This window comes from Aristolochia californica, unplaced genomic scaffold (assembly GCF_029961685.1).
Source record: "Aristolochia californica isolate CCGP_79_NKW_82.1479 unplaced genomic scaffold, dmAriCali1.0.hap1 SCAF_16, whole genome shotgun sequence".
Classification (NCBI taxonomy): domain Eukaryota; kingdom Viridiplantae; phylum Streptophyta; class Magnoliopsida; order Piperales; family Aristolochiaceae; genus Aristolochia; species Aristolochia californica.
Window position 1 is genome coordinate 18,100,075 of NW_027181837.1, and position 56,213 is coordinate 18,156,287.

The 56,213-nt window shown below is 36.3% G+C and overlaps 5 protein-coding genes across 7 annotated transcripts in view; 1 reads left to right on the forward strand and 4 right to left on the reverse strand.

Moving 5' to 3' along the window:
• The first annotated feature begins 4,624 nt into the window (after positions 1–4,624).
• LOC137952907 (probable WRKY transcription factor 57) lies at positions 4,625–9,807 on the forward strand. Its single transcript, XM_068800017.1, has 4 exons — positions 4,625–5,270; positions 6,316–6,459; positions 8,001–8,384; positions 9,432–9,807. Exons 1-3 carry the CDS (start codon positions 4,903–4,905, stop codon positions 8,362–8,364), a joined length of 876 nt encoding a protein of 291 aa, XP_068656118.1. The 5' UTR covers positions 4,625–4,902; the 3' UTR covers positions 8,365–8,384; positions 9,432–9,807.
• Positions 9,808–16,423: 6,616 nt separating this feature from the next.
• LOC137952906 (uncharacterized) lies at positions 16,424–22,159 on the reverse strand. 3 transcript variants are annotated; one of them, XM_068800016.1, is made up of 2 exons: positions 21,623–22,159; positions 16,424–17,403 (listed from the first exon to the last, which is right to left on the reverse strand). In XM_068800016.1, the coding sequence occupies exons 1-2, from the start codon at positions 22,046–22,048 to the stop codon at positions 16,855–16,857; spliced, it is 975 nt and encodes a 324-aa protein (XP_068656117.1). In that variant the 5' UTR covers positions 22,049–22,159; the 3' UTR covers positions 16,424–16,854. The 3 variants fall into 3 exon arrangements, with proteins under 3 accessions (XP_068656117.1, XP_068656116.1, XP_068656115.1); XM_068800015.1 differs by having other exon boundaries at positions 16,424–17,406; XM_068800014.1 differs by having other exon boundaries at positions 16,424–17,418.
• A 6,631-nt stretch (positions 22,160–28,790) lies between these two features.
• On the reverse strand, positions 28,791–32,714 carry LOC137952680 (uncharacterized). The gene is made up of 2 exons (XM_068799745.1): positions 30,530–32,714; positions 28,791–30,067 (listed from the first exon to the last, which is right to left on the reverse strand). The coding sequence occupies exon 1, from the start codon at positions 32,208–32,210 to the stop codon at positions 30,573–30,575; it is 1,638 nt and encodes a 545-aa protein (XP_068655846.1). The 5' UTR covers positions 32,211–32,714; the 3' UTR covers positions 28,791–30,067; positions 30,530–30,572.
• A 4,998-nt stretch (positions 32,715–37,712) lies between these two features.
• Positions 37,713–42,049, reverse strand: LOC137953948 (uncharacterized). Its single transcript, XM_068801514.1, has 3 exons — positions 41,336–42,049; positions 39,468–39,636; positions 37,713–39,367 (listed from the first exon to the last, which is right to left on the reverse strand). The coding sequence occupies exons 2-3, from the start codon at positions 39,619–39,621 to the stop codon at positions 38,001–38,003; spliced, it is 1,521 nt and encodes a 506-aa protein (XP_068657615.1). The 5' UTR covers positions 39,622–39,636; positions 41,336–42,049; the 3' UTR covers positions 37,713–38,000.
• A 12,908-nt stretch (positions 42,050–54,957) lies between these two features.
• Positions 54,958–56,213, reverse strand: part of LOC137953131 (probable inactive purple acid phosphatase 2) — a 3,635-nt gene continuing 2,379 nt past the window's right edge. The window contains exon 2 of the mRNA XM_068800365.1: positions 54,958–56,213. This exon is cut by the window's right edge and continues 81 nt beyond it. Coding sequence (XP_068656466.1) covers positions 55,065–56,213 — 1,149 coding nt within the window. The 3' untranslated portion in view covers positions 54,958–55,064.

The window sequence follows — 56,213 nt, forward strand, 5'->3', positions numbered from 1 at the left end:
ATTGCTTGTCTGGCACTATTTATACTAACAGTAAGGACGACTAAAGATGTTTAGCATGAGATCGATGCGTGTGTCAATTGTCAACTTAGGATGCAAAAAAAGAAATCTAGCTGAAAATGATCGCTTTCTCTAGCAACGTTGATGGTGTTAGTAGAAACCTGGTAATGGAGAATGACCATGTTTCAGTTTGCAAGCCAGCACCCACTCGGTTTATGAGTGAGATAAGACCTAAGTTGTGGATCAGAAATCATGCCATCGGATCCATTGTCACTTCAGAGGGCGCAATGACCTTTCCCACCGATAAAGAAAGCCGCGTCTTCCACAAGAATTGCTGTTTTCATTGGTACTTTATTCTTATTTTCTGAATTTCATTTTCTTTTATGCCACCACAACTAAAACAGCATCCGTACTAAAGAGGACCGCAGAAAAGAAAACCAAGTTTCCGGTGACAAATTTCTATTGCTTAAAGATCTAAAGAAATTTGGGGGGAGGGGGGAAATTAACACCCAAGGTTTACCTTCCTGTTTGGAACCCCTAGAAAAGAAAAGACAAAGAAAAAAAAAGGTTTCTTTTCTCTTATTTGGATGTCCATGAAAATGAGAGAGAAAATGAAAGAGAAACATAGTTTCTCGTGTTTGGATACACGTGGAAAAAGAGAAAGAAAAGAAGATTAGTAATATTTTAAAATTTTGATGATTAAAATTTTCTCTACTCCTTTTTTTTTCTTTTTTTTCTTAGAATTCTATCATTTTAAGATGGACAATATTATAACTAAGAGAGAAACTCATTTCTTTTCTCTCCATGATTCTTTGTTGTCAAATAGCAAAAAATTACTTTCTTTCTCCTTTTCTTTTCGTTTAGTGTTTTTTTTGGAACCCTTAGAAAAGAAAATAAAAATTTGACCATTATTATTCCAAAAAAATAGTTAGTGAAGATGAGATAATGATCAAATTCTTATTTTTACTAACTATTTTAGAAATAAAAATGATCAAATTCTCATTTTTTTTCTTTTCCATGGGGTTCCAAACAGACTAGAGAAGACCAAGAAAATAAAATTTTGAGCAGCAAAAAGGATGGTTCACATGAAAGTTTCTTTGTTTAGGCTAGTAGAGGGTTGTACCTCCACAAAGTTGACAAAGTACAATACAGCATTAAGACATCATGTATGGCCACCGATGAAGATAAGCAGATGACGCTGATAATAATAATCATCATGACGAATAGCTAATGCATAATTGTTCAATTAGAGAAGGGCCCCCCCGTGGGTTCACTGTGTTTTTTTACACGTCAAAATCCCAACTTGTACTTTGGCCTTTGCTATCAGTGGCAAGCAATGGGACCAAATTGAAGTTTCCATATCATATCAATAGATTTCATTCCAGTTCTACCAATGTCACTGAACTGGAATGCAATAATTTCTGACCACAAACCACCCCTTTTGCTAATTAAACAAAAGGGTATCACAGCTATATAGAGTCCAGGCCTTATTTACATTTGCTACGCGTCAAAAGATAGGATTAAATTGACCCACTGTGTAGTCCTCAAAGGAAACCCAGAAAACCAGAAAGGATAGTGGGACCTAATCAAGGGTCACATTGTTGATTTAATATATAACCAATCTTGTTTTCTAATAAAATAAAAGAATAAATAGATTTGGAGGTCTGGAAATTGTCTTTTTAGTTGAGTCATGGATCACCTCTTATGTCATTTTAGAACTAAGACAACTTGGCTAACTAATTGAAATGAAAACAGCTCTTCCCCAGCGTCCATGATTTTTCCTTCTATCACTGGTAGCTCACTGAGAAAGGTACGGGCAACTGCCAACTCCTCGACAGTGTAACCACTGTTTCTGAGAAAACTTTAAGCAACTTGCATGTTTAAACTTAAAACTCTTCACAAAACTGGCTGGTTGAGCATGGAGCCTCAATCTCAAAGTAAAAATCGTCTACGGAGAACCAACATAAACTAGATCTGAATCGTCTCATAGATCAGCACAATAATTAATACTGAATTCTACTCTAAATGATTTTGATTTCAGTAATGTCGTTTAATCCAACTCTTGTTGCTGTAAGCATTACCGAAGCGTTTCCTAATAGTCAAATTGTTATTTCTACTCGATAAGTAAAAAAACCAAGCACAGGTGAAGTGAAAGCAAACCGTTAAAACGGAGACTGGTCGTCGCTTCAAGATACCCGTAGTGTTCCTGTAACAGAAAATACAAACAGAAACAGTGAATTACAGATACGACAGAAGGAACAGATTCAAAGTTCTGATTGATATAGTCTAGTATCTTCCAATGGAAGGGAAAAAGCTATTGCTTTAAACGACAAAAAATAGGGCTTACATGTAAAGAAACGGATCCAGAAAGACGTAGATATAGATATTTAAAACGCAGAAACGGAAGCCACGAGGCGCGAAAACGAGATCCGAGAAGAGAAACACCGATTAATGAACAATAAAGGAGGCACTTGATCAGATCTAAACGATTTATGACCACTGAGCGAAGAGGAGGATCTGTTTTCTCTCCAACGTGAGACTTCACCAGGAGCAGTCGACCTGCAAAAAGAAAAAAAGCGAAATTTTTTTGGAGAAAAGGGGCTGGTTCAATGTTCATTGATGACATCCCCGCGGCGGTAAAAACACGGACCGGGGACCACGTGTGCGCTTCACTTTATTTCAGTTTTAAAACAAACAGAAATGAGGCTCGTGAGGAAATTTTGTGTGGGGACAAGGTGCTTCCGTAACCACCAAGTTATCCCACAAGGAGATTTCCCTGTGGGTCCCACCTTCCGCTGCGAGAGTTGCGTCCACTTTAACGCTTCAAGTTTATCATGCACGCAGTGCGTAATATACACCCGCGACACTAAAATCCAAAACGTCCCCCTATATTTATACGGTAAGTAAATAAAGTTATAAATACTGACCTGGCCGTACTTGTGGTTGAACCGGCTTGGTCGTCGTCACTTGGCACACCTGGGTCGGACAAAAATTAAATTACATCAACATCCTTTATCTCAAATGATATTTGTGTCATCATGTATGAACGGATTATTCATTTAATTTAATATAATAAAATAATAAAGGGGAAAATTGGGTGAAGTAGATTAAAAATGGATAAATGGGTAAAATTAACATCCTTAATGGATAGTGAAGGGGGTGTGTGACAATGTCTCTTATTTTGTGATTTCTTGCCCTTCGCAATCTCATTTTGGAGTCGAGCAACCCTTCTTGCCCCATATTTCTTTAATATTAAATTAAATTAAGTTAACTAAAAATAAAATAATTTATTAATATCCTTTTATTTTAATTTTTATACTTGTCCGTTTTACATCGAGAGGAGTGGGATCTTCCGTCTTTCTCATGTCTCTTTGGTGAGAACAAACTACTAGAGAGATGAAAGGGAGCAGAGCGGTCCCCAACTATCCATTTTTGTCACTAGGGAGAGGCAAGTGGATCTTCCTTGGTCGTATATGATGTTTTCAGAGCAAGAGATGAGGGAAAAATGCACCCTCTTCATCTTCCTAATAAAATGGAGAGTTGAGAATGTAGGAGCTACAAATTGAGAGTTTCTTTTTATTTTAAGATTTTTAATTGTTAAAAATATTTTAGAGAATATAATTATCCATATTTAAAATTAAAATTAGTTAGTTGTATTTAGAATTTAACCATATTAAAAACTAGTGACCCTATATAAAATTCGATAACTAAAGAGATAACGGTGGGCATTAATTGGGTTGGTTCAAATTGAAACTCGACCTCACCTGGCTTAATCCTACCAGACTCAAAAACTAATTTGGGCTTTCTCCCTTTTAAAAATAAAAATAACATATATGTTCATGAATAAAAAGATAAAATTTCTTTAATTTTCTCTAGTATTCTTACTTCATCATTACTTTTATTTGAGAATTTTATTTATTTTTTATTTTTAAATTATTAAAAAAATTAAAAAAATAAATGATAGATGGAATGGGTCATGGGTAAAAACAAGTATGAGCTAGGGATACATAGATGAGATTTAGAAGATGGAGATTGGAGTGGAGGTGGAATTAAAATATCCTGCCTAATTATAAAATTTTACGATGGGTCAGGTTCAAGCTTTGAAAAACCCACACCTAACCCAACCCAACCCAACCGATGCCACCTCTAATTCATTGGATGGTGGCTAGAAAACCGCTATTTCTGCCAATCACCGTGGTTTCATCCAAATAAACGGCCGAGAGGCTAAGAAAGAAAGAGACAGGAGAGAAAAATTAGAAATAAAATTTCTACAGGTTCAGATCATTAATGGGACCGCGCATTGATTTGCCGGTCCGCTGGTCTCCCATCTCCCAACGTAATTAACTCCCAACATTTGTTGGCAAATGGCAAGTACCGACCACCGGGCGACTGTTCCGGAGGGAGGTGCCGAACGTATTACTCTATCTACATGATTAACTCAATCTTGGACGTCCAATGGAAATATCAGTTTTAAGTGGGCCAGGCTAGCAGATTCCATGTGGGCCTACGAAACCTTTTTACAAGCGGGAGTCACACCGCGCCTCTCTGAGATATCATCATTTTGTTCCGTACGATTGCGTTGACGGCGAGGGTTTTTTTTTCCTTCTTCTGGGCGCTTACACCGTGTTTTCTCTTTTTCGGGAAGCGTGTATCGATCAGACGACGAGCTTAAAAAAGCTCAAAACCCTTCCCCGGGAAAATTGATCTTCTAGCCAGTGGGAGCACGGAAGAGATCATTGACACCTTAACACCTTCTGATTTTGATTTTTTTCTTCTTTGTCATGCGCCGAAAAGTTGCAGAGGCGTAGGCTGGAATTGCCACTTTTTGGTTCAATGAGGTCGTTCCATATCTGACACTCAGATTGTTCTGTCTTTGTAAAAGATTGTGGCCGCCGGGTTCATGCTATGGATGAGAAGGAAGGTGGATCCAGGGAATCCAACTGGACATTTTCCGGCCAGGCGGAATCCGGGAATTCTTCTAACTATCTGTTCGACGAAAGAGAGCGAAGTATCTTAAGCGAGTTTGGGTGGAATTTTCCATTGGAGTCTGGCCTAAATTGCGATGAAGACGGTCTTCCGGTGTTCGATCCGACTGATTTTCACAGCTCGTCTGGTTTGCTGGAAACGTATGTGAAGTCTGAAAATCATTTTTCAGCGGTTCCATCGCCTTCGACGGCGAAATCTGGAGATGCCATTCCGTCTGTTTCTTCCAGCTCGAGCGAGGAGCCTCTGGAAAAGCCACCGGAACCTGATGAGAAATCGGCAGAGATAGCGTGAGTGGTTTTTGCGAATTTTAGTGGCAAATTCGTAATAATGAATTCTCTGCGGGGTATATTCAGGCACAAAAAAAACAGATTTTCATGAGAAATATCTCGAATTTTTATTTCAAATTCTTGGACGTCTTCGAAGGTAGAGAATTGAAGGGTAGCAACTAGCAATAAATAGCAAGAAGAAATACGGATAAAAAAAAAAAAGAATCTCTAATTTGTATTTCTGTTATCTCGGGAGATCGAGGAGAAAATGGACCAGCGCCTGTTCAAATTTCCTGGAAAGCACAGGGGTACATCCGGAACCTGAAATGTGCCTCCTCTGACCGGCGTTATTGCGGCGGGAATTGCGTTCTAGACAACGCCGGTCTTTGCTTTTTGTTTTCCAGATCACATGAATACTTGAGAATTTTTAATAACACCCTTTCAGAATAAAGCTAGCTAAAAGGCTTTCTTCTCTAATTTCGTTCATCTTCCATTTATCTCGTTCAGGAAATCTGTGCCTTGTTTCTGTTATCTGTTTCAGCGGAAGATTATTTTGTCGTCTATTTCTCTCCATGCTATCCTGTGGTTGTTTCTTTTATCTTAAACTGCATAGTCTTTGCTAACTACTTCATCTGAATCATTCAATTCATACAACTTTCTAGAGTTTAAAATTGAAAATAGCTTTTTTCTGTAATTTGTGAGTCTGAGTTTCCGATTCAGATAATATTCTTTTATTTGTTTCTTGTATTGTTAGCCGTGCGGGCGTATGATAGTCTTCTACAAATCATTTGTCATGCAAAACGCCTTTTTCTTAGGCGTGGTGTTGCAAAAAAAAAACGCGCAGGTGTACTGCAGAACTCCTTAGGCGTGGTTTTGTTAGAAAACCAGTTGCAGGCGGGTGCAAGTTCTCGAACATATATGAATTACTGATAATCAACTTCGCCTATTTTCAATTTAGATATTTGTTGCGATGGTGATCGGTGATATTTCAAGTTTGGTTTGTCGCTCATAGTCTATATATCTTAATATCTTCACTAAACTACACCTATCTTATACAATTGCTCAGGAATAAAAGCAAGAAGAAAGGGCAAAAACGAATACGCCTGCCCCGATTTGCATTCATGACTAAAAGTGAAGTCGATCATCTTGAAGATGGCTATAGATGGAGGAAATATGGTCAAAAGGCAGTGAAAAACAGCCCGTTTCCAAGGTAGCTATTGCTTGTGCGTCTTGAGTCAATTCAGTTCCGAGAAAATTTAGTCGTTCTTGAAAATTTTCCCAATGCTTTTTACTGCATTTGGCTTAGTTCATCTGCCTAATTTTTGCCATACGAGTATGTGTTTTCATTTTTTTTTTACTCCGAAGCATTCTGAGCTCAATTTGTCTACTCGAGCAGAACTAGGTGGTGAGTTCATAAAGTTAGATGCATTTCATTTCCCATCTTTTTTTGCTTTCTTTCCCTGGTTCGGTTACAATTGCATGCAATTCTCTATGTTCTACATTTTTCATCCAAAATGTATTAACCGAATCAGTGATCATCTTTTTAAACTCTCTTTATTATATTGACTACTTTAGCTTGTTTCCTTTGGATATAATGGTTTGTGCAAATTTATCCTGTGTGTAAACCTTAGCATCTAATCTGCAGCTTGCTTCATGCTCCCCATTATAACCTTAATTTAATATGTCATATTAATGTGTGGCTTTTAGCTCCTCTATAGATAAATTGATTTATGTAAACTAATTTGTGTATTTATTTTGTGCTACATTCTCGTCAATTCAACTTAACCTTAACTACCACGGTCATTGAATCCACAGATTATTGGAATAATTTTGAAATAAATCTACTACTGCAGAATTAAACTTCAATTTTAATGCCTCCACTAATTTCATTAGGGAATGTTATTTATACATACAAGTACTTGCAATTACATATGTGCAACTACATTGGTTTGTTATGTAGAAATTAAGCCTTTTCTCTTCCCTCATGGAGTCTCAAAGAATCTCAAAAGAGGAGGATATATTAGGGTTTCTTTTATGACTAATCCAACGAATAAATGATGTAGTTTACGTGGCACTAAGAGTAAAAACAATTTTACAAACATTCAAGTACAAAAATAGAGTTCTCAATAACAAACGTATCTTAATTAAGGCCTTAACTCACATGAAGAATTTCTAACTAGGATGAATATTAGAATTGAACTGAATAATTAATGAAGCTTTGCTATTGTCAAGGATTGAGGTCGTCACATGGGAAACTATCATCATTTCATGCTTTTCATTTAAAACTCCTCTAACTCCTGTTAGTCCATGTATATGGAAACTTCAAAAAGGCCTCTACTGGACTAATATGAGATCTTTGCCTCTTCAATTTATCAAATTTATTGCTCCTAACTGGGTTGCAAATCAGTGTTCCCTACATATCACACAGGGCTATGAATTGAACCCATTTGGTTATACTAGAAGGAGGTTCCTTAGTATTCTCCCTACTAATAGTGGGGATTAAATGAAGAAGGAAGAAAGAATTGTCTCACATAGAAAAATGAGTAGAAAGATATTAGTTTATTGGTTGGGAGAGATGGTTCATATCTTGGCTAGTTATTTTAGAATAAGGGTTGGACCCAATTTTAACAACTCCATACTCCCATTAGAACATGTAAAAATTTTGTGAAGATTTTATTCACTATTTTATGGAAATCTTTAGTGTGCCTTTATGGTCTTAGCTTAGTCTTACTGATCTACTGCGGATTTCAGGAGCTATTACCGTTGCACGAATAACAAATGCTCAGTCAAGAAAAGAGTTGAACGATCTTGTGAAGATCCTAGCATTGTCATTACCACATATGAGGGCCAGCACTGCCATCACACCGTAGGTTTCTCACGTGGGATTGCTAGTCCTCATGCAAGCATGTATGCAGCTCCACTGACTGCTTCAACTCCATTATATTTCCCTACGAGGCAATTCCCGATTGGGGATCCTATCAACAATACACAGCAGTTTCACAGGTTCCCATATGAAGCAGGACATGCAAAGGCTGTACTCACTCAAGGCTCACAAATGCCCACTGATGATGGACTTTTAGATGATGTCGTGCCAGCCCTAACGCGCAATAGATGAGGAGAAGCAGACGACTTGAGGTATTACTAGATTGTGTCAGCTTTTCAAGCTCACTGTTTTGCTTTGTTTTTTCTTCTTCTTCTTTTGTATCAGTGCAACAGTAGTGCCTAGCAATGAACACATAAACGAAATAACCTTACCATTTTCAAAAGAACAATAAGGAGACAGAAAAGCAAAAAAAAAAACAAAAAAAACAAAAAAGGTTTCAAAGTTCTACATGTTCACAGTTCAGACATATTTGTTTGTGGGTAATGCTCATAAATGGTGGGTTCTTGTAGTAATCTAGATGATTATAGATTCAGTTGGAAATTTTTATTGGCTTTACTGGCCATATGATTCAAAACGGAATAGCAAAACAAATAAATAATTAGTTTCAAAATTGCAACTAAATAGGGTAATTGTGACGACTTAATGATAGATTACGAGAGAAGATTGATGATTATGAAGACTTTCATCACATTTCCAACGTTGTTCGTTTGTGTGGCCATTCATCATTACCTGCACTCTGAATTTGCTTTAATCCTGCTTCTGTTTCCTTGGTTAGTGCTAGTTCATGTGACCTACCATATCTCAATTATTCAAGGGCCTTTATCTTAGAGACAGACATTAGTGTTTTGTCAGACAGGTCACAGATGAAGGAGACACGCTTTCACTATTTTAACTTGCGATTTAAGTGCACGAAACTATGGCAATGAGCCAAATTTGATGTCTTCAGCGGCACTTAACTGTCACTGTTAGTTAACGTGGATGAAATCTCCATCTTTCATCCATAGCTTCTTAATTTGACTGAGTTGCCTTGATTTGGAATGACTTGAACACTTTTTTTCCTGGTCTCCATCCGTTACTTTTCCCCGGTCGGAGGACACCTGAGTCCAGTGACATTGTGTTACTAGTTGAAAGAAAAACATTTTAGAGTCTAGTAAGAACCATTTAGGCTTTATGAGCACCCCAGAGATGTGGTTTTCCTGCTGTAGGTGGGACGTCAATGCAAATCACTAACTTGTAAACTTTCCATATCAATTCTCGCAATGAATGCCTGAACGACTTGATTTTGTAATTTTTTGCAGGGCCCATGGAGAAAGTTAAAAATACAAGAACCAGTGCTGTCAGTTCGAGATATCCGAAGGCGTTCTTGAGGAGCAGTCATGTTACAGAGACAAGAGGCTACACCTTCCGATAAACCAAATACTCACTACAGCGCTCGGGAACATTTGATGCCGCGCGCTGTGTGCGTTTTCAGTGCTGTTTTTTCTCATATTACTGAATTTAGCCGGTTTTAGTTGTGCTAATTAGTTTGTAAATATTGGAAGTACTGATAATTTTCTTGTTTAAGTACGGGTTTTGGTTCTCTTTACCGAAAGTATACTAGAGACGTGGCTCTATTATTGGCGTTGGAACAACAGATATCCATCTTCTCATGTATGTGTTTATGACTTTATGTGATTCAATGCATTCATTCGAATATGATTTGATTGAGACCTTACATGTGAAAACGTTTCCAAAGCGAATGATTACTTGCAAGGGAGGACTTGGACGGGGAGATTCCAGGCTTCTGCTTCAAGCTTCAAACTTCAAGACAAGCGCAAGTTTGGCTCAAAACGGCAGAAAATTCCGCAAACATTTGATAGGCATCAAAATGGCATCACTATTACACGATGTGAGTCATAGAAAATGGAATAAATAGCTACCCAATCGACTGAGCCGACAGAGCCTGCTTCTGCCAGGGCGAGTGATGGATGTGAAAGAAAATGTTTAAGAAAAGTCGGGTGGGACGTAAAGAAAGAGAAAAGCGCGTAGATTTCTGCGGAATTCGAGGTTGCTTCTGGCCAGGTAAACTGGAAAGGCTGCTCCGGCGACCCAACACGTTTCAGTTTCAGCCATTGTGTTCCTATCCACTACTCTGTCGGCGCAATATCCGCCGCTTCCATCGCGGAACCTCTTTTGATTCCGCCGCGCTACTCGCTGAGAATCTAACGTCTCGCGCGATTGAATAATTCCTCGCCCAGTCACGTCAGTCCTTTTTGTTTTTCTCTTCATTAATTAATTTGAATTTGTACTATAATTTAGAGAGAGCGGTGAGTTGGTGATTTTTCGCTCTCTCTATGACCTAATCGGGACTCCTCTTATTATACTTTTGAACAGGGTACCGAGGCAGAATGGGTTTTCAAGATTAACCTAATTTTTCTTTCTTTCGTGAGAAATTTCTAGCGTGAGAGTTTCGTGATTAGAGATGACTCATGAGGCTAGAGGTTGATGCTCTTCTATATGCCAATTGAGTTGCATTTATAGTTATCGGAAGATATTTACAATACCAATAATGCCCTTAGGGCTGCACTTTTTAAGAGAAAAAGACATAAAAGAACATACATTAGCTTATATAATTACAGAGTCATGCCACCTTTTATTGAAGAGTTATCCTATTTACCATAATGCCAATTTACACATATGGGGTGTTTTTTAATACTACTACTCAAACTGATGTTTGTAACTTCATTTTGCACATAAAGTTGGTTAAGAAATTTGTATCCTTGAAATAAATTCTAATATTGTAAGACTTGAAAAATATTATGATTGTCTTGCTTTCTTGTTCTTATTCATTTTCTACTTGTAGTCTTCATCTTGTTCTTATCTTGTTCTCCCCTTATTTGGATATTCTAGTCACATAAAAATTTGATTACCCCAACACGTAGAATTCTTCATTGTTGGATACTTCTATCTTGTATTTTTTTTCTAGGTCTCCCCCTTAATATGGGGATTTCTTTGTTCTTTACTAAGAGACCCATCTTGCACAAAATAATGTTGAGAAAAAAAAATTCACCCCTAGCCCAATGATAAAACTCAGACTCCAATTTGAAATGACCGTTCAAATTTAAAGGGAGTTCGACCCATTTTAGGGTAATGAAAAAGTCTAATCACTTTTTAAGGGGTTTCCACTTGGATATACCTTTTGGATAAAAATAAAAACTAAATTACACCGGGTGTTGTGTACACTCCTGATTTTTATAAGTAATGGATTTATATGCATTGTCTAGAAGTGATTTTGAAGAATTAAGGGTGTGAATAAAAAGATAACAACTCTCATACTTCAAATCAAAGGAGGCATACAATGCAGCTCTTTATACTTCCAAGTAAGAAAGAGGCATTATAAGACCAATATATGGATAAAAACTTACTAAATTTGACTCAAGATAGAGATAAAAAATTCCTCTATGAACATGATGGAGGAAAATTGAAAAAGAACTCCAATAAAAAGGTTTTGAGATGGAACATAATAATGAAAACTTTCTAAAAATAGTCTTCTCATATAAGACAATTATTTTTTTAACACAACTTAACCAATTTGAAAAGAAAATATTCAAGAGAGAAATTCTAAAATACGATAGATTTTAGGACAATAATAATTGAAATTTAGAATGAGGAAACAAGACTTTCTAATTCAAAAAAAATTAGACTTTCTCAAAAGGAAACTAAACCTATATTGGAAAAAATAAACTTCTCTCAAGGAAACTAATATAATGTGAGATCAAAGACATGAAACTCTTAAGAAATGAAAAATACTCAAGTTAGTAGAATCTTGACTAGATTTTGAAAACAAACAGGAAACTTAACCAAAATTAACAACTCAAAAAGTGAAGCAAAATAATCGGCTTAAATTTGGATTTGCGCATACAACATGCTATCGACATGACCTTTGATTATTCCATTGTGGTTCTCTCTCTTTAGAAGGATCAAATTGAGAAATAATTTATTGGGATAGAAAGTAGACTCACAAAGCTTTCTTTTGAGATAGAATTTTCTATATAAAATTTCAGTCGGTTTAACTTTTAGAAAGTTAAGGCTTTTTGTTGCTACTCAAAACTTTTCTAATGTTTGACCTTTGCTGCTTTAGATATCGATTTTTCTTTGTAGAAGATTCTTTGAAAAAAATTGTTTTGCATTGGAAACTAAACTCAAAAAACTTTCTTACATTGCATAATTAACTATATGAAATTATGGTAAGAGAGTGTCAAATCCAATGAAAAATAGGAATTATGAAAGAAGAATACTATTGGGGAAAATGAACATAATTGGGAAAACATCATACAACTTCTATAAGTTTTCTGTACTAGAGTACAACTTTACACAAGTGTCCCAAATTTGTTTTACAATTTCAAGGTGAACAACAACGTTGACCACATGATCCTCAATGCTATCAATAAGTCAACTAATGACCAAAGTGTTATTCTTGAGCCATTTTACACAAGAACTATCTTCTTCATCAATGGGTAGAGTTGGTTTGGTTAAGTGACCTAAGAGGTCTCAAGTAATGAGAAACCTCTTAACTGATTGGGACCAGCTCTGATAATTAGGTAACCTTCTCAAGGGTATGGTGGTAATTTTAAGGAGATCACTCTTGCTTCTTATATAGTCTTCATCCATTATAATCAACAAGTAAACAACTTCTTATGTGCAATATTGAAATCCAACAAGTAGGTTCAGAAGCAAATTGATGCAAATATATGAATCAATTTGAGAAGAGTGGAGCAACTTGAACTCAGATAGTATATGAATCAATTTGAGAAGAGTGGAGCAACTTGAATTCAGATAGTATATGAATCAATTTAAGAAGAGTGGACCAACTTGAACTCAGATAGTATGCACCATAAATCTTCTATCCAAGAGAGAAGTTCAAGTGTTGTATCATAGAAGATAGATATTACACATGAACTCAAAATCAGATTGGAGTAGGGTTTTCAACTAAGAGAAAATAGGTAAGGTATTATCATGTTTTAAACAAGCACTAAAACAAGAATGGGAGACTAATCACGTGTTGCTCATGCACAATCTTCCTCAATTAGGAGATTATCTCAAATCAAATCAGATCTGGAATTAAACTTGAATAAAATCAAAATCCAGATCTGAAATCAAACCAAATCTTTCAAAGAGGGAAATTTGCCTTCTTTATCAAATGCACCACCTAGCTAGTAGAAAATAGCACAATCTATTCTTCTTCTTTCCTTAAACTAATTAGAAAAAAATACCACAAAATATTTTAATAAAGGAAAACTCCAAATGAACCAAAATAGTCATAATTTTAAACAATTTTCAGATTGCTTCAAGAAGGAAACTTCCCTCCTCTTATTATGTGCTAGCTTTGGATGATAGAATCATGCCTTCTTTGGCCCTTTTTTCGCTCTTTTTTTCCTCAAATCTTTTAGGTAAGATACCACAGAGGATATGACAACAAATGAAATACCAAAAAACCATTACAAAGACCAGCAACCTTACAAAAAAAAAATCCTTCTCAGTACCCTCTCAAACAATCTTTTGCTTAGCTCTTTGGGATGAATCAAGAGGAGCAGTAACTTAACCAATATAATAACTCAAAAAAATAAAAATAAACGGTAGAACAACAAGCTTAACTCATAATAAACTTGGATGCCAATAACATATATAGTGAACTTTGATTCATACAAAAATTCTAGCCTCAAACATTAGCATAATATGCAAGAGAGAAATAACACAATCAATCTAGCATGGGGAATAAAAACTGAGCACTTTCAAAACCAAAAATAAAATCATTAGCTTCTCAATCAAATTACATGAGAAAGTCATCCATAAACCATCTTATAGAGATAAAGAACTACCAACAATAATCTCATAAGAAAAAACTTATCTTGGTGTAGCTTCAAGAAAAAACTGCTTCATCAATAAGAACTTTACATGAAGTTTGATCAATACAATCTTTCAAATCTTGATGTGGAGATCCTAAATCCATTGCTCTGATACAATATTGAACTTAGGATCCCATGGCAAAGTCCCCAACCAAGGTAGTGAAAGAGGAGAGGAAGAAAGGAGAAGAGAGAAAAAAAGAAAGAACTTGGCTAGAGAATTGGAGAGAGAGAGAGAGCATGGAAGAGGAGACAATTCTAAGGACGAATTTGAGAGAGGAGAGGGGAGATTTAATGACCTACCCTACGCCATGAGCCTCTATTTATAGTTGTGGAAAAAAATTCATAATGATTGCAATGCCCTTAGGGCTATAAGCTTTGAAAAGAAAAAAAATATAAGTAGACATACATCTTCTTAGATAATTACACCCTTGGGTCATCTTTATGAGAAGACTTTTAAATTACCTCTTTTGCCACTTCCTTGACATGGGGAAGGTAATTACATTGATGTTACTTTGAGGTGTCTTCTAACAATCATCAAACACACTCCACCCTCTCAATGAAGTGAAAACTTCAGTAAATGTATTCGAGATGCCTACAAAACCCGAATAGCACAGCAACACATGTCATGGAGAGGTTCATCACCGGATTCTGGGGGCAACTCCAAGAATAGTAGACCAATCTTAGACAACACAAACAAATACAAATGAGGGTTTCTAGACAGAATCTTTGTGTTCTGGTACTCATCAGGTAGAGTAAACACAAGGAAAATGCCTCTAAGTAGACGTGTTGCTCATTGGAATGAAAAGACATTGAAAAACACTACAGCAAGATGTCTAAAAGTTTCCATATAGAAAGTATGGATGATTCGAATCTGAAACAACTCTTTCTCAACTCTCTCCCAAACTTGCTCAGAAATGAGACCAAGAAATTCATTGACACCAAAGGCATATCTCCCTTGTCTCAACAACTTTAGGTGATATCTATCAACACTGTGTAGTTGCCATAGACAAGATTCACAACCAGAAGTTCTAGATAGAATGGGAAAAGATAGAAAGAAAACTAGGAAATTGATGTAAAAGCAAGAAATTTTTGAAAAGAAGATTTAGAAAAATAAAATGGAAACTCCTTAAGAAAAAAAACCCAAGAAGTGTAAAACTACAAACATCTGCCACATTTGCAACCCAAAAAAAGGCACTTTACCATAGAATGTTTGAAGAAGGACAAAAGGGAGAAGTTTCCTACAGTAGATCTCTGCCTGCATGGACCCTAATGATTATGTGATGTCCTTCTCTCTTATAAATAAAGAAGACACACATTATTCATAAATGTCTACTCCAAGCGAGAGGGTGATTCAGAGTTAGAGATAAAAGATTCAAAGGAATCCTCATAAAAAATCATTTTGGTGCATCATCGACCTAAATTTCCATCTCCGGTAAGTTTAGGTCGTTGATATGTATGGAATTTTTCTATTATGAAGTAGTCGAAATCCAACTACTACAATTGGGGTCTCATTTGTGTGCTAGAGGCATCGAGTTGTTGTTCAGTTGTTAGTCAAACTGCACCCCCCCACCACCAAAATGAGGGTCCTAAATCTGCTTCCAATAAACACCAATGGGTTCATACAGCAATCTATACAATTGGGGTCTCATTTGTGTGCTAGAGGCATCGAGTTGTTGTTCAGTTGTTAGTCAAACTGCACCCCCCACCACCAAAATGAGGGTCCTAAATCTGCTTCCAATAAACACCAATGGGTTCATACAGCAATCTACTCTCTACAATCTTTTCCTTCACCAATTTTACAACAATTGGCAAGGCTCCTAGTCCAGGCATTCTTATCTGATTCATTCTTTGCTGGCATGCTTGAAGATTTAGCTCTCTTTTATTCAAAAATTTCATTCCTCTATTTGATAAGTTACCCAAGAAAGAGAAGAAAAGATAGGTTCACCCTTGTCTAATCAAAGGGTTATATTTTGAAAAGGAAGTGCATTTGAAATGCAACATATAAAGAGAACCACATTTAAAATATCCTAAATATTTAAATATGGACAAGAGCATGACATAATTATATCTAGCTATATAAAAAATTACAAGAGCATGACATAATTTTTTTCTCAAGTTTCTATTTCTTTTCTGTTCTCTTGAACATCATTTTGTGAGAGAAATTTTATTAACTAAAAAATAATGATTTTTTTTTCTATCAATGATTCTCTCGCGCCAAATAACAAGAAACACCTTTCTCTCCCCTTTTCTTTTCTTTCTTGTGGATTCCAAACATGCCCTCAGTTTACTCAATCGGTTAATTACTCCTTCCAGATAGGCTAAAGCACCTTTTCATTACCCTTGTATATACTAAATAATTCACAGAGAAAAGGGTAAATACCTGAAATTCAAAAACAATCATTCAAAAATTGTAAAATACCACTATATGACCTAAAAACTAGTAAAGCAATCAATTAAACATATAACAATTACCCTTTATCTGTATATCAATATTAAACTTAAACATCTAAATAATACTTGCATGGAAGGAATTAAAACTACAACATTTGGTCCCTAATTCTAGGTGATTTGGTGCAAGGGTGAGGAACAAGTTTCACCTCCACCGCAAGTAAATCAGACCTACATTCTTGGCTATCAGGATGTTAAACACAACACGTACGAACCAAGGTTACCTGATCTCCTATGAGGATTAGATATCAAACAGATAGCAAGATGAGCACAAGTTCAGAACATATATATTGAAGCCCACAAACCCAATCACAAGGATATGTCAAGAGACCAACCCAGCGTCGAAAGAATCATTAGATGACCAATTTCATAGTTAAGATAAGCCTTCTCAAGTGGCCACAACGGCTGGCCCAGCTGCTGCCTGCTTTCTCAATTGGGCAGCATGCTTCTGTCCTGCCAAGTGATATTTGAATACTACCTCACTATTGCATGCTACATTGCACACTTCGCAGACCCTAACTGCCTCCGGTGCCGCCCCACCTTCCAGTAGCTTGCGTTTCTTTGTCTCCAGATCATCGGCTGGTTCTGAAGCCGGTGCTTCTTTCCTGATTGTACCTTGCAATTGTCTCTCATCAGCACTTGTTAGCACCTTACGATTCCCAGCAACAGCAACATTGGCATTTGTCCTCATCTCTTCAACCTTCTCAATGTTCTTCCGATGTTTTTTTCCCATTTTGTGCTGGTCAAGAACCTCTCTGCTGTTGCAATCAATCTTGCATATCTCACACCATGCAGATTGCACAATCTTTGTTTTCTTTGGGTGCTTTGTTACTTTGGCATAAGGGTTAGCACCTGGGCGCCACCTACTGTTGCCCCAGTGCATGGCATTCAGATTTGAGCCAACTACTTGCTCTGTCCCATTTGAAAGTCCTGCAGTCTGCTGCATGACAAACTACCAATTATGCTTAATAACCAAAAGTTAGCCAAACAATAAGAGGAAGTGTAGCTAAGCCAATGCAAAGGTCACCTTGCCTGACCAAATTGTGGAGATTCTACACAGTTATGCCACAACACTGACACATATCAAATACATATATGGCAATAAACAATTAGTCCATCGTAGCAGTTCAAAAACAGAAGTAATCATCAAAGTGCATATTTGGTATCACAGTGATTTTCTGCTTGTTAGACGCTGGCAAGAGAATATTTACGGATTCAGTTAGAGATTAGTAGCTAATTAGGTCTGTTAAAAGGTATGAAAAGAAAAGAAATTGCATAGAAACACAACTTGCTGAAGGTATGCATGATTTGGAAGGGATTTTTGTTCTTCATAGTTTCATTACTTCGGTGCATTGCTTTTTCTTTTTGAGCAATGATTTTTTTATTTTTTTTTGAAAAGTGATATCAGCACGAGAGGATATACAACAACCAGAGGATCCCAGAGGCCGGGAGGTGCCAATAAACTAAAAGGGGAAAATAACATTCAAAGGGAATTAGATATCATGGCTATGAATAAATAAGTCAGAGAGAGCAGTCCCACAAATCCTACACATTGCTCTTTGTAAAGAAGAGAAAAAATTTAACATCAGTTTCTCCAACAAAATTTCCTACTAAGCTTTTCACTAGAGCTCACCTGTTCATCTTTGATCAAACGATTAAATCTGTTCTTTAAAGATCAAGACATTTCAACAGTACTGTTGGAAAAACTGCATTATTTCATAATAGAAAAAAAAAACAGATTTAATCCATGTTGTAAAGACTTTTAAATAGAAAATAATTTCTTGTTCTAACCACACTGGCCCACTCCATTGTCTTTATGGCCTTGTAAAACTTCCATGCTATGTAAACAACAAAATACAGTAACTAATGCTTGTGTAACCATCAGTTCTACAGGGAAATTATAGAAGACTAAAGCCCAGGCAGCAAAAATCATCTAAGTTTTTCTCACGTTGATCAGTAATCATCTTTTAAGCATCACAATGAGATTGATGACTTTGCCATTTTCTTATGTGAGATTGCACAGAGGACATGCATCTATGATTAGTACTTATGATCCTATGTAATCTCATTTCTCCAAGTCCCCAAGTTGATGAATAAGTAAAATAAATGGACCATAAAGACAATAATGGTAGTCAAATGGAAAAATCAAGCAATAAAGTGGCATGAAACATGGAAAATGCCACTCCCTCCGATAATCCCTTCAATCAACTGCTGTTGGATGCATATTAACTAAACTAAACCAAATTGAACCACAACCTAGGCAAACCACCGAACCCTGGTTTGGCCAGTAGTATGTCATCATGCGGAAAAATCTCGTCTCCATGGGTCTCTTTTGCTTCAATACTCCACCAAACTGAGGTGCTTGTGCTTTTCACGCTAGATGGATGTCCATATTTACCTCTCTAGTAATCAGAAACTCCGTCAGTGCAACCTTTTAGAGAAAAAGAGACATTTGCACATTTGCTAATCATTTGACCATATAGGCTTACTAACATATCCATCAAAAAGTCAACTAGATTACTAGGGACTCTAGTGTGAAGTCTTAGCTCAAGTCTCACCGAGATCAAAATTTCTAGAGGTGAGGATGTTTCAGTCAATTCCTCCTCATCTCCCAAAAACATACTTTGCCATAGATTTAATACAATTTTCTGGTGGCAATTTGCTAGGTTCAGCATCGCAGATTTCTATCTGGAACCACTACTTTTCTGAACGCACTCAAAACAACCAAAAGTTATAATCAAACCACAATTAAATGAGATATCAGTAACTATATAATGGAAAGGGAGATATATCCATTACATGTAGTATTTAAGAGTCAATTTGTTTCTTCAAGTTCATTGACAATTGAATGGAACAAAAGGGGCCAAAGTAATTGATTAAAAAACTGAAAATTCTTCTAGCAGTTTAATATTTGAGTCATGTTTGCATGGCTGAATATTTGCTGCTTAATCATATCTGCCTAAAACACTGAAGGTATCCGATTCGAGTCTGGGTGACAATAATTTTTCTCATCAATTCATTTCAAGAGTAGCACAGTAGAAGCATGGTGGAAACATAACCCACAAATCTCAGCATCCAAATCTGGCTCTGATATGAGACAAGCTTCCGATACCTCTTTTTCCATTTTTAAAAATGAAACAAAAAATAAATTCAACAATTGAAAGGGGTTTCAAAGGAACAAGCATGAGATCACAGGAAAGATCCTATTAAGCAAGTTCAGTAAAGAGCTGGGCCAAACTCAAAAAGATTTTTATTTACTTCAACTACCAGACCCATAAGAAACATAGTATAAAAATGGAAAATTTTCACAGCTGATGCTGATTGCAGAATTACTTCAATAGGGCCTAAACCATGAGTTTTGTAAAACTGTGTGGTGCACCAACAAAGCAAGGGCATCATCTTTTTTTTTTTTTTCCTTTTTCTGGGAACACCAAATACATCAGCATTTTATGGAGCCTTAAAACAGAATAAAATAACAAAGCAAACTTGACTGCGGGTCCTCAAATTGACTACAACTTAAACTAGGAGAACAGAACAAATGCTGTGGAGAACTAGAACTGAGTTCCTAAGAAGAAAAGAATTTGATAAACATCAAGCTCCTTCACCTTCATTTTTTATTTGATTGAATTCACAATATTAAGCCATTTACGGGACTAGCCCAAGAGAAAACAGCCACAGAAATTTACCTAATTAACTCCAGATGACCTGGATCTAAATCCTAATTTTTAACAAGGGGCCCAGAACAAGCCAAAAATAGATAGATGTAAGAAGTTGGCCATTTCAGAAGAAACGCTATGAATATCCCAATGCTAGAAATAGGAACAAAAGAAAACAACTAGCATAAAGTTAGCAATTAGAGACAAAATAAAATAAAAACTGCAAAAAAGCATAAGTAAACCTTTAAGAGTTGTGAACCATTAAGGGTGTGTTTGGAACACAAAAAGTGGAGAGAAAAGAAAATAAGTTTTTTTTCTCTTGTTTGGATGCCCATAGAAAATGAGAGATAAAGCAGAAGAGATAGTTTTTCTTGATTGGATATACATGGAAAAAGAAAAAGAAAAGAAAATTAGTAAATTTTAAAATTTTGTTGATTAAAATACTCTCTTATTTCCTTTTCTCTCAATGATTCTCTGCTGCCAAACAACAGAAAATATCTTCCTCTCCCCTTTTCTTTTATTTTCTGGTGGGTCTGTGGGTTCCAAACAGGCTCTAAGGGAAAGATAACTTCCACAAGATAACTTCCACAAGATAAGTAGGATCATTTAACCTTTTGTCCTCATTTTATTCTATAATGAGTGTCAGAGCAGGTTAGGATTACACCTATAACCTTTTTTAAGAAGAAAATACAGTATTTGCTGTCTGAATTTATTACTCTATCATTCTCTCATGCCACCCAATTAAGACATCACCCTTACATGAAGCGACAAGCGAGACTGTGAACTTCACGATAATTATTTTCCAACAAATGGATTAATTTCCCTTAAACAATAGTTTTTGGTCATTAAAGAGTCCAACATTACATAGTAAGAAAAGGTTAAACATTAGAGAAGGGCCCATCCTGTTTAAATGACACCGACTACACAATACCAGTAAACCCATCTGACTCCATTAGCCCCCGATGTTTCAAAACAGAAAGAAAAAGGGTAACTCAAGCAAGCCCCCAATCGAGACACTGGAAAGGATACAAATAAACTTGTCCAATCATTTGGAGAGCAGAAATGTATATTTCCTACCAAAAAATGTATAAAGAAAATATAATTAACGAGTCTAAACAGCTTAACATTAATATTTAATTTTTTAAACCAGAATCAAAATAAACAACCTAAAAAGGCAGAAAAAGGTCTCCAACCTGTTCGTACTGAAAGAGTAGACAGATAATAAGGAGCGCTGGATAACAGCAAACTTATCAACACCTTTTTCGTGGTAAATGCCGTTCAAAACGAACTAAACAAGAGAAACTACAAAACCAAGCACAATTGGAACCATCCGCAGCAAACAGGCTTAACGCATCCTACAGAAAGAAATATCAAGTGAAAATAAAAACGATAAAGAAGATTATCTGAAATATCCAACCACAAAATAACCTGGGGCACGTGCACAGCTTTGAAGGAAAGAACACGATAAGAAGAAATTGACACACCAGTAGAGAAACTCACAGATGCATAAGCGTAGGGCTCGACCCCATAGTTCCGAATAACCTCCTTCACTCCCCATCTCTGAGCATTCGAGTCATAATAATAGGACCCCCCCGCGGCCGGCGGCAGGACCTGATGATGACCTGAGTAGGGCAAGGAGTGCCCATCAAGCCCAGTGCTGGAATTGGGTACATGGGAGGAATAGATCCCTGGCTGGCGGAGACCGCCGTCAGCGATAGGGGACAGAGGCTCGTACTTGATCGAAATTTCGCGTCTGGCCGGAAATTGAGAGGAATCAGCAGGATTAGAGTTGGGAATAGAGTACTGGTACGTTGAGTAGGGTTCTTGGGCATTATAGAAGTGAGGGGCGTAGGAAGAAGCCGATGGATGAGGGTTTGATTGCACTTGATAATGTTGTGGGATGTCAGCCCCTCGACTGAAATCCATCAGGAGACATTCAAGGAGAAACTTTCAGTTCCAGTTGGCCTTCAACGAGCCCTCGATCGGTGGTGCGGGAGACGGTCATGAAAACGGGGTTTCTTTGAGAAAAGAAATTTGAGTAGAACGGGGTTTCGCTTTGCATTCTGATCCTTGGGATTTGGGATTTGGGATTTGCCACAGATACGAACCCACGGTAAAATCCGGAAAGCGACGAACCGGGGCCTTGCTCGGTTCCGGTTCAATCCTGTTAAATTGGGTTAATTTGGTTAAAGTCACTCACCCCCTTGTCTCATTATTTTTTGTCAAAGGATTAAAAGTTAAAATAGTCTTTTTAATTAATATATAAATATGAAAATAGTATTTATAAAAGCTAAATTTTTATTTAGTATTTTTTAGAGGGGTTTTCACTCTTATTATCTATCTAGGGAAAAGAAAACCTTCAACAGTAGGATTTCCGATTTATTCTGATGGTTAAAATTAAATATTGAATAATTTTTTTTATCAAATTAATAATTTTATTAATTTTACCCATTTACCCTTTTATTTCATACTCGATTATCTAATTATCCATAAATATTTAAAAGAATTTTATAATTTCAATTTTAGTAATATAAAAGCTAAAAAAATCCTAACATTTTCTAATTAATCTCTAACCAAATTTTACTATGTTCCATATCAACTATCACATTACAATTTGTTACTTGTTATACACTCTAATTGGGTTCCTTATTCTCTCTATTGCTTCCTACACTCTTGGGTTTCATTTGAGTTAAATACAAGTTAATCGATCATTTAAAAGCTTGATTTAGGGCAAAAAATGTTAATTTAAGATCTCACTAATGCCTTACCAAGAAATTTCTTGGTAATTTCATGAGATTTTCTTTGTAGTAATTAGTGTAATTTCTTAAGAAATAATAAAAAATAATATTTTATACATCTCGACTGGGAATCAAACTTTAGGCAAGGAATCGGATTCAATTAGTTAGACCATTTTTTGTTTCAAGTTAATTAAGAGATAAGTTATGTGACTTGATCATGATTGTAAGATTTAGCTGAAAAATATTATTTTAGAGTTAAACTAATAAAAATATTTAGTTGTGGTTAATAATTAATGTTTTTTACAAAATTATAGCATATGAAAATAAACACTAATTCTTAAAAAAAGATGACGATAATTAAATACTATATAAAATATGTGACACTTAGAATATAACGTGTTTTACTTTTATAATACATAAAAAAATATATAAAACATACTAGTATTTAAATATTCAAAAAAACTTGGGTGAGGTCTCTTCTCTACTCTAGTAGGAAACGAAGAAGAGTGTTTCCCTAGGGATCACCCTCTCCCCCTTTTTATGAATGCTACTCAAGGAGGGCTAGTAATTTTTTTTATCAAGTATTGACTCCCATCTTGATTTTGATGATAACAAAACTTAATTAATCTAACATTGACAAATTTAGCATTTGAGATGCAATTCTTTTAAGAGATACAAAATCAAGGTCTATACAAAGAACCGACAAAAACTAATCAAAGACCTCAAGTTTTACTACCGTGTCAAAATCATTTTGAAGAAGCACCCTTAGAAAGAAGAAGCAAAGAATTGAAGACTAAAGTTTAGAAAGTCTTGAAAAATCACAAAAACTCAATCTATTTAAGAGAGTAGCCAAACTTGAGGTACAATAGGAGTTTTTGGAGCCTTAGGACAAAAATGCATAGTCTACATATTTTATCGATGCATATATATGTTTTAAACATGTTACAATCACCTAAGATCAATTCCAATCATGCTGATATATTTAGAGATCTCGGACTCAATTGATCGATTAACATCTGTCAATGAACGACCAAGTAGATTGTTCACAGGCCAAAAATATAAAGCAAGATCAATCAATCAAGGGTGATTGATCAATCAACCAGAACATGGCCAAATTTAATTATAAAGCATGGTTGATCATTTCCTATAAACTGATTGATTAATGTTGTCCTGGCAATGTAAAATTTTGAAGAATGATCGATCAACCACTTAATATTGATCGATCATACAAAAGTTTGCCAACCAAAGATATAAAGCATGATCAATCAAAAGAACATCATTAATCGATCATATTTTCAATGCATAGTCAGTAGGAATTTTAATTGGTGGATCAGCCCATGGACATTGATTGAACAACTTAACTTGTCAAACCCAATGGAATGATATTGACCAATCATACAATTGATCAATAAGCTATTTTCTAACAAAAATATAGTTGTTACACTCAATTGATCGATCAATACCTTGCATTAATCGATCAGTGTAAAGTCACCTTTTTTTGAAAATTGATAAATAATAGCTAGTTTAGCTTGGGAAACTTATTAAATACCCACCATTTCTTTGAAAATTCCTTCCACTCTTCTCAAAACCAACTCCTTGCATTGGCTTAATCAAACTCCAAACTTATCTACATTGTACATCAAAGCTAGATGCTTGGATATTTCAAGGGAGAAGGTTGTCTCTCCAAGTTCACAAAGGGTGTAAGCTTTTCTTTACTTTTGTATTTTCATTCTTTTGTTGATAGGGTCATCTAGAACCTTTTGAATCTAGAATCTAGAGTTGAAATCTAGCTCAATATCTAGGGAGATTGCTTGTAATCGTGTATTTGAGCATACACGTGGCTTAAAAGAGAGCCAGGATCTTTATTGTGTAATTCCAAACTATTAGAACTTATATTAGAAGAATTTTCCAAGTGTGGGTTCTTGAGCGATGAATACCAATAGAGGAACATCAATAACAAAAAAAATGGAGCTATTGTTGTGTGTAACTGATTTTCATATTGCTTGCATTGTTCCTTTTGCATTCACACACAATTAAGTTTAATTTTAAACAATTTTTTAAAAACCAAAATTTTAAAGTAATATAAGTAACGGTTTTGGTTATTTTCCCCCTCGATTATGCAATTTATTTTTCTCTCATCCCCTCTCAGTTAATAGGATTTTTTATGCAATTTTGTTCTTACCCACCATTCTTTATCATTTTCAATCTTCTTCCCTTAATTTTGAGACAAAAACGTTGATGTAGCCAATTTAGAGTAATTTTCAGTTTTTTTCCTTTCTATGGATAATATCTTCTTTTTTCCCTTTTTTAAGATACTATCAAGGAGTTTTTTATTCAATGAATCGTTTCCCCATTTTCTAATTCTAGGAGTCAATGTAAAATAAAACAAAAGCAAAGTGTTGTGTATGTTTGAATTTTAGTTTATCGTAGTTGTTTTGATCTTCTTTGTTTATCTTATCTGGGATGGGTATGTTATCTTATCGTTCAATTGCCACTTTTTGCTTTTATTCCTTCTATTTTTTCCTCCTCAATTGAAATCATCATTTTTTATTGAGAAACCTTTGACTTGAAGTAATGAGAGCACCCCACTCTTATCCCAAAATCTAGATGCCATCGAAGTGCAATTTAGGTAAATTACGTTTAATAGAGGTTAAAAATTTGTTCAAAATATACTAGTATTTTGCTAGATGCTATTCGCTACGTTTAATTTAGATTTTTTTTTAAAGTTCATGTTGTTGCTCTCGAGAAAGCAAGAGAGCAAGAATAGAGAGCCGAGGAGGCTACAATAGGAAGCTCCAGTAAAACTGATCCAAGTTCATTCTTTCAGGGCAAAGGCAAATTAGTTTTTTTCATCATTGAAATGTCTTTCAAATTTGGTCATCATCTTCACCACGCACCACCTTCTTTTTCAAGAAGAAGAGAAAAAATACAAAAGTAAGATTGAATCATATTTTCAATTCCTCTAGTCTTAGTTCTCAATTGGATGTCTTCTCTTGTTATAGTCATTTTCATTATTCTAAGACAAAGACAAAGCAACAAACCAAATTTGTTTATTGCTTCAAAGATGAAGGAATCAATATTGAACATCATTTTTTTGTCTCCATAAGAAATGGTTGATGGTGGGGTTTGCGTAATCATTAAGTCAATAGACTATATAACATTTTCAGAAATTTTACATGAAACATATAATGGTTAGAAGCATACCTGATGCTATGGTTAAGTTTTTTTTATGGTGAATCTATCCTAGTATACGCTTGCCACGATTCAAGACGTGTAATTGTTTGTAACTACATAACTGATTTAGTTATGTATAATGTGGACTTAAGTACTCAAGGATAAGTCACATGAATTATAGTGTTAAATCCTATGTAAACAAATATTACCCTCTTTGTATTATAATATAATATTCCTTCCCAAATTTAGTATTTACTTTATAAATAAGTCTTATATGCTCATTTTGGGTTCACAACGGTCTTTGTTATTCTCATAACATGAATACATATTAAACAAAAAAGAATCCAAAACAGTAATTAAGAGTTTCATTGTTATATATAGTTTCACAAATCAATCAGTAAGTAACATTACATAACATAGTCCCATGTAGGTTACATGATCTTAAAACAACTTTGGTGGCATATCTTTTGTCAAAGAATTAACAATCATCAACTCAATATTAATGTGTTCGATGAACACTTCATTCGCTTTAACATGCTCCTTGATGACTAAGTACTTAATGTCAATGTGTTTACTTCGACTTCTATTTTTATTGATTTTAGCTCAAAAAATAACAACTAAGTTGTTACGACATATCTTCAATGGCTTCGAGGTCTAATCAACAACATGAAGCCCTGATATAATATACTTCAACTAGATACCTAGTGATGTGGCCTCAAAACACTACACAAATTTGGCATCCATGGTAGAAGTAGCAACTAGGATCTATTTTGCACTTCTCCAAGATATACCTCCACCAACAAGAATGAAAATATTATCTGATATTAACTCACATGAATTAACACAACCAACTAATCCAAATTTGAATAGCCAATAACCTTTAGGTAATTAGATCTTTGATTTGTAGGCGTGAAGTCTTTTGTTACCTGAATATATCACATGACTTTTTTGGTAGTTCTCCAGTGATGTATACCTAGGTTACTTTGATATCTTCTCAGAATTCTAACTTCAAATACAATAATATCCAGTCTTGTGTAGATTTGAGCATACATAAGGCTTCCAACAACTGAAACATAAGGATTGTATTTAATTTGATCTTTTTCAGTGTCATTCATGGGGTATCAGTTCAGTGAAACTGACTCCCTTTCACAATGGATGCTACAGTTAGTGAACAGTTGGAAATCTAGAATCTTTTAATAACTTTATGAATATAGGCTTATTGAGACAGTTCGAAGATTCCCCATGATTTGCCTCTATTGATTTTTATGTCAATGAGATAACATGCTTCACTCATGTCTTTCATGTCAAAATGTTGAGAACAATTTCACCAAATGTAGTAAACTTATATCATTAGTTGCAAGCAAAATATCATTTACAAACAGAACTAGAAAGATGATTTTGCTCCTACTAACCTTGTGGTATAGACATTGATCCATAAAATTCTCAACAAAACAAAATGAAGAGATAATATCATAGAATTTCAAATACCACTAAAGGGAGGTTTGCTTTGATTTGTTTATGAATTTCTTGAACTTCCGAACTAAATGGCCTCCTTCACTTCATGTCAACCCTTTAGGTTGTTTCATGTAGACCTCTTCTTCGAAATCACCATTAAGGAATATCATTTTCACATCCATTTGATGCAAATCTAAATCAAATGTGCAACCAAGGCCATAATGATACAAAAATAATATTTCTTGGAAACAAGAAAGAATGTCTCTATGTAATTAATTCCTTCTTTTGTGTGAACCCTTTGACTACAAGTCTAGTCTTGTATCTCTCAATATTACTAAGTCTTTTTTTGGTTTACTTTTGAAGACTCATTTACATTCAGTGACCTTCACCTTATTAGGCAACTTAACAAGATTTCAAACTCCATTATTTTCCATAGAGTTAATCTCATCCTTCATAACATCAAACCATAACTTAGATTTGCTACTATTACCGTTTGCAAAAATGTCTCAAGGTCATTTTTATCAACCACATCATAGTCAAATTTTTGTAAGTACACAATGTAATCAGTAGAAATTGCAAATTTCTTAATTCTAGTAGATCATCGTAATGTCGTATCAATAGCTTATTGTAGAGGTAGTTGCACAATAGGATCCACCTTATGAGGAAGTTGATCAACAAGATCTGCTAAATCATTTACCTATAAAATGTGGTGGCTGATAGACTGGATTCTCAATTTCAATCAAATGATAGGTACAATTAATAACTACGAATCAACATCTTGATGTGGGAGTCTGAATAACCACATCATTCTCACTAAACATAGATTTTGGCACAACTTAAAAGCATAATAATATGTTTACCAATGTAAATTAAATCCAACAAATATAAAAAATGCGACATTAAAAGCTATTTCTCGAACTCCTACGAGCTAATCAAGAAATGAAATAATTTTCCGTTCGATCCTAATTAAATATAAAAGTACAAAAATATCTTTACGGGATAAGATAATTGCACCAACATATTTAAATTACGATTTGATGTGGTTCTACTATATGTGATCTATATATCTTAATACACAAACTTAATGTATTCACTTTTCATAAATAGTAATGCTATGGGTACTCCACAATTATAAGTATGACTTAGGGGGGGCTAATCCACAATGAACTTGAAATGAAGTGAAGAATTCAATTCATCTCAATTTATCATGCTAAATTATCTCAGTCAAACAAAACACACTCTCCTGATACTTAAATAATCTTGCTGAAAACGACCTAGAAAAGCTTGAATTAGGTCTTATAACAAAATTTGAACATGGATCAAATGGGTTTATTTAAGTAGTAATTTTATAGTCCAAGAGTACTACCTTAATTTGTTTTAAACTTTTAAGGAGTTTTGAATAAAAAAATCCTCTTTCTTAGAGAAAAAAAAAAAAAGTTTCTGCCCTCATAATCCCTTTGGCTCCTCTTCCCCATTCAACTACAATCAAGATCAGTAACAGACAGAGAGGAAGCAGCAGCAGCGGCCTCACTGCAGCTTATTTTTCCGGACTAAACCTCACTCCTCGACAAAACTAGAGACACCAGTACTCGTCCAAGAAGACACTTCCATCCAATGGCTGACAAGACTTCGCACCCACATTAACAACAGCTGATTCATTCACCTGTCACCAGTCACCGCTATCTTTTCTCTTCGAAGTGATCCTCTTCAGTGGGAATGCTGTAACTCATTTTCTCCTGGACCTGCTTTCACTCTGGGATCAAAATCTGGAATTGGATTTACCAAGTGAATACGAATTCAGAAGATAAACACTGTTGAGACTTGAGAGTTCTGAGAGAGAGAGAGACGGAGCATGTGGAGCATAAACTTCACAGGTAAGTAGTCGATAAAGAAAACAAGGAGAGAAGAAAAGGACACTTAAGATATACAAAAGACATGGGCTGTCATCGCTTTTTGGGTGGGTGTGACTGAACCAACCGCACCCTCTGAGATCACATGCTTTCTTGCATTTTAAATTTTGCTCTAATTAGCTTCATCTAATGTCTCCGTTCCTGAATCTGGAAAATATTCAAGCAACCTGCTCTTACTAGCCCAACAGCATACCCACGTATCACGGTTGTCCAACCACTCATTTTCATTATTCCTCCCTATACCAGATGTAAGATCAGCTTCAGACAAACATGTTTCCAAGCAAGATTTTCAAATATTCTATTCAATCAAACTTAGGCTTCATTTCCATGAAGGTCCTAACCATCCACACACACACAGCTCTGCATCTCCTTCGTTCAGAAAAGAGGCCAGAAGATTTTAAGTCAAAACTTGTCTCCTCTGTTTCTGTTAAATTTCCTTGCGAATTTCCAAGAGAAATGAGACCAGAAGCTGCCAAATACTCAGTTTCTAAATAGAAAATGACCATTTAATTAAGACTTTGATCAGAACATCCCCCTTTTCACTGCTCACAAGCAAAACCAAAACCATTCAGCTTAGCAAAGAATCCTTGTCTTTTTAAAAAGATGAGTAGTGGCAAATCTTGTATTCACATAGGTGGGAATCCCCAAGCTCCGACCAAGTTCACAGTCTTCAGTCCAGTATGCGGGATTTACAAAACCAAATCAGAAAAAAATTAGCTTAGATGTTTCAGGTTCCACAGACTACATTATACAGTTAAAAGAACTCGAACAAGAGACACCCATTATGATTTAAATCTAAAGGAAAGTGAAAGGAATAACGATCGTCAACAGAATAAAAAATGGACAGACAAGGAGAAAAGAAAAGAACAAAGAATTCAATAATGCTGTTCCAGTTTCAGATACAAAAAGACTAGTAAACTTTGAAGTTGCAAGAACAGCTGCTAATCTCCAGATTTGGAGCTTCATCAACACTACAAACAACATATGACGCTTGTCCGAAATTAGATTTATTGAACTGGAAATTTCGAAGTACCCAAATCTGAAAAACTTGCTACTTTGAAGCAGCAAAAAGAAAGTGTTACTTTGCAATTGAAAATCTGTAAAGAATTAATGAAATAAAATTCCTTCACCTTTGTTCTGTACACTCAATCTTCGGGTCTTCAATTTGGTGTCTCAATTGGAAATCAAACCCACTAGCGGCTCACGTTTGTGAGAGCCACCAACCCACCATGACTTAAACCCGTTACTGTCTTCTTCGACGGGAGCAGGGAGATTAAGGTCGAGAAGATCAGGAATTTCCGACAATTGTTGCTGCACAACAATGGTTTGACATTTTTCACCCCTGGCATCTGCATTGCTTACCAAATGGGACCTTTTGTGACCACCCAAAGCTTGGCCGGAAGCAAAAACCTTGAAACAGATTGGGCATTCATGGCCCTTGACTTTCTTCAGCTGTGCATCACTGCTTCCACCTGCTTCAATTAAGTTTTCGATGCTGCAAGTCTTGAGTTTATCATTAGCGACTTGCCCGGGTGAACCTTCTTCTTCCTCGAAGCTAGCTTCAGAGCTATCGATTTTTGAAGCAAAGCAGCCTTTTACCTTTTTGTGACTAGCTCTGTGACCTCCTAGAGCTTGGTAAGAGTGGAAAGTCTTGTTGCAGGTGGTACACTCGAACCGGCTTTTCTTTTTCTGAATTTTCCCCATCCCGTTCACGGTAGCCTCACATTTCACTTTCTTCGAGAATTCGTTTCCCAATTCAGTTTCACAAGAATTATAATTTGCCCTTTTGCTCGAACCAACTCGATCAAAATCAATCCTCTTGGGCAAATCCCTCCCCAGTTCACTTCTATCGATGTTTGATACTACCTTCTTGTTACAAAAGTTTCCGCCCAATTTGAAATCAGAGTAATCAAGCTTGAGTAAATCCTTCACCATCTCTTCGTCGGAGACTTCATAGTCGAGTTTGTACTCGTCAAACCGGTCGTCCCGACTCAACCACTCGTCTGAAACATCTGAATAGACCCTCCTACCTAGATTTCTCAGAGACATATCATCAGAAAGGCCAGGTTCAGATCTTTTCTTGTTGGTATCTCGCTTCTTTTTCGGCGAAGGATCCCCACCCTTTTCCACCTGCCCCTTAACAATTGCAGATGAACGAACTTCTAGAACTACAGAATTGTTATCAGAGGACTCTGCAACTGAATTAATGCCTCCCCAAGAACCCACATCTCTGGAAAGCATCATCAAAGAGATGGCAACATCTTCTTGTTCTTGCTCGATCTCCGAAATCGAGGAAGATCCATTTGCGATAGAGAAAGAAGGAGAAGCCCCATACCTGGCTCTTCTCGATCTTCTTCTCCTCGGAGCCACGCCTTCGTTGTCAGACTGGCTGTCCAAGACCATTTTGCTGGACCAACCACCGCCACCGCCACCGCCACCACCACCTCCACTCCACGAATCTTCTTGTGCGGACCTCTCGGAGTGGCATCTCATATGACCGAACAGAGCCTTCCAAGACGGAAACGTTTTACCGCATTCCTTGCACGCTTTCCCTTGTTGGGATGCATGAGATGAATCAGAGAACCTCCATGTCTTCTTCGGATTCTCTCTAAGGCCGTACCCTTCGAAGCCCGCGCAGCTCTTAGTATTGCTCCTGGCAGTGACAGGACCTTTTTTCTTTTCGATTTTCTCATCTGTTTCAGACGAGTTCACTGTCATGTGGGACCTCATGTGACCGCCCAAAGATCTTCCACAAGGGAACTTCTTGTTGCAGAATCTGCAACAATGCTTCGGCTCTTGATCTTCATCCATTACTTCCAATGTAAATGACAGCTAAACAAAAGAATCCAAATCAGTAAACTAACAGAAAGAGCTTAAATCAGTGAGCAAAGCAAGCAAGAAAGCTTCTTTTCTTGATCCTTTCCACTAACTGCTGACGAACAAGCAGAAAACCCAGATCAGAAGAAGGAACCACAAGCTCGAAATCCAGACAGATCACAGGTTTCTCGTGCTGCTCGGACTCATCGGAGCAGTATCCATTTCAGATTTCACCATTCCCCTGACCAAGAGCAAGATCCGCCGAACGAAAGAACCAACTCAACCTCCCTTTCTGTCCCTCTCTGTGTACCCTCCTCTTCGTCAATAAAATCAAAATTTCCAAAAATGTGGAAAAAATCAAATTCCAACAGACGGGCTTGCAGTATTCTAACAAAAGACGATGATTTCACCACCCAAATCAGAAAAGAGAGCAGAGAGCTTTCCTCTCTCGCTCCGGCCTCCCCTCCCTTCTCTTTCTCTCTCTCTCTTTCTCTTTCTCCCCGCTGTACCTATTGTTGGAGGAGAAATCCATGCATGGAAGCAAAGATAAAAAGAGGAAAGGAAAGATAGCAGCACGTGTACTCAACTGAGAATCCTACGCCACCCCAACCGACGGCCAAGATCTCTTTCCCCATGAACTCCCTTTTTTGAGCATCTCAATGTAAAGTCCCTTCTAAAACTAACTGCCCCTAACTATTCCTTCCTTTGTCTTCCTCTTATGCTAAAAACCCTTCTCCTTCCGTTATTCCTTCTGGTTTTTTTAAGTTTTTCCCTCCCCCTTCATTTCTTTTCCCTTTAAACCTCCTCCTCCATTAATTACCTCTAAATAACCCACTTTTTGGATCGATCTCTTCATTTAATTTATTTCTCCACAACCCATTTTACCAACTTTAATTTCAATTTATTCTACTGTAGTTAACTGCCCTTTATTATTACTATTCTAACTGAAAGTCTGTAACAGTAGTTTCTCCCTTGCCAACAGGCAAGCTCGAGCTTGAGGCCACTCATTTTTCTGTGTTTTTTTTTTTTTTTTTAAGTTTCACTATTCCTATCGGAGGTGGCCGGCCGGCCGGCCTTGGCTTGCCTCAAGCTGGCCGCCTCCGGTAACTGTGGTGTCTTATTAGCTAGAGTTAATTAACACCAAGGCTGTAACTGGAGATGCTCATCTGCTCGCCGGCAATTCCTTGTACTCTGGTAGCTGTATTCTGCTTGATGCTAGAGATTCTTCGCTCTGTTTCTGTTACCCACCCCTTTTGGTTTTATCTAATCAGACCATTCCAATAGGAAACTCTCTTTAAAATCCTCTGGATTTTCAACTGGTTTCCTACCTTCGGTAATTGGGTATACTTTTGTACATTCCTATTTTGTCTTATATTTTATCTTGTAAGCTCACACTTCTATGTACTGTTCATGTGTTAGTCTATAGGAAATTAATTAACAACTACCAGAAGATATCAAGTACAGTTTGCATTGAAAAAAAAAAGAAAAAAGAGTTATTACAAAAGCCAAATCAAAATCGTATTTGCAGTTTTACTGGAACTGCTTTTGATGCTTAAATGGGCATTTGCTACTAACTGGTTCAACTGAAAAAAGAGAGAAGGAGAAAAGTGATTAAAAGGCTTAATCAAAACGCTAAGATGTCATAAACTAGCAGAAACTGAAAATTAATTTCTTTCATCAAGACACTAAAAAAAAACTCCATTAAACTTGTGGGCAGCCAAACATATTTCACATCTTCCCATTTTAGTAGAAACTTCGCTTGACAGTGAAGACCCTGCAAAAGGGATGGGTAAAATGACAGGCTGACACATCACAAACATACGTTGGCATCTCCATTTCTCCTCCTCTACTTTATCTCTCAAATATTATTACTGTTCTCATTGTTTAGATGACCTAACTTGGGTAGCAAGCCCAGTCAATTCCTCGTAGTTACAACACCCTTATCTGCTGTTTTCTCAACAGAGGGTGTTTCTATCTATAGCAGAAAACTAACCCACCCCCAGTGCTTCTCTGCACCATCCAATCCAACCCATTTCTTTTCATCTCTTCACATCGGCTTCCTGATCGTTTCTGTTTCTAGATGAAGCTGAACCACCCATGTTCATCTTAAATAACCCCCTCATCAGCTATAACCCAGCAAGAGAATAAGCTAATTCTCCGAAATTCTGCATTTGTCTTGCGGAAATGGGTTAAAATTCTCAGATAATAGCCTCGGAGACACAATTCCAGCAGAAAGTTTTTGATGCTTCACTGGATCAAAGTGGGAGATGAGTCCTGCTGGGAGATTACGAGCTCAGTCCTGACATGGATGATTGTGGTGAAATGATTCATGCTTAGTGTGTAAGAAGATTCCATTAAATATTTTATTAGGATGGATTGCCTTGACTAATCTTAATAAACATCTTCATCTTTACAACTACGTGCCCCCCATTGATTGTCTTCTTTAATCTTCTTCTTTCAGAATTTTCTTTTCTCCCAACTCAACTTGGCAGCTTAGATCTTATCTAGTTACAGTGAACAAATAGAGAAAAAGCGTAGGACAATGTGGCTGTTCAACTAAAAATGAGTGGAAATAACTTGAATGAATTTGAGCCATTTCTACTAGTTTCTGCTCATGAAATTTGACATTCAATGTGAAAAATGACTACTGATAATGAAAGTGAAGACTGCAAGGAAGTGATACTTGGAAGTTCAGTATTTGGTAGAGGGAGGGTGAGTAGAAAAGGCAGGCAGTTGCAAGCAACCACAAGGCCACCACCTATAATATAATATAAAAGGAAGAAATCATAAAGGTGCATGTGTTTGCTTTGAATGGTGCATGTGTTAATGAGCAAGTCTTCACCAGCAATGCTTGGGAATTACTCATATGAGTCAATGAGATTCAAAATGCTTATGCTTTTGTGGGGATCCACCTCTTTTACCCTCACCATTTTTTATCTCACTTAAAGTGCTCTCAGTGAAGTTTCATCCTCCCCACCTCTTTCTTAACCTTTATACTCTATTATTTGCATCAAAGTATGCCTATTTTGCCTCCCATGAGAGATAGTCCATAAGTTCTACACATTGCACAATGGAACTCTATTGACAATCCATAAATCTTATACTTGTTCTATCAGCAATTGGGAAAAATTAGTGACAATGAAGAATTTCTAGTTTGATGAGATTAGTGGGAGCAGACACCGTGCGCATGAGAGTTCATCGACCTCATCCACACCCTGAATTGCCCCATTGCGACATCGTGCCCAACTCTTAACCGGAGACAAGAGAGTGAAAGATTCAAAAAGCATAAATGGGAGGGGAGCTTTCCCTGTCCTACAACTTGTGGAGTTTTCTAGCTAACCCTGTCCTTGCTTTGCTTATATTAGGGTGGCTTCCTCATTTAACCCATCCTATTGTGACCCCTAGAGAGTCGAGTCAAACTCTTAGGTTGTGTTTGGAATACAGAAAATGGAGAGAAAAGAAAGAAAAAAAATTATTTTCTCTTGTTTGGATGCCCATGGAAAATGAGAGAGAAAATAAAAGAGAAATATAGTTTTTCTTGCTTGAATACACGTGGAAAATAAAAATAAAAAGAAAATTAGTAATATTTTAAATTTTGATGATTAAAATTTTCTCTCAAGTTTCTATTTCTTTCTTTTTCTTCTCAAATTTCATCATTTTGTGAGAGAAAACTTATTAACTGATTTTCTCTCTTATTATCTTTTTGTTCTCAATGATTCTTTGCTGCCAAACAACAGAAAATACATTTTTTTTCATAATTATATAATTGATTATTTTATTTAAATACTTATATCAAATAAATATGATATGAAATTAATAATGTAATTAAATTAAGAATTTAGAAATTAATTAATAAAATAAATAAAATTATTATATATTCAATTGATGATTTTTTTTCTAAAATAAAAGACACAATTCATTTGGAAAATTTATGATTACTTATAATGTATAATTATATTAATACATAAAATTATTTTAATTTTAATTAATTTTTTTATCAAAATTTAAATTATTTTATATTATAAAAAAAATTTGAAACTTACATATCAATATATATTATTATAAATTTAATATTTTAAAATCTTATAAATAATTTAATTTTATAATAAATTTAATTCTTAATAATTTATAAAATTTAAATTCAAGTTATGAGGAATATTTTACTCCCATGGGAGAAATTGTAGTTATTTTTCCAAACTCCAAGGAGGGCTGATCTGAAATATTTGCCACGGTAACAAGCAAGGAGCACTTAGGTTAATGAGAATCAATCAAGGAATCCAAACTATGGAAAGAAGAATGTAGTAAAAGCGTTTGCTTCAATCCCTGAATCAAACTAGATCGTGACAAAGTGAATGAAAAGGACGAACCGTCTCTTCGTTTGCTCCCCTTCTTTCGCTAGTGTTTTTCTTGCGATGCGTTGCGGAACTAGGGCTTGATGGATTCTTTGATATTTCGGAATGTGCGTGCTGGAGAAGGTGATGTCCGGCGTCCGACCGGCGGTACTGCGCAAGGTGAAAGACCTGGAAGCGAAGGAGCTCATATTTTTATTTTTTATCATATTTTTTGAGTCTCACTTATAAAAAGAGGGTTTTCCATTGGTTTGCCTTCCCTGTGCTCATCAAGGGTCTTTTTGAGTCTCAGTTCAAGTTGCACAATCACTCATCTTGTTTCATCATCCCGCATTATACCCTAGCATTATATCTTTTTCAAGCTTTTGATTTGTGGTAGTGATTATTCATGATATAAAAAAAATAAATTATTTTTTAATAATTATTTATTATGATATTTTATTTAAATTTATGTTTGATTATTGAATAAAAATAGTGCATAATATTATATAGTATACATAAAAAAATTATATAGAGTGTGTAGATAATTTTATTCAGTATAGAGGTCATGTTTAATTTTAAGTAAAATTTATGTATAATTTTATATGTAATTTATTTGATACGTAATTTATATTAAGCAAATATTAATTGGAACTCGAACTAAAGTTCAGATTTTAATTTTAGACTCGAGGCTGGATCTAATTCAAATGTAATAATGGTGGTAGAGAGCCGAAATAAGCTCCAACTTTTTTTATCTGATTACTTCGAACATAAAATTAGATTAGAGTTCAAAGCTGAATCATGTGGGAAATTAAAGGTATTTTTATGAACCCGAGCTGAACACAAATAAAAATTAAACTGAGCAGCAAACCGATATCAAACGATTTGTGAACCAACACAAATAAAAATTAATCACGAGCAAAAGAAGACAAGAATATAAACTGAAACTAACAAAAACTTAAAGAATGATTTGTAGAGTTGATACATATAAGAGAATTTTACGTGAATAACTTTTTAAGGGCATAAACAAGTATCACTCGTAGCAAATTACTCCCTTCTGTGATGCTTCCTTTTCAACTCTTGAAACTGGATAAACTCTCGCCGACAGAACTTTCCCCGAAGACAAACAAGATTTTTGCCATTGAAGAATAGTAAAGATAAAAAGAAATGACCAAAAAAACAGCAGCATGTATCTCTCTCCTCTCTTCAATAACAGATTCACATGAGAGCATTTCTTAATACGCTCACTGATGGATACCTGACTGCTCTGTTTTTTTTTTTTTCTGGAAACTATGGATTTCTATTTTACAATGAAAAATGCAGGAAGTGCCAGACACATTCCCCCCGTCAATGTACAAAGGGAAACTGGACAACAATCCTACACATAAGATACTTGACAAAGAATATTTCAACACTAGTAGAGGATGATGATGCCTCAGGAGAGAAGTTCATGGCTTTACATGAAACCTGGCCCACTCCTTGTCTCATTGTTAGCGGCATTACAGTTCCAAGCTTCATCTCCGAATACCTCTTCAATCATGTTGTATGTAGGTAAGAAGTCGAAGTCTTTCTTCGAGCAGGTAAGGAATCCCATTTCCCAAACTTTATGGTCGCAGTGCTCCAAACCGAATCCGTGATCAACCTCATTATGGACGGCATTGTTCACATACTCAGTGTATGATTGCTTCCTGTCTACCTCACCACAACTCTCCTGTGTGGCTCCACCATCAAATGGGCCACAGGAGTCTGCCCCGTTATGCTGAGACTCATAGGATGTGCATGACTCGTCCTGGACATCATGGTCCTCTGGTCCATTTCTCGAAATATTATGGCCATTTGGAAACTCAGAAACAGTGTCTGAGGTCAATTTGTGACTGATTTGAGCCTTTAAACCATCATCCAACTGCCCATCATAGTAATCACCTGGACAACCATCATCGGTTTCATCGAAGCTACCATCTTGATCATATTCATCATCACGAGCATCTCCATTAAAAACTTCTTGATCGGCAGGAGACTCAACCCCAGAATCCTCTTCATCCTCCTCTGTCATGCCACACTCATCTCCATCCTCACTCCCCTGCCATTCATCATTGTCGCTATCTACATTCAGTGGAACCAGCCTATTTTGCCCGGCCCTTCTACGAAGCATGAACACGTTAAAATAATAACTGACAAGCTCCTTCATGGTTCTTGAAGGGAAGAAATTTGGGAGATGATCCCAAAAATTTTTGCCCATGGAAGCTGGATTGGAGAAGACAACTTCATGGAAAACCTGTTCTTCCTCTTCACTCCACTTATCTGCAACATCCTCTCCCATGTCATAGAATCCCAACTCCAAAAATATTTCCTCTCCAAGAGATCCCCTTAACTTTTCTCTGGCCTCCATCACATGCTGTCTTACACATTGCATAGAACCTTCATCAGGACAGCTGCACGCATCTCTACCACGGCCCACTTCTCTGTCAAAACCTCCTGAAGACAATATGTTGGCATCAGGGGATGAAAGAACACAGGTTCCCATGAGCTCCACCCACTTTTCATCAGTATCCACCCTTAGGGGGCCCCACTCAGGAACATCTGCTTGATGATCAGGTCCAACAGAGACCAGTTTCCGATGGGGATAATCAACAAACAATGTGTATATACCCTCTGGCCTTGAAAGTCGGTCAAGTTCCACAAACTCAGAGGAGCATGGCACCTGTAACAATGGTTCAGCTCTTGTTTCCTCCTCAGCATTGCAGGTGACCTGTGAGAAGCCGCAGATTCGACTGAAAGCCCTATTGGTCTCAATCTCTTTTCCACTAGAGTCAACAGAGAACTCTGTGACATTATTATTGGTCAGTAAAGAGAAAAGATGTCTTTTTCTTTCCCTTAGTTTACTGTACAATTTAATGCTAAGAATACATCAACCTTTTTGTACCTGAAGTATGAGTTTTCTCATGTATGTTGTTACAGGTAGAAATGTCTGCAAAAGGAGATAGATGACTGCTGCACTCAAGCTGCCTGGGGTGCTTGTATGAGAATTGAAATGATTCTTCATCACTAAAGGGACGCTTGTTTTGATTGAGTACCATGCTTGCTTCTCTAACCTGAAAGATCAACATATACAGCACTCCAAAGTAAGATCACCACAAGCCACATAATGCAATATTATTCAAGAAGCTAGGAGGTGGCAGATAAAAATAAAAGAGAACCAACACAGGAAGTCCACATTGACCGAATACCAAACTATGAGTCATCATGTTATAGAGATAAGTTTAGATACATACTTCTGATGGGATCCAACAAGAATCACTTAGGGGTGTAACACTACTAATGAATTTTATTTTATTTTTTTGAATTGCTACTAACGATATTTTGAAAATGGTTATATGCAGAAAGACAAATTCTCCATAAGACCACCACTCAATAGGCTAATGATTGAAATGTTCTCATGAAGAGAAATAAAAAGAGAATAATCACACAGCAGGACTCATGTGATGAAAAATCCTAATGAAGGCTATAAAGCCTAGGGTAAATTTCTCCAGACAATCAAATATCAAGCATTCTATTTTTCAATACACTAAAGGCAAATCACAACTTATATCGACCACTCTAAAACTATAATACAACTCTAGAATACATAAGTCCAGCAAACAATTTCAAACACAGGAACTGGAGAAAAGATAGAGAAAGGCATAGCTCACATAGAACCACTCGACAAGATGATGTTTGATTGAGAGTGCCTTCACACCCAAAGTAAGCATGCTTAACTAATTAAAACTGCAAGTCTTACTGGGTTTTCATTCTCGATAGCTAAAAATACACGATAAATTTTCTGACAAGCCCCATCCCTAGTATTTGCACTTCGTAATCTCAATAGCCAGGGGTAAAAACTAAGTATGCCTATCTGACCAACCCAATGACCTTGGAGTCTTTTTTATTAAAGAAAACGTGCTAATTTTTTTTTTTTAGTAAAAAACAAAGTAACTGGATGGATGTACAAACAGTATCCACATACCTAGGTGAGCTAAACTTGAATAAAGGGCACATGCATCACATTCTTTTCCAAATGATGACAGAGAACTATTCCCATTACAGTCATGTAAAGTGCAAAATATGAAATTGAACACAAGTCGCAGAGACATATGAATGTCTTCAACCGGCTGTTTGGTTCCTATAATGCAACAGCATTGTACATCAACCATATTCCAGATTAAATCAGGACCAACTAAAAAAGAAGTTGGAAAAATGAGCATCTGCTTTAAGGTATACCATCTACAATGTTGCTAATAATCAATTAAAAATTTTTATTTAGCTATTTATGACTGACAACTGAAAATGGTAGTCAAGTCCCTTTACGGTTAATCCAAAGTGCACATCCATGAATTACTAAACTACACATTAATTATAATGAAATACCAAGGGAAGGCTGGTCCCTCAGTGCGATTATCAATTTCGTGCTCCAAAAGAGAAACGGCCAATAAATGTAGAAAAAGCTATACTGCAATCATATAGTTACCATGCCCATTTTAGAGAACTTGATAAATCTCCATCATAAAAGTAATTACAAAAATAAACCGAATGAAACAGGAATTATGAAGAACCCCATAGGAACCTTCTAACGGCATCCGTACAAAAAGATATTACTGTTACGCAAATATAAGTCATGAAGAAGTCGTGCTCACAAATAAAATTGAACATAAAATTCTGAAGTCACATAACAATGGTGAATAAATAATTGAGCTCAAAACATCAAAACAAAAACCAAAGGGGGCGGGGGAAGAAGCAACAGGAACCAGTATTTACCTCGAACGAACAGCCCAATTAAAACTAATTAGAAGAGACTCGAAAAGATATCGAATCAAAATCCAACCACGCGAACCCCAAATTCGGGCCAAAGGAAGCGAATAGACAGATTACTGAAACGTGAGAACAGAATTTCCCACGGAACCTGGGATTCGCCCAAAGAAATTAAAAGAAATAACGAAAACCCCAAAGGTAAAATCACAACTCTAACCCTAGATCCCAGAATGAAACGGATCCACGAATTTACGACAGATCCGACTTATACCGGAAAGAAAAATAAAACAGTATAGAAGGATCGAACGATCGAAGAAATATTTACAAGTTTCGAACAACACGAACCGCAAAGACGAACCCGAATCCGGAAGATCGACGAAACACGGAAAAGAAAAGAGGGCAAAAAGATTAGATCAACAAGACAACCACCCTCACGAAAGGATCTGCAGATTCGAGAAGAAGAAATTGATAAAAAACAAGACCTCTACAAACCCTAACCCTAGGATCTCAAAAACGGAACGGCAGGAGATGAAGTAAAGATCAATAGATAGAGGAGAGGATCAACAATCGAAGAGTGCAACGAATCGAAGGTCAAAGCAAGGATCGAAAACGAATCGAGGCGGCGATCATGGAAATTGAATAACAAAGGTGAAATATATGAGGAAAAAGGGTAAAGCTAGGGTTCGCGTTTTTGTACACGATGGTTCGAGGATGAAACCCGATATCAATCCACCCTTTTCACACACACCCGGGGCCGCGTTTGCCTTCCTAAAAAAACACGTGCAAATGGCTCTCTTTAATCCCAGCCATCAGTACAGAGAAGAACACCGCACGGATGACATGCACGATCCATATAATCCAGCCGTTGAATGTCGAACGAAACCCGCATTTGATCGGGTAGCGGAAGAGGGCCCGCGACACTTGAAAAACGTGACGCCACATGTCTAGAAGGAATCTCTAATGCTTCTTACATTTAAAATCAATATTCCCCACTATTTTTCTTGATTACTGATTTCTAAAAATAAAATAAACGATTATATTATAGTTTCTTTCCTTTCTTTAGATGAGAACAAGTAAGCCCCGTTAGTGCCCCTAGTTGGAAATTTATATCCTAGGATATACATTGCCTATTAGTCAACTCTCAATGCATAACATTACATAATGAAAATGTAATTCTATTAGGTGTAGGTGCCTTTTTTTAGGAAAATAAATAGAAATTAATAATCAATCCCATACATTACCATACTTATCTGATAATTTTCAATAAAAAATTATAATATCGGTTGTCAAATACTTATTCCAAAAAGTTTCATTTGGTTTTCTTGCCCATCTTGGTTGGAAAATTTTACCTGAAAAATTATATGATTTTCCTGGTATGAATTTTCTACTAGAACAGTGTTCTTAAGAAACATGAGGCACTAATGATCCTTTAAAACGTATCTCTACTTGAAAAACATTTCCAATGTTTAGTGGAAAAGGCACTAATAAGGCCGTAAGGAGGAATGAGTTGAAGGGTTAAACTAAAAGATCGTTAAAGAACCTTTTTCATTATTATTAAACATAAAAAAGTCATCTATGAAGAAAAGCCCAATTTTCACGTTCATGTGTTTAAAAATATTAATTTATGTATAAAGTAGGGGTCCCCTTAGTTTTAGAAGTGGGGTATAATTTTAGAAAATTTAATTACATTACTAAATTAATAGGCTCATTTTGAGATTTTATCAATTAAAATGTGCATTTAATTGGTTTTTAACCAATTATATGTATTTAGGAAAATTAAAAACTGTTTTTTAAATTGAATTTTTTTTAAATGAATTTCATAAATATTATTTTTATACAAGCAACCATATACATAAAAAAATGGGATATAATCATTTTTCAATTTAAAACTTACAAAAATAATGTAGATAATATCGGTTAGAAATGTATATTAACAAAATATTTGAGGACATATATTTTTTGATGAAAACTTAGACTACAATGGACGAGAAGTTTTTTACCAAACATAGATCCGGACGATTGAATTTTTTAATTTTTTGATAAATTATTTTTGTTTAAGAGTTATAAAATAAAAAGAATAATAACCTCGGGTAGTTTAAATACTTGTTCTTTACTTCATTAGAGTTTTTCTCTTGGCCTTGGGTGTGTTCACAAAATTAATAGCAATTCAATGAGCAAAATCGGTTTCACAAGTACATGATCATACACAATCACTCAAGCCATAAAAAAACTCACAAAGTCTTATAATGGTTCACAATCATATTTAAAATTACTAATCTACTCTCACGGTCGTTGAACTTTGCAATTAAAACATTCACTAAGTTTGGGTTGCCAAATAACACTTAATAGTAAATTATCTCTCAAGTCAATTATAACGTTCCCCACGCAAAGACTTGTGTCACACAATTAACCAACTTTCAAATGCTCGCTCTCATTAGAATATATTAACAAACTAGGCTATCCAACCTAAACCGACAAAGGGATTTTTATTCCTAGAAGCACACATGGATTTATATTAGTAATTCACTAAGCATATTAGACCTAGACCCACAAATAAGATTTTCAACATTGCTTGCCTACACAAGGATTTACAACTCAACAATAGCAATAACAAGGCTTCTTAGCCTCTTTCGCTCAAGAATACAACAACTTAGATCCACAAAGGATGTTATAAAAGCTTCTCCATAGCCACATTGGCCACTCTCAATTCAATTGAAATGAGGGTGTTTTTGCCTTGCCAAGACTTGACCCAATTTGCAAAGGTTACTTGCATACACTTCGGCCTAATACAAATGCCTATCCAATATATAAATTTCATAATTCAAACACAATAATATAGATACACCAGATTTCAAAATATGAGCTCAAATCAATTTAGGTTGATTTTTGAAATAGGGAGAAATCATAAAGTAACTAGAATTAAAAATTGATATCGAAATACGAGCACACTAGTTAGGGATATGAGTCCTTGAGTTCATATTTGCTAGTTTAGATCATTCAAAAGCTTTCAAAGATTTTGGAAACAACCTCCCAATATAATGTTATGAAAAATGCCCTTCTATACATCAATAAATCAAAATGCTAGGATGTATTAAATGATTTCAAATTACGACAGTAAAGATTCTAGCAGGAGATATGCTAAGTAATAAAGATTTCAAAGCATAAACTTGAAAATATTTAGCTCTCTAACAACTAGTTTTTTGAAAACTCAAATCCAATATCCTAATCCATTAGAGTATTGACCGACTGTCCACTCCTTTCTTGATTTTGATGATTTTTTTTTTAATTGGGCTTGTAAATCTAGTATTTCATATATGTTTCCTTCAAAAGACACGAAATTCAAGGCCTAAAGAATTGATTCGACACAAACTTCTCAAACACCTCAAGCTCCATGGAATGTGAAAACACTCTTGAAGAAGCGCCCTTAGAAGAAAAGAAAAATTGAAGACAAAAGTTTAGGACTTATTGGGATAGGTCAAAAACCCAGTCTATGTAATTCATCGACATCCGGTAGTCAAATATTGTGTAATTCACTATTAAGACTTTATCTTTAATTTTATCTATCTAATGGACAAAAATTGACAAAACTCCTATCGATTAATTGAATTATTTGATAAGATCCTAATGGGTAATTCAATTGACTAGTGGATGTCTAGTAGTCAAAATAATGTGTAATTAACTATTTGGACTCCATCAATTAACTCAAATTACACATTGGACATGAATTACAAATAGACTATTATCAATTAATTGAGTTCTTCGATAAGAGTCCAATTAATCAATTCAATTAACTATTGGACTCCTATTAGTCAAGAAAAGAGAAAGATAATAATTCGATTGAGGGAGATAATGGGCTCCAATTCTTGCCATAACTCGCTCCTTGGTTTTTTTTTTTTTTTTTTCTGTTGGAAGGAGGAAGACGGACTTTACAGCAGAAGCTTCAACCGGTTCACATGGCGGGATTAATCCATGAAGAAGACCGTCACCTTGACGATACCTTAAACAGGACGACGCGATTTCCATCATGAATAAACAAAGAGAAGAGCACTTGTAATTCCTGATAAAAAGCTGAGAAACACAGACCTTTCATTCGACGAAAGATCGTCCCGGAAGCTTGAGCATGGTCACTGAGGAACTGACGCAGTGAGCGATTCGGAACGAACAAATCGATGGGTATTTATGATGATTCCATGAACATTTTGAATACCAAAACGTGAATTGACATTAGTCCAGAAAATTATATCTAAAAGTATTCTGAAACTGGTGAGCACTCTTGAAAGTCCTGTTAGCCATATAAGGTAGACGAAATTAACAATCTTCTGATTCCTGAAGATATTAGTTATTATTTCTACAACAATTTCCATTAAAGAACACATACAAGAGAACTCTTGAAAGTCCTTTTAACAATAAATGGAAGACAAAATCTCTATTTCTTGTGGTTTCTTCTAATAAGTACACTACCGCTCCTTTTATCTCCTCAGGAACTCAGAAGCCGCCAGCACCTGCCTCGCCTGTCATCGTCCCCGTTGATTTTCTCAAAAGCCCATCTTCTTCTCGGAGCGATTGAGGCCTTTGGTCCAGAAAATGTAATTATACCTCCACGGATCCGCCTTGGGAAACCGTAAAAAAGAAACAAAAGTATGACAAATCATTTCCCGGTGGTGTTCTCTTCCGTTTCGGAATCATCCTCGAAAATGGTATCCAGTTTCGGAAGATGGGAGATTTTTGTTGGCCAGATAATAAGGGCCGGCGCCACCTCAACCCATGGCCGTACATGTCTGGTTTCCTTCGCCGAGGTTGTCAGTAGGTAAGCACTTACTTTGGCCATTGGGGTTTGCGCTTTTCCTGCTCTTTGATGCTTGTGGGCGAGTTGATACAGAGGTGTTCGAGCTTGATGGTGAAAAGGGAACCACCTCGGAGAAACTTATAGATAACCAAGAGCGAAAGAAACGAAACAACTCGTTAGAACAGAACCGTATCAAGATGCGAACTTTTAATGTGGAAAAACGGCCAGAAGAGTCAAAATCTCTGGTTGAACAAGAGAATCAGGGTCGTCCGAGGTTGTAGCCAACGATTTTAATTTTTGAGTTCCAGAAAGTTCGAGGTAGTTACAGACTACATGCAATCGCTTAAGCTGTCCCGATTGTCGTGGGTCATGTGGGGTGGAGAAGAACATGAAGCTGAAGCTGGATTATGGATTCCATTGTGGAACTTCAATATGAAAAAGACTAAACTGTGTTACAGCTTTGGGGGTGACATTAGGTGATGGGACCATAAGAGAAAAAAAATCTAAAAAAAAAAGAGTAATGTCGAGTGGAACCTTTCAAGGGTTCTTGGGTGATGAATACCAATTGGAGGACATTTATGGCAAAACCAAGTAGCAGGTGATGAAGCCAAAAGTGAAAAAAATCTCAAAGTGAAAGAGTAATATTGAGTAAAACTTTTCAAGAGTTCTTGGGTGATAAATACCAATAAGAAGACAATTATGGCAAAGCTAAGTAGCAGGCGATGGAGCTAGAAGAGAACTCAAAAGAAAAGAGTAATATTTAGTGGAACTTTTCAAGGGTTCTTAGGTGATGAATACCAATAAAAGGATAATTATGGCAGAGCTAAGTAGCAGGCGATGGAGCCAGAAGAGAAAAATATCTCAAAAGAAAAAGAGTAATATTTAGTGAAACTTTTCAATAGTTCTTGGGTGATGAATACTAATAGGAGGACATAAGTAGTAGGCGATGGAGTCAGAAGAGAAAAAAATCTCAAAAGAAAAAGAGTAATATTTCGTGAAACTTTTCAAGGATTCTTGGGTGATGAATACCAATAGGAGAACAATTATGACAAAGCTAAGTAGTAGGCGATGGAGTCCGAAGAGAAAAATATCTCAAAAGAAAAGAGTAATATTTAGTGGAACTTTTTAAGGGTTCTTGGGTGATGAATACCAATAGGAGAATAATTATGACATAGCTAAGTAGTAGGCGATGGAACCAGAAGAGAAAAAAAATCTCAAAAAAAAAGTGTAATATTTAGTGAAACTTTTCAAGGGTTCTTGGGTGATGAATACCAATAGGAGGACAATAATGGCAGAGTTAAGTAGCAGGCGATGGAGCCAGAAGAGAACACAAAGGAAAAGAGTAATATTTAGTGGAACTTTTCAAGGGTTCTTGGGTGATGAATACCAATAGGAGGACATTTATGGCATAGGTAGCAAACGGTGGAGCTAGAAGAGAAAAAAAATCTCAAAAGAAAAGACTAATACTTAGTGGAACTTTTCAAGGGTTCTTGGGTGATGAATACCAATAAGAGGACAATTATGGCAGAGCTAAGTAGCAAGTGATGGAGCCAGAAGAGAAAAAAATCTCAAAAGAAAAGAGTAATATTTAGTGAAACTTTTCAATGGTTATTGGGTGATGAATACTAATAGGAGGACAATTATGGCAGAGCTAAGTAGCAAGCGATGGATTCAAAAGAGATAAAAATCTCAAAGAAAAGAGTAATATTTAGTAGAAGTTTTCAATGGTTCTTGGGTGATGAATACCAATAGGAGAACATCGACTATATAACATCCTTATATTAAATTTTTGGTATGTGCATATTTTTACTTTTACATTTGCTTTAATTTTAATTTGTGTATGCTCCTTCAACTATGAAAACCATTTTGCTCATCGAATTGCAATGGATATAGTGAATACATCTAATATTAAGAGAAAAACTAAAAAAGAGTAAAAAGTTAGCTTCAAAGTTAACAAACTTGGTATTATTAGGCCTCCCAAGAGCCAAAATTGCATATTGTTTTGTACCTAAACTGCTTAATTATACATTATCTCAAAGGTTTTGACTTCTGATTTGGGGGATTTATCTCAACTTTCAATTCTAGTTGGGTGGGTGACCCAAAAAATGATCGTTCATCAGTAGCTGTTATATCTATTATAGTTCCAATTTAATCTCATGCAAAGAATAGAGTTATGGCAACAACAATTGTAAGAACTAATATATGACTTTGGGTAGCTATAACATCATGTCAACTTTCATGCTCAATCTGTTTGCTATTGTGATCAATGCAATGCATTAGCTTTGACAGTCAATTCCATGCTTCATATTGTAAAATCTCTTTAGTAAAATGTCCAACCAAAGAATTTGTGAATCATGTTGTAGAACCTCTTCTACTTTATCAAGCACACACTATCATCTCTCGTTTTTTATTATTCAAGAATTTTTCTTCTGGTCATAAAGATTAAAAACACATATACTCTTCATTGAAATGCTCTTGAAATGCCTTCTCAAACATTACAGGGCAAGATATAATTTTTTTTAATTATAAAAAAATCACTGAAATTGAAACACACCGTTTCCATCATGTGTATATATATATATAATTTTCATAAAATGACAAAATAATGAAAGTTATTGGAGATACATTTTTTTATTTTTTATGTATGTTTGAATTGGGGGAAACTTGGGTTGAGATCTATTTGGAGTGGAGGGATAATGTGTTCAAACAATGAACAAATTTATCAAAACTCCAAAAAAACTAGTAATTTAGTATAAATACCTTGGATTATGGGACATGATTTGTAGAAATAGAAAAATGCTAAACAACCAGCTTATATAAGGAATTAGACACAATATTCATAATTTTATCCATATTTTCAATACAACCCACATATGCTTTTATCACATCAATAGAGACTACAATTCTCAAGTGATAGCTGTCATCCAAGTCACTAATGTATATATAAAAAAAAACACTAATATGGATTACAACTGGGATCAACAATGAGACCCACCAAGTTGTTGTTGTTATGTCGTGGCTTCACATATTTTTTGTATAACAAGTACTCGCGTAGTTATATGTGGTCCCACCTTGATTTGGCAACAAGTCTTCGTAACCTATTCCACCTTCTAGCAATTTTGTTTGTTTGTTTTGTACCAATCTTGGATAAGCTTTGGATTGACATGTAAACATAGGGTGACCACAGAACAAGTCCATCATACTATCACATGCTCCTACGTTGGCACAAGCCTACCCTTGAATCTTGATGCCTTCCTTCCTAAGAAGGACACTTGAGATGAAACAACACTACTGTATGTGACACAAAGCTAATACCAAGATGTGGAGTTTATGCAACAATATCCACACTCTTCCTCAACTATAACATTAACTGTCTCTTGTGTGGTCCTGACATTCCATCGTAATTAATAAGATTAAGTATGAAGGTACCGTGACATTTAACATGTACGGAACATGTAGAGCTTTGTTCATGTGATGTGATACCACATAATTTTCAAGGAATGGAGTTTCCTCCTCCCCTCACCAAACATGGAGGGGGTAGAAAAAAGAAAACCATGTAAATAGTATACAAGTATATAAATAATTTTTTTATTATTTTCTTGATAATATAATTGATATAATGGATTGTTAGAAACTTACAACCAATTATTTTAGATGTTTAAAATTTAATTATTTATTCTTTTTTATTCTCACCCTATCAACCTATCCCAATGAAAATCTATCATAAGGATGGGGATTTCCAAACCCAACCCACATAAGAGTCATGGGTCAAATTCATGGGTGAAAATAGTTCTTGAAAAACCCGACCCACACCCACCCGATGTAAGCTAAATCAAGAGGAGATTGTTATGCTTATTTGCAACTCTTAGATCTAATAAAAGAAAAACTATGAAATCTTTTTCTTCTGAACAAGTTCCGAAAATATTCTTCCGTGAGGAAAGAACAATTGCAGAAGAAGTGATAGGAATAGAGAGGACGATGGGAGTTGAATCGTCCCTTGCATTTTTATTTGAAAATAGTCTGTTTGGCGGGCCATGCCCTTGCCAAAAGATTAACCAAATGAGCTTTCTGAAGACTAGCAAGAAGCTATTGAGCTCCAAAAAGTGTTAATTGTCCTTTGCCTTCTACAACTTCCAATGGCGGCCATGGCTCGCTTCTACATTAATTAAAGAGAAGGATTAAACTGTGAAATTGAGCTATTCCTGAATCTCATTTAGATGTGAGCTATGTAGAAACAGAAGAATAAGAAGAATTTCTTGATATTTTACATTTATCAATACAGGTATTTTTAGGTTATAAAGAGATAAAATTTTACATGATAAACATTATCACTAAGAGAAGTTTATATTGCTTTAGAGTTACAATTTGAGACAGTCTCAAATTCTATCGGTCTCTATTATGCCCCCGCAAGATGGAGCTTTGAGTAGAAAGTCCAATCTTGGTCTTCAAGAAGAGGAAGCGTGTTCGTGGAAGCTTTTTGGTGAGAGCATCTGCTAACTGATAAGCAGAGCAAACATGAGTTACCTGTACCACTCTGAACTTGTTCTCAAATGAAGTGATAATCTAAAACTACATGTTTCATGCACGAGTGAAAGACTGGATTGGAGCATAGATTTGTAGCATCGATACTGTCACAATAGAGCACCAGTTGTTGCAGAAGAAAAGCACCAAGTTCAATGAGAAAAGAGTATATCCAACGGATCCCAGATGCAATGGTTGCAACATATCGATATTCCACCTCAGTAGAGGATCGAGACACAATCCGTTGCTTCTTATAACTCCAAGAGATAAGATTGTGACGTAACTAAACAATGTAGGCACTAATGGAAGTGAAATCATTTTTGTTTCCTGCCCAGTCAACATCAGAGAACGCATGAAGACACAAGGAAGATTGTTTATGTATTACGATACCATGATCCAGAGTCCCATAGAGATAGCGTAACAATCGCTTGACACCATCCTAGTGATCAGTAGTAGGGCAATGCATAAACTGGATAACTTATTCACCACATAAGCAATGTCAATGTGAGTAAGAGACAAGTATTTTAGACTCCTAACAACAGTCCGATATTCAAATGCATTAGAGAGTATCGTGTCAGACTGAAGTGTGAGTGTAGATGATGTGACAAGAGGTGTAGCTACAAGCTTTGCATTTATCATGCATGTGCGAGCAAGGAGATTAGAGATATACTGACATTGAGACAGAAGTAGTCCTTAAGAATGAGGAACAACTTCAATTTTGAGGAAGTAAATCAAGGAGCCAAGATCCTTGACTGGAAATCTTTGAGTAAGAAGATGGATAAATGTTGTCATAGTTTGATCATTGTCTCTTGTAATAATGATGTCATCCACATAGACTTGAATATATAACACAATTGTACTTATATGAGAAATCAATAGAAAGGAGTATGCATGAAAGTTGGTGAAGCCAGAGGTGATGAAAAACTGACGCAACTCATGATACCAAACACGAGGAGTTTGCTTGAGACCGTAGATGGCCTTGCGAAGTTTGTAAACATGATGGGGATGATCACGATCAATGAAGCCCGGTGGTTGTGCCATAAAGACATCCTCAGATAGTGTACCTTGAAGAAAAACATTATTAACATCAAGTTGTCGAAGCGACCAACCACGATTTACTGTAAGGCTAAGAATAATGCAAATAGTGGTAGACTTGACAATAGAACTAAAGTTTTCATGATAATCAACCCCAAGACGTTGGTGAAACCCTTTGGCAACTAAATGAGCCTTGTAATTGTTAATAAAGTCATATGAGAGATATTTAATACGAAAAATCTATTTACAACCAACCAGATTTTGTGGTATATCCAAGGGAACAAGTTCTCGTGTCTTATTCCGATCAAGAGCATCATACTCATCTTACATAGTCTAATGCCATTTGGGATTGGTGAGAGTTTGAGTTACGATTATTGGTTTATGATTGACAAATGTAAGAAGTTGGGCCGTGAGTTTAATTTATCTCAAATTCTATCGATTTTATCTTTTTATCTCTATCCTGCTTTTAAGGGAAAATTCTTACCCTGTCGGCTGTAAGATCGCTAAAGTTTTGTAATGGGTGACGATTCAATGACTCTCCGAGGCTCCATCTCCATCTCCATCGTATAGTTTCACGTTTCTAGGGGAAAATTGGACAGCCACTCACTAACCAGAGGCTCCCGAAACGGAATCTTGGAAAGATATCCGTTCCAGCCAGAGACAGCCACGTCTCCGCTTTCTCTTTCCCCCATCGTTCTCAGTGTTTTTGGCTTTAAAGAAACGCCATTTCCAGCGTTTAGTATGGAAAGTGTTAGACGGCCGTATTGTTGGACGTTTCTAAACCAACTCAAGGAGACGCCAGACACCGACATGAAGGGGCTTGCCTATATAAATCCTCCCCTCATCAATTGGTTTTCAGCAAAAGCTAATCCCTCTCTGCTGTTTCTCCTCCGTCACTCTTCTTCTTCTCCTCTTAGGTCCTTGAAGACAGAAAAATGGCAGCTTCTTACCTTTCCAGGTTTGTTTCTGAGGCTGCTCCACCGCAGATTGTCAGTGTTATGAGACGCAGGGTCTCAAAAATACTAGAAACGATAGCGGAGGAAGATAGAACGGAAGCCTCTGAATATGCGGCTTCCTCGAAAAACTCTGCGTCCGCTTCTTACTACCGAAGGAAAGAAATGGAGGGATCTCTCGCGGTTCTTCGCCAAAAATGGAGCTGTGCCCAGCAATAGAGAAATTTTGATCTGGCTTGGCGACTGTAGCAGGCTCTGTAATATTTTCAGAGAAGAGTCAGCTCATGAGTCTGCAGAGATGAGTCAGCTCATGAGTCCAGTCAGTGTCCACCTGCTAAACAGGGTTCTGTTTCCTTTTCTTCCTCTTGGACTTGATTCATGGGTTCATGGGAATTGTACACTTAAACTCCAAGGTCCTATATCTAAGACCAACCTTGTTCTCCTTTTCCTTCTTTTACCCTTTGTTTTTTATAATCGGTGAGCTTCATCAAGATTTTATATCAAAGCTCAATATGTGGCGAATTTGAATTATGAAACCAATAAATAATTATATTGGATAAGGTTCGAGTAATTAATATATTATAGTTTCGTTAATAAGTGTTTTTTAGACTTGGACCTACATCTAGTTGGAATTTCGCCACCCACACCGGTCCTAAGTGAACGCATCTTGAACTTGGACTTTATGTATAGACGTTACATACGTTGAGAATACTGAACAACCTAAGTATTAATCCTGCATATGAGTTCCATCGAGGTAGCACATTATTACTATGTGTAGGTATCGTGTATTGTGAGTGCCTCTTAGAGAACAAGCACTAATTCTCTATTAGACAGCGGCCCCATAATCTAACTCACATCTCTATACCGTGCTATAATAGCCTCAATATCATTAAGGTAATACACTAACCTCATATTTAGTGCAGTCATGCACCTACTTCATAGAGATTAGACACGAATAAAATTCACTTTAATTTGGTGCTCCTACGAATCACTCATTCAACTCGTTTTTCCCATTGAATCTTCGTCTTGGGATTTTTAGTCAGATAGGTTGGGTTGATGCGGCCCCATAGTCACACTCACATCTCTATACCCTGCTATAATAGTCTCAATATCATTAAGTTAATACACTAACCTCATATTTAGTGCAGTTAAACACTTACTTCATAGAGACTAGACATGAATAAAATTCACTTTAATTTGGTGCTCCTACAAATCACTCATTCAACTCGTTTTTCCCATTGAATCTTCGTCTTGGGATTTCTAGTCAGATAGGTTGGGATGATGCGGCCCCATAGTCACACTCACATCTCTATACCCTGCTATAATAGCCTCAATATCATTAAATTAGTACACTAACCTCATACTCAGTGTAGTTAAACACCTACTTCATAGGGACTAGACATGAATAAAATTCACTTTAATTTGGTGCTCCTACGAATCACTCATTCAACTCGTTTTTCCCATTGAACCTTCATCTTGGGATTTCTAGTTAGATAAGTTGGGTTGACACTCACAGTGACTTAAGTAATAGGCTTTAATCTCATCCTCCTCGAAGCATATTTACTTGTCGTCTCAACAACCCCTTAGTGAGGTGATCTGCCAAATTTTCCACTGATTTAATATAACTCAAGGTCATAACTTAAGTGGATGTGAGCTTCATCGAGATTTTATATCAAAGCTCAATATGCCTAAGCGAATTTGAATTATGATATTTATTTTTAATTTTCATAATAATCACATAATTATCATAATTAATTAAGATAATTAGAATTAGCTTATCTATCATGGGAATGTTTGATAATAGACCTCTATGCCACTCAACTTTTCCACTAACTAGCTCGAAGGCTATCATCTCAACCTCCATAGTAGATCTGGTAATTAAGGTATGCTTGAAAGATTTTCAAAACAACAACTCCACCGTATAGTGTAAAATACAGAACCACAAGTGGTTTTAGTGTTATCAGAATCAGAAATCCAATTAGCATCATTGTACCCTTCTAATATAGTAGAAAAACCAGAATAGTGTATTTTATAATTAACAATATCTTTCAAATATTTAAGAAATCGTTCAATAGCATCCCAGTCTAATGATTTTATATCACTGTAATCTTTTTCCAACTTCTAAACAAATCTTTCATAATAGGAAACACAACCAGATAATGCTTACAGATTATATAAACAACCAACCTTTCGTAATCTGACAGAATACATTCACACCTGCTACAAGGGACACATGAAGCTTAGAATCTGGCTAATTCTACAGTGGAACTGATGCATTCCAGGTGCAAACTTGGGTCAAAACCTTGTGTCCTCCAGCAGCTTCATCAAAGCTCTACATTAATCGCTTTCCGAATTTACTTGCAAGAGGGAGTCCTAATCCGGGATAATTTACAAGGATCAATTTGCAGAATTGAAGACCCAGATGAGAATAGAAAATTACTTAAGACTCAGTCTTGACTGCCATCCAGCTCCATTTTGAAGAGGCTAGTCTTTTGGAATGTGAAATGAACCCAAAAATATACCCAACAAATGCCCCCAGCACCAGAACACTAGCACCTTTCACATACCAGGAAAGTGTAGACTCGACAGATTTGGCGTCTCTCCCACCTTTCATACCTGCTTCTGAGAAGATCTCCACCATATCATGTGGCTCCCCATCATGATTTCCAATATAAGTGAGAGTAAGCTTCTCTCTCGTTGCAACCAGTCTTGTGTATCCAAACTCACCTGCCCGATACAGAGACTGCATTGGCTGAGGGAATATTGGGTCCTTTGGGTGGTCACGCCTTGGGGCCCATAGGGCTTGCCAGTCTTGACCACCCATCCCAATGACAACATGCACTGGCAATGCCTCTGTAGGACCCCCTTCCCCACATGTAAAATTTTTCATGGGGCAGAATCTCTCATACTGATGAACATGACCCCATAGTACAAGGTCGACTTTGTTCTCTACCAACAGAGGTTCCAGGTGTTCGACCAGCTTCATTCTCAGGGGACCATCCCTTCCCTCATTGCCTGTTGTATACATGGGACGGTGGCCTTGAAAGACAATGAATGGGGTCTTCTTCCTGTCAACTTTCTCCAAATCATTCTTTATGAAATTGTACTGGTCACTTCCATGAAGGAAATTAGTCTCCGTGGAGAAGTACACAAAATGCACAACCCCTTCATCAAAAGAATAGTACAGGTTTTTAGTATCAGGAGCATTTGTTCCTGTTGAGAAGGAAGAATTTCCAGGCATTTTGAACTTGAGGCTGTATGGCACTCCACACTCTCCTCCACCATCTGTCCCATATATGCTAGTAGCCCAATCAGGCCGCCACGGCTGTAATGGCCAGTCATATTCATGGTTGCCAATGCACACATGGAATGGGACTTTTGAAGCAAGAGGTTCAATTTGGTTGAAGAAAGCATCCCACAGCCATGAATAGCCTCTTGCATAGCTGATATCCCCTATATGAGAGATAAAGGAAGGTTTATCTTCGAGAGCTTCAATGTCACGAAGAATCCATTTTACAGTTGAAACACTTTCCTCTTGTAAGCGGAGAAAGGTTGAATAGGGCAACCAAGTTCCCATGTCTCCAAACAA

Excerpts from the sequence above, each read along its gene's own strand:
- LOC137952907 (XM_068800017.1), top strand. The coding sequence starts at position 4,903 with ATGGATGAGAAGGAAGGTGGATCCAGGGAATCCAACTGGACATTTTCC. Across the intron at positions 5,271-6,315 it reads GAGAAATCGGCAGAGATAGC|GAATAAAAGCAAGAAGAAAG; the intron begins GTGAGTGGTTTT and ends ACAATTGCTCAG. Across the intron at positions 6,460-8,000 it reads AAAAACAGCCCGTTTCCAAG|GAGCTATTACCGTTGCACGA; the intron begins GTAGCTATTGCT and ends TGCGGATTTCAG.
- LOC137952906 (XM_068800014.1), bottom strand. The coding sequence starts at position 22,048 with ATGGATTTCAGTCGAGGGGCTGACATCCCACAACATTATCAAGTGCAA. Across the intron at positions 17,419-21,622 it reads AGCCCTACGCTTATGCATCT|TTTGTCATGCAGCAGACTGC; the intron begins GTGAGTTTCTCT and ends CATAATTGGTAG.
- LOC137952680 (XM_068799745.1), bottom strand. The coding sequence starts at position 32,210 with ATGGATGAAGATCAAGAGCCGAAGCATTGTTGCAGATTCTGCAACAAG.
- LOC137953948 (XM_068801514.1), bottom strand. The coding sequence starts at position 39,621 with ATGGTACTCAATCAAAACAAGCGTCCCTTTAGTGATGAAGAATCATTT. Across the intron at positions 39,368-39,467 it reads TGAGAAAACTCATACTTCAG|AGTTCTCTGTTGACTCTAGT; the intron begins GTACAAAAAGGT and ends ATAATGTCACAG.